Source organism: Lygodium microphyllum, chromosome 25, assembly GCF_053477565.2.
Source record: "Lygodium microphyllum isolate KBCC chromosome 25, Lygodium_microphyllum_v1.1.10, whole genome shotgun sequence".
Classification (NCBI taxonomy): domain Eukaryota; kingdom Viridiplantae; phylum Streptophyta; class Polypodiopsida; order Schizaeales; family Lygodiaceae; genus Lygodium; species Lygodium microphyllum.
In genome coordinates, this window is record NC_141159.1 from 3621797 (window position 1) to 3693885 (window position 72089).

The 72089-nt window shown below is 40.1% G+C and overlaps 1 protein-coding gene across 1 annotated transcript; it reads left to right on the forward strand.

Annotated features, from left to right (window-relative positions):
- Positions 1–20236: 20236 nt before the first annotated feature.
- On the forward strand, positions 20237–55406 carry LOC148013849 (mechanosensitive ion channel protein 1, mitochondrial-like). The gene is made up of 6 exons (XM_087667166.1): positions 20237–21257; positions 37282–37559; positions 52128–52228; positions 53077–53184; positions 54073–54294; positions 54392–55406. The coding sequence occupies exons 1-6, from the start codon at positions 20413–20415 to the stop codon at positions 54503–54505; spliced, it is 1668 nt and encodes a 555-aa protein (XP_087523292.1). The 5' UTR covers positions 20237–20412; the 3' UTR covers positions 54506–55406.
- The last annotated feature ends 16683 nt before the right edge of the window (positions 55407–72089 follow it).

Below are 72089 nucleotides of genomic sequence, written 5' to 3' on the forward strand. Positions count from 1 at the left end.
ATAGGCAATGCAACCAAAAATCTTCAAATGAGAAATATCTGGTTTCCTACAAGTATACCTCTCCTCTGGAGTCATCCCATGTATTGCTGCAGTGGGAGTCGTATTCATTATGTAGACTGCTGTAGCAACTGCTTCAACCCAGTAAAAATATGGCAAGTCTTTTTCATTGAGCATGGCACGAGATACCTCTCCAATATGCCAGTTTTTCCTTTCTGCAATTCCATTTTGTTGTGGGGTATGACTGCATGAATATTGCTGCTTTATGCCATGCTCCTGCAGGAACCTTGCAAACTCATTTGAGAGGTACTCTCCCCCTCCATCTGACCTTAGGCATTTTATTTGCAGGCTTGTTTCTTTTTCAACCATAGCTTTAAGAGTTTTGAAATGCCCAAAAACTTTACTTTTCTTTTTCATAAAATACACCCAAACTTTTCTGCTATAGTCATCAATAAAAGTGACAAAATAATGACAGCCTCTAAGAGATGCAGCTTTACTAGTCCACACATCAGAGTGGATTGATTCCAATGGCTTCTTACTCTCTTGAACATGTCTAGGAAATGGTTTCCTTGCCTGTTTTCCAAATTGACAGGCTTCACATACCTTATGCATTTCTGCAACCTTGAATTTAGGCAATCCTGCAACAATATTTTGGGCCTGCATTGATTTAAGTCACTGTACATTAATATGACCAATGCGTTTATGCCAGATATCAATATCTGCAACTACATCGGTCCCATGTGCAAACATTGTTGCACTCAATTCAGGCATGTCTGCATCCAACGTAAACATTCTGCCCTTCTTCTTTCCTTTTGCTATCAAGCGACCTTTATTTTTCATATCCTCAACAAAGCATCCATGAGGATTAAATCTTACCTGCAAGCCCTGCTCAACCATTTGACCAACAGAAACCAGACAACTATTTCTTTTTCCCATCCTACATAGACAAAGGAAATTTTCCAATCTGCACAATAGGATGTGCAGTATCATCACCAGTCTCCACAAATCCTGGTTTTTCCATTTTCCTTGCATCCTCCATCTATTCTGCATGACCTGTCATGTGGTTTGATCCACCTGAGTCAACATACCATACATTGTTGCTTTCTTCTGCACTTGTCACATAATTGTTCATGTGTTGCACCATAAACAAATGCTCATTTCTGTCATCACCCTGTCTACTAGAAGATGCATAATTCCCTTGTTGCAATTTTCCATTCATGATGTCATTCTGCTTTTTATAGCAGTCTTTAGCTATATGACCCATTTTACCACAGTAGTAGCATTCAACATTATTGTTTGCATTTTGGCCTCTTTGCCATCCACCACGACCTCTTTGGCTCCCCCCACCTCTAGAGTTACCACGTCCTCCTCCATAGGACTGGTTTTCTTGAGTTTGTTGCATATTCTGATTTCTACCACGGCCTCCAGATTGGCCTCCTCTACCTCTGCCTCTACCTCTTCCAACATTTGAGTAGAAGACAGCTTCTTTTGAAGTTCTTCCTGAAAAAGATGCACCACCATTTCTCTGCTCCTCAGAAATGAGAAGAGCAATCAACTCCTCAAAATCAGGAAATCTTTCGCGGATGGAAATGGATGTTCGGAACTATGCATAATCCTTTCCTAGACCATTCAAGGTCACAGAAACTAAATCATCATCTTCCACTGGCGACCCAATGGAAGCAAGTGCATCTGCAATCTTCTTCACCTTCATGTGGTAGTCATTGATGCTCATATTTTCTCTTTGCACATTGTGCAACTCTTGCTTGAGCTGCATTTTCCTGGCTTGTGTATTTGTGCTATACATTTTTGACAAAGTATCCCATGCCTCCTTTGGCGTAGTTGCATCTTGAATATGCACAATCATAGAGTTTGAAATGCTGATAAACAGCCAGTACATAACTTTCCTAGCTCTCTCATGCCATGCTTTAAATGCGTGCATTTGCTGTTGATTGGGAACATCAGGAAGAACTGGTTCTTCTTCATTTCCTGCAACGAATTCCCAATATCATTTTCCCATAAGGAAATTTGTCATTCTAAACTTCCATGCTTGGAAGTTGTTCTTGTCAAGCTTTTCAATGACAATCTGTGAAAGAGAATCAGACGCCATTACAGAACACTGCAAAAAATTCTATCACTGCAAAGAACACAGCTTCAGCCTCACAAGGGCAAATCTGCAAAACTGACGAAAGTGGTATTTGACCACACAGTCACTTCCTAGTGATGATTTTGCATCAACAGCCAACAAGGATGATTCTGTAACTCCCAATGTCTCTGCGCACAAGCATACGATGCAATTTCTATAGTAACTTTTCACCGACATGTAGAACAGTGGTCGCACAGCATAAAACATGGCCTTTTCCTGAGTGCGTGCAGAAAACTTCCGCCTCCAAAACAGGCCTCGAAATAGCCTCAAATTAAAAAAACAGAGCAATCGAGGGCTAAAGCCCTCACCCGCAGTATATACTGCCCTCCTGCTACACCGCGAAGGGTGTCTCAATTTGAGACAATGCACTCTTGCACTTTCCGGCTGTGCTACCTGCAGAGACTTGCTCCCAAAACAGAAAAATGAAAGTAGCACTGGTCCTCTTACTAGAACACCGCGAACTTGACTTGCTTTCTTGAGCTCCTTACCACGAACAAGGCTCTGATACCATGTCAAGATTGTGGGTGAGAAGGAAGGAGTCTCACTTGTAGCTTTCTTGCTTGCACAATGGGGGAATACACACACAGGTGGAGGCTAAAAACAGTTTTCCTCTTCTTAGTTATGTAAGCCAACAAAGAACTCTTGTACATAAAAATAGAAGAACCCTATATATGGGTCTCAAACCAAACTCAACTAACTAAGGTGGCATACTAACTGAGCCATGAACTAGAGTAGATAAGGATAGCTGTCATCTAGCTATTATTCATGGGCGGTATACCAACTGCATCTATAACCTACAAGTCGGTGACATAAATGCACAACGGTCACCCTGGCATATCACGAGTGGAGCTCGATATCTCAACACATATTTTATTCTAAGAAAAACAAAGAATTGGTCATTTGGATCGATGGCATAGTCATGCTTGCCTCTCTTACATTTTCACTTTGCACCATGTGGTAATTTGGACCACTCATAAACCATCTACAAGACTTTTTGCATTTGAAACTTTGGAACATCAGGAAACCTTGTTTTCTTTGTGGACATTTGAATCATCACTAAATCCTAAAAATGAGTTATGTTGCTTTAATTTTAGCAAAGTGCTTTATACACAAAACCTATTTGATTTATGGGCATGCATCAAAGCAAATTGTAGACATGTTTCAACAAAGTTTCTTGCTAAAGTTATTTTGCTTTAGTAATACTTTTTGCTAGATGGTTGCAATTGGACCTTCAAGTTTTAAATAACATTTCATTTTGACCTCTCTCACCTGATTATAGATATTCTAGTAACACGATTTCATGAGTTTTCCTTAATCGTTATTATCTTGCTTACAACATACAACAGCTAAGTTTCAACGTTATTTTGTCATGGACTCTCAATTATGCTATGGTTGCTAAGTACTTCAACTTATTACGGCATTAGAGCTAGGAACATTTTGATGAGACCATATGCAAAAATATGTAAATAAGTTTATGCTGCCTTTGGGGTGTTGAATGCTGAATTGACTAGATTTTTTGGTTTATTTTTGTTGTTTTTGAGACCTAAAAGGTTGACTTTTTGTGGATTTTAAGTGATGGCTAGTTGTTTTGGAAGTGTTTTGAATTAGATTGAGTATGTTTTGGAAGCTCATGATGATTCTCAATAGAAATATGAGGCTTTGTGATGTTTTGATAGCTTCTGTTGAGATTCTGATTGGTTCTGTTTAGCTTCTGTTTTTCTTCTGTATGAAGCATGGATTAATGATTGATGGAAGTTGAGGTCTTTTGAAAGCTCATTGAATGTTTTTTGATAGTTTGGAATGGTTTTGGTATGAGTTATGAGGTTCTGATGCTTTATGTTGACCTTTTGTAAACCTTTTGTAGAGCCTTTGTTCATGTTCTATTTATGTTATGTAGATATTCTATAAGTGTTATGTGGAATGTATGTGTGACTTTGGGAAAGTTTTCTAGCCTTGGAAAGAGGTGAATATAAGTTCAAAAGAGTTCAAGAAAGTGGAAGAAGCAGTTGCTGAAGACTGAAGTGAAGTGACACCAGTAAGCTGTGAGAAATCATTGTAGTGGCTCTAGTAACCTTTCATATCAAACACACCTTTTGGAAGGGGCATCCACGACCAAATAAGAAGTATTATAAGTAATTATTGAGTATTGTAGTGAGGAGATGATGTACTATTGATTGAAAGAGAAAAAGAGAGTCAGAGTTAGTCAATTCTATATCAAACAATGTATCTTTCTATGAAAGAATGTGAGAGAAAACTATGAAGACAATGAAGATTAATAGTATGTAATTATTTCCATTTAAAGTGGTGTTTCTCTTATGTTCTCTTTGTTTATCAATGAAAAATATGAAGAAGATAAAGAGCAATATGAATTTTGTTGAAGATATAGCTGTGGAAGAATTATTTATATGATGTTGCATGAAGATTTATTGCTAGTGGTGTTCTTTTCCTTGTTGTAATTCTCTAAAGAATGAAACAAAAGCATGTCAATGTTACAAGATAGATTTTCTTGCAGTAGAAACCCCTTTTCGTTCATGTCTCTCTTGGGGCTCCATATTTTTAGTATGCAACTGGTGAAACTTGCCATCAACAATTAGAAAAGGCTGAAAATGAAGGAAATGGCATTACCAAGAAGAGAAGAATTCAATGGATGTTTACAAAGCTCCTTCTTCCACTGAAGAGTTGGAGATTCTCATTACCAAAGCCACTTTCCACAAGAAGTTATTTCCATAACGGCAGAAGCATATTACCATCATGATGCAGGCTCTATGTGATGAACTATTTTCTCTTTCAGTTGAAGCAACAAAGACTTGCATCTTGGTGGCAAATTGTTTGGAAACAAATTGAAGTGTGAAAACAAAGAGAATGACCATCCATAGAAGATTTGGCATTCATTGAGAAGTTTTTAGACATCATTAAGTGAAAAATTGTGAAGAAGCTTCAGGAGCCATGGTCAGTAGAGGTTCACGAAAACAAGAAAGAAAAGAGTTGGAATTTATTCGTAGATGCTCAACAGCAAGACAAGTGGGATGCCTGGTGGTGCACTGACAATATCCTATTTGTTCAATTAGCAACCCACTGAAAGTTGGTAGATAGAGTGTTCTTTACAACATACACTATTGAAACCATTAGAAGCTGGCATTATTATGATGATGGCACAACAATGATCCTCAAAAGAATGAGTTTTGATACCTTCAGAATGTACTGAATTCAAAGACGTAGAAAAGCATGAAGTACAAGAGATGTTGGCCAAAGAGTCTTCCAGATACTAAAGCCCCTTTGATTCTATTCTGTTAAGTATAGATCAACTGGTTGGAGCCAACCCCCTAATGAATGACACAATCAAGAGGCAAGCACTAGAACAAGTCCAAAGGTACGTGAGAAGAGAGAATGCAAGAATCAAGGCTGAGAATGAGCTTGCAGCAGAAGCCTCCTTTGACACCTTAAAAACACTCTTTATAGAGTCCCCATGGAGACTCAAGGTTCCCTTCCTAGTCAGATTTATCCCAAAAATATTAATGGCAGGCTAGCAAATGTAGTCCCATTGCCAATTTTTAAGGGAGAGTATAATAAAGACCATGATCTTCATGTAGCAGAGTTTATGGAAACATGTGTGGCTAACAATGCCAGAACCCCTGGGCATTGGTTAGCAATATCCCCTGCCACTTTCAAGGGTGTGACGTTTCAGTGGTATAAGAGACAAGCAATAGGAAGTTTTGGCACATGGGATTGGCCTTCCTCACTAAATTCAAGCGTGAAGGTTTTAAAGAGTGAATGTGAGAGGAGTTCATGAACCTAAGTTAGTCCTCTGGAGAAAGAGTAAAAGCTTACATCTCATGAAAGGAATCCGTTCTGAAGAGATGTACCAATCATCATTTGGATGAAGGCATCCAAAAAGGAGTGTTCCTCAAAGGCCTACAACCAAAAGTTCGCAAGTTTGTGGAATTGAGAAGACCAGTCAATTTGCAAGCTGCAATGGAAGGTGCAAGATTGTATTATAAAGTTGAAGCAAGGTTGTCAATGACCTCAAGAAGAGGAGTCTTACCTCCTCCCATGCCAAGAATGGTATACCCACCAAATGTAGTCTTAGCAGGGACAGTTCCCTACCCCTACCCCCAGATGCAAATAGTGCCATAGTACAATGCACCTAATCCACAGTGGCCACAGGCGACAATGCCTCAAATGATGGTTCAACCACAACAGCAATAGTCTCAAACAGTTTCTCCAATGGCGATTCAACAACGGTGGAATCCTATCCATTGGAATCAACAACCCCAAGTCTCTATAGGAGCTCTGAATCAGAACCAGAATAGAGGACCTCCTGGATCAACCCAACCAATGTATGCAATAATCACAGAAGCTTTCCAAAACCCTACTACAAGTCCTCCAAGAAGTGAAAGTCTGAAGGACTACCTGTCCAATTCAGTGGCAAGTATTAAGAAAGAGCTTATGGACGTGATTACAAAGCAGCTACAAACACTGAAGGTAAATACTACCAATATATCCGCTCCTGCGAGAGATGGGAGAGATGTGATGCACTCTAATACATAGTGTGAAAAGTGCCATCAAGCAAGACATTTAGCCACTGAATGTATCAAAAAACCAACCATTCTTGGAGCCTTCTATTCATAGGATATCTACTCTCTTAAAGAGATGCATGAACGAAAAAAGAAAGATAAAGATGCAAGATTTAACTTGCTGAAATCTAAAATGACAACGTAGGACATTGAACCAAAGCCTAGGGATTTTGGTCCAATGAGATTTCCCTCTCAAAGTTACAGAGAACGACAGTCTGGCGATGGCCAGAGATCAGAGATGGAGTGTTATAGATGTGGAGAAAATGGTCATATCTTACCAAATTGTCAAAACCTTAGAAGGTCTGTGAATTACAAGCCCTTATGTAATTGATGCAAAGGAGAAGGCCACACTGCAAAAGATTGTCCAAGTCTAGCCCCTGTGAAATCTACTTCTGATACCCAACAAAAGACCCAAGAACTCGCTTTCAATTTGGTGGAATTGAAAGTGGCCGCAATAATGGGGACAAAGAAAGAAGAATCCGTAGTTCCAAAAGAGAATGCTCCTTTTGCCAAGACTGTAAAGTTTAATCTTCCTCGGAAAAAGCAAAACAATGCAGCCCAGAACAATGAAGTACAGAGCACTATAGAGCCACAGAGAGCTACAGAGACAGTTGCAGAGGCAAGATCAGAAGTCCATGAAATAGAGGATGTGGAAGGACCTCCTCATGAAGAAGAAGTGGAGAGGTTGCCACTCCTAGAAGAAAAAATGGAATATAAAAGTAGGTGTGGTCCCATTTCCCAGTCGATTGGAAACGCCTGTGGATCCTATCAAAGAGTATGATTTGGTCAAAGACCTAGACACCTTTAAACCAAATCTAACATTCCGACAGTTGCTGATGCTATCTCCTAGTTGTTGAAAAAGATTCAAAAGCATCTTGACAAGAAGGCGCGGCATGAGGATTGCTTCCCCAACAACAACAAAGTCCAACAAAGCTTTAGAGCTTGTAAAGGAAGTGGATGTGGTTAACGCCTTCCTCCTACTACCCCAGAGATCAATGTGTGGATTGAAGGCTGCTTTATTGCAAATGCATTGATTGAGGGAGGCTCATCAGTAAACATAATGATAGATGTGATAATGAAGGATCTCGACTTGCAAGGAATGCAGCCTATGCAGTGGCTTATCAGATTGGTATACCAAAGTAGAATCAAACCATTGGGCATTCTCCCATACTTAAAGACAACCCTCATAGGAAGAGACTATTGGCTGACATATCTAGTGGTCAAACCGAATTCTTACAGGACTTCACACTCTCTGCTGTTGGGAAGACCTTAGTGGTCAAACCGAATTCTTACAGGACTTCACACCCTCTGCTGTTGGGAAGACCTCGGCTTTTTGAAGCAAGAGCAAGGACAGACTGGTTCAAAGGAACCCTAACCCTTGGTAGAGAATCCAACAACGTAGTATTGAAGTTATATGGATCACAAAAAGGCAATGGATCCATGTCTATCGAAGTCGTAATCAATTCCTCCAATGAAGTAATAGATGGTACATCAGGAGACGAAGAGGCCATCAAGTAGATCTTTCCCAAGAAAACAGAGGCATAGTCCCTAACAATGGGCACTATAAGCCAATTATCGAAGGAAGTAAAGTCTTTTTCAATGGGTGAATACCTCTTGCTTGAACCCGAAATGACTTTTGAAATCACCTCTGACAGTGAAATAGAAGCATGGATATACTACTCTCCTTGTTACATGGTAGTCGTAGAGACAAAGCCAGAGACAGAAGCAGAGGATATAACAAAGAACTTGTTCTTCTCTTATAGAGCCCCCATAGAGATAGAAATAGAATCTGAAGAGGATGAAGGTGATAATGCAGAAGAAGATTATAGATGTGAGCTAGAAGATCTATCCTACCCGCACAAGGCAGAGATGAGGAAGAAGTTTCTAAAGCCTCAGAAGTAGAAGATCCCTCTCTGATCGACAGAATGATTGTGGTACCCTTTGGACTGATTAATGAGTTGCGTCATGAGCAAAGCCTTTATAAGAAATGGATTAAGAAGAATAGGCCTTCCTTCAGCAGTGGCTCTTGTCGTCCATCGTCCAAAGTTGCCCTTTCTTAAAGAAGATGATGACAATACACCTTGCTAACAACCCCTAGCCCTGCAGCTCAAATAGAAAGCAGAAAGTTCATGTTATATGACGTTCTTGGATGCATCATCAAAAGACAAATCCTTGAGCCAAGAAGTAACTCATCCCCAACCCAAACTCGAAACCTCAATGATACCCTTTCAGCCTCCCAAAGAGCAAGCTAAGTCTCTATTAAAAGATAACAGTAGTTCCAGTGCATCATCAGAAGATGAGACCACTCCCTTGAAGGAGTCGGATCTTTACCTAGAAGCAGTCCGTTGGACATTTATATGTGAAGTGGAAGGTGAAAGGCAATTGACATTTGTGGATGTTGAAGGTACTGAAGGTCACCTGAAAGTGGGTCTAAATCTTCTAGAAGAGGAACTATTGGTCATGTGAGACCTACTAAAGAAGAACTTAGACGTGTTTGCATGGTCATACAAAGATCTAAAGGGGATTGATCCCACCATATGCCAACACTACATCGATCTAGAGCTTGATGCCAAACCTGTGAGGCAAAGACAGAGACATATGAATCCCAATTATCCTGCTCTGGTGAAGGCCAAATTATTGAATCTTCTTGAAGCTGATCTAGTGGCTAACAATGAATGGGTTTCGCCCATTGTGATAGTACCTACGAAGAACGGGAAACTTCGAATATGCGTGGACTTTTGAAAGTTGAATTCCAAAACGAAGAAGGATCATTTCCCTATCCCTTTTATATACCAATTGTTGGACACTGTGGTAGGCCATGAGCTCTATTCCCTCTTGGATGGATTCAGCGGATACAACCAAGTCCAAATCGCAAAAGAGGACCAATCCAAAATAACCTTCACAACAGAATGGGGAACCTATGCTTACAGAGTGATGCTGTTTGGGCTCTATAATGCTCCTGCTATTTTTCAACGAGTGATGATGGCTGCCTTCCAGAACCATTTACATGATTTCATTGAGGTGTATCTCGATAACTTTTGTGTCTATAGCCTAATCCATGAGCATTGGGGACACCTAGAGCAGTATTTTGACAGATGTCAAGAGTATGGGATTTTTCTCAACCCTGAAAAATGTGTCTCATCAGGGTTCTTTTGGGCCACATTGTCTCTGCACAAGGGATAGCAACAAATCCTGCTAAGATTGAGAAGATTGCCGCCTTGATAGCCCCAACCAACCTTAAGCAATTAAGGGACTTTTCTTGGCTATGTGGGCTATTATAGAAGATTCATTGCACACTTTGCGATGAAGGCAACACCTTTGCATAAACTCCTGAGAAAAGATGTTGAGTTTACATGGACCAATGATTGTGACGAGGCATTCAACACTTTGAAACAGTGTTTGATTAAGGCACCCATCCTACAACCTCTTGATTGGACGAAGGAGTTCCATGTACACATTGATGCATCAATTGAAGGCCTAGGTGAAATCTTATGCCAAAAAGGGCCCCTCTAAGTTAGATCAACCAATCTATTATGCAAGCCGAAAAGTAACTGACAGAGAGCGGAACTACACAATGACGGAGCTTGAGTGTCTAGCAATCGTGTTTGCCTTGGAAAAGTTCCTGACATTATTTTTAGTTGATGCATTTTAAATTTTACGTGGACCATGAAGCCCTGTCTTTCCTAATGAAAAGGACTGACATGAAGGGAAGAATGATGAGATGGCTACTTTTGTTTCAAGAGTTCTACTTTGAAGTGGTTACCAAACCTAGTCACTCTCATGTTCTGACTGATCACCTTTCGCGAATCCCTCAAAGTGATGATGAAGAAGAGCAAGATGATCCAGAACTTCCAGATGCTTCATTGTTTCTAGTTGAAATAGTTACCCCATGGTATGCAGACATAGCCAATCTTCTGGCAACCCAATAGTATCCTCTTGGCATCTCTAGTCAGGAGAGGAAGAAGCTTCTTCTAGAATCAGCCCCTTAACACCTTGTTAGGTAGCGCTCTGTACAAGAAAGGAAAAGACTAAGTGCTCAGAAAATGTGTTGTAGGAGAAAAAATTGGCATAGTATTGAAAGCATGCCATGACGAGCCATGTGGAGGTCACTTTGCAGGAGAAGCAAGAGTCAGAAGGCCCTGTTAGCAATATACCGATAGCCAACCCTCCATAAGGATGCCTATGACTACTATAAGCAATGTGACGCTTGTCAATGGATGGGAAAATCCACCAAGACCAGTGCCATGCCACTATAACCTATCCTTGCCTTGAAGCCATTCGAGAAGTGGAGCATCGACTTCATAGGTCCAATCAATCCCCCCCACTAGACGAAAGCAAAATATATACATCCTAGTATGTAATAATTATGTCACCAAGTGGTGTGAAGCTAAAGCTTTGAAGCAGGATGATGGTAATAGAATTGCCTTATTCCTGTATGAGAATATCATCACCCGCTTTGGCAGTCCCTTAGAGTTGGTAAGTGATAGAGGTACCCACTTCCTTAAGTGATAGAGGTACCCACTTCCTTAACAAAAGCATGGAAGAATTGACAGAATTGTACAAGATCTGTCATCGTAGATCCACCCCCTATTACCCCATAGCCAATGGCCAAGTTGAAGTCACCAATCACATCCTCTGCTTGATTCTGACAAGGACAATTGCCGCACATCGTCGTGATTGGGATGATTAACTTATAGAGGCCCTCTGGGCGTATAGAACCTCCCATAAGGCAGCTACAAGAAAAACTCATTTCCACTTGGTGTATGGAACAAAAGCTATATTTCATGTTGAACTCGAGCTACCTTCTTTGCGCGTGGCCATCAACGAACACTTGGGAGATGACGAGTCCATGCAACGCCATCTCCTGCACTTGGAATGTCTTGATGAGACTCGTAGGATGGCTCTACAATGCATAAAAGCCACACAAGCTAGATAAAAGGCCTATCATGACAGGTTCATCAAGCACAAGGAGTTCAAAGAAGATGACTTAGTCCTCACTTATGATTCCCGATTTGGCAAGTTTCCAGGCAAGCTTCAACAAACGATGGATGGGTCCTTATAAGGTACTTGCCATCAATCAGAATGGCTCAGTCCAAGTCCACACAGTCGATGCTTCAGATGATCCCTTCCTTATTAATGGCTTTCGCCTTAATAAGTATTATCCCCCCTGGGGATCCTAACAATCACCGTTGATAGCTTCCTCATTCCTTATATGAAGCTCCATATGCCTTTACCTAATGCTTCTATCTTCACTCATCATATTCTCTCACCGTTCACTGAATTTCGGTCAAAAAATCTCCTAGGTCGAGCTCCTTGTTTTCGCGGTTTACACCTGGTTCTACCATGTCAGCAGTTTCATGCTCCACTAAGTTGTCGATGAGATTGATCAAGTCGGGTAGTGATGCGCTCCTAATGGTGTTGCTCCTTTGAAGCGTCTGGCCTTCTGTGTTGTGTTTATCACTTGGCTCTACCAACAATTGGAGTTGCTTAATCCCCTGTTTAGATCTGTGTATCACCTCCTATTGGTGGATTCGTTCTATTTATTAGGTCTGAGCGTGTTCCTTTTTATTGACAATCAATCCTCAATTTACGTTTGCTCAGTGTGTGCGTGGTGCTCTTTTCTATGCACTATACCAAATCAGGCTTTCAATTTTTCCAAGTGCACTTCAAGTGTCGAAAACAATGTGGGTGCGTAAGTGCAGCTTCTGCACTCCGATCTAAGTTCTCGGCCGAATAGGGCTTTACGCTCAGCACTGACTTCTTTCTCTAGTCTCTAGGGTCTGCACTACGTTGTTCAGCTTGATTAGGGTCAAATGGGGGCCGGGGTCTACCATCTCATGGCTCTAATAGGGACTAAAATCTGATGTGATGGTCAGTGGTCATGTCTAGTCGTTTGACTGCGATTTTAGAGTCAATATTGTCTTAAGGCTTTTGGAGCCTTCCTTGGTTGCGAGAGGTGTTCTGCCTTACTTAGAATGCACTAGATTTGTCAAATTCTCATGTCAAGTTTTTGGTTAGATTTGACAGTGTCCGATTCTCAGAATCGGACATCTAATTTTAGTTGTCTAATTTTAGAATATTTGATTCTGAGGTGTCGGAGTGCCCAACGTTCGATTTTGACCAAGTTCGATTTTAGTCTGTGTCCGAGTGGCCAAGTCCAATCATCCGAATTGGATGGGGTGTGTGTCCAAGCGAGGGATGATTCGATTTTCAGGACCAGACTATCGAACAAGTCAAGTTAGTCCAAATGTCTGAATTCCAAGAATTGGATGTCCGAGTATCCGATTCTGGGAATCGGACCCCTATGGACCATGTTCGATTCCACCGATATGCAAATAGCACAATAAAAATTCGAATTGTGGCCACGATTTTGGCCATGTCCTCAAGCAAGGAGCTCCAAAATGCAAGAGTGCATACATAGGGAGGGTTCTATGTACCTGATACACACGAAAATCTCTTGGGAAAGCCGATTGATTTGCCCTAAGCTTCAAGTCTCTAACTCACCCTCAAGCTCAAGCTCTCTCTCTCTCTCTCTCTATATATATATATATATATATATATATATATATATATATATATATATATATATATATATACACTACTACTACTACTACTACTACTGTAGAAATTGAAAATGAGCCTTCCACTCCCCTTCCTTAGGTCTTAAACCCTTGTCCTAATGTCCAAGTGCTATCTTGTTAGTGCTCAAGCCTTGTCAATGGAGTGCAAGCCCATTTTTCCCTTGATTTTTTCCTTATTTTGGCATGTTTTATAACAAAAAACTTGAAGCTTTTTCCTTAGATTTCTTGCTCCTATCCTACTCTAAATGCAACAAGAATCAAAACACAAATACCAAAATGAATCCTCCTTCTTGTGTGCTCATAAAAAACCCAAAATACTTACTTGTTTTGAAGATTAAAAGCCCAAATCTCCTACCTATATGAAGCACCAGTTCGGGGATGCAACCCTACTTCGAGATGCACAAGTGCTCAATTCGTTGATCCCGGCAATGGAACCAAAATGTTGGAGCTTGCACTTGACCGCCAAGACCCATGGACCGCTTATTTTTTCAAGCATTTCAAGCAAGCACAAATGGCTATCTCTCACCTAGCCGACGCGCATTTGATCTTACCGAGGTGTAGTGACCTTACCTGAATGCCCGAACGAGTAGCCTCCTCCCTCAAGCAACCTGGTAACTCCACAATTCGAGATGCAAGCTCAAGCAACCTCAAGCCTCCACCTTCGAGCTCCATCCTCCATAGCCACGCACAAGAGAATAGAGGAGAAGAAAAGATAATAAGAAAAGAGGAGATGATGGAGAGCTTCTTCTCCATGATCCCTCACCCTCACGCACACACTCCCTCACTCCCTCTCTAAAGCACACACAAGCAAGCAAGAAGGAGAGAAGAAGAGGTCACTTTTTGCCACACACTAAAGAATGAGCTTCTTATTCACTTTTTGAGTTTATATATAAAACCCTTATCCCTTTAGGCACCCATCCCCTTTTTTACATGACTGGCCATTGTGGCAAGGCCCTATTTTCCATTCCCTTCTAGTTGCCCTTTCTCTTTAACTACGCCCGTCTACCCTTTACAATTTTCATAGGAGGGAACTTGGCACTCTTTTACAAAAGTTTTATGGGGCCTTGCATTTAAAAATGCACTTTTGCCTTTGACTTAGCTTTTGAGGCCGCCCTTACACTTTTGGCCATTTCCCTTCCTACTTCTTCCTTTGTGTCTGCATTATGGGTTTTCTTGGACTTCTTTAAACTTCTTTTTCTCCGTCTCAAATTGAGGTTAACATTGGCATTCAAGATGGAACCCAAGTTTGTCTACGGTTATTGCACTCTCCCCTAAAGCTTTTGAAGAAGATTACTTGCAAATGTAGGATCGATGGTTTAAAGCATCTATGACAAGGGTCTCAAAAGGTGGTTGGGTATGTGGGACTGTGAGGCTATAGAGTGGCATTTCATTGCGAATGTGGTTACATAATATAGGTTGGATAGAAATGAAGCTATGTGGTTGGAAGAGATGGCAACCAACTACAAAGAAGGGTGGCCCACCTCCCATGTCCAAAAGAATATTAGCCTAGTCAAATCTTCTCAAACTGAGAAAGGTATTGCTCTTATCGATGCCATGAGAAAAGGGAGATTTTAGGAAGAAGATGGGAGATTTATTTTTAGAGTGTACCAGCATGGCAGGAGTAAGTATTCTAGGACCAAGTTGAGAACTTAGAAAAGGAGGATGAAAAGGGTGTGGGGGAGTAGCCCCTCGCACCTTCTTAACCTAGAATCATCATGAATAAGTAGTCTATGAGAGAGACTAGCTGAGTGAGGGAGATCATCACCACTATGTGGACTGTGTAAGAGGCATGTAGAATCTTTGCAACACCTATTTTGGAAATGCCAAGGAGTAACATGTTTGTGGTGGAAACTCATGAGATGGGTTGAAACAATTAGTTTCTTTGGAAAGATCTACTATAAAGGAGCTCTTTTTGGGGACTATGGAGATCTAAATGACTCTAGAGTTGAGCTATGGGATGTGATTTGAGATGTTTCAATTCATCAAATCGTGAAGTTTAGGAACTCCAAGCTTTTTAAAGAAGAAGGGGTTCTATAGTATGGATTTTGTCATTTGTGTAGGGAGTTCTATCACTCTATAGAGAGTTGGGGAGGAAGAGATCTAGTTCTAGTTTTTTCTATAAGTTCTTGAAAACTTCAAACTGAAATCTAGTTGTTATGTCGCCATAATGTGGTTGATGTAATTATTTTCACAATATTAATTAAATGCTACATTATTAAAAAATATTTCATGAGATTGTTATAACATCTTGTAGTCATTATAACAAGTTATAACAATCCTGTTATATCATTTTGCATGGTCATTGAACATGTTATAAACCTTAAAAAGAAAACAATTACCTCCATTGTCAAAACCTATTGTTCTATTAGTTGCATAAACACACATTTGTTAGCATTTCTTGTTAGGGTATATACTATGACATGGTACAATGACAAGGTGATTATTCTTTAAAAATTCCCTAAGTTAACTTCACTTAAGTGATCTAGTTTTAGGAAAGAATGCCATGTAAAAAGTGGTATGGTGACAAGATGATTCTTTTTTGAAAAAATCAACCCTAGTAACTTAAGCGGCCTACTTTTACAAAAGAATGCTATGAACAAAATGGCAATGCTCCTTGCATGGTTGTGCACCTTGGTTTTGTTAAAAAAGACACACCATGTATTTGTATTCACTCCTAAAGGATAACACAATTTATATGAGAGGATATTATAGAGGAGACAATTGTGGGATTTAAATCAAAGAAAAACTTTTGACAACTCATGCACCCTCCCAACCATGGGGGTTGATGCTTGTTGGCAAAAACTACATTTGTTATTGCATTTGTTTGGAGTGCACTAATTGCCAAGTCAAATCACAATGACTCAGTTAAATCAAAAAGGAGAAAACATGCAGCACATTATGGAGGATTTGATCATGCATTTAGGGTTAGATACATGCTTAAAAAAAGAAGAAAACATGCAGCACATTATGGAGGATTTGATCATGCATTTAGGGTTAGATACATGCTTAAGAGAGAAGATAAAGTTGTTGGGTAAGAGAATAGAGAGAAAAGAACAACTTCATATAGCTTGCCACCATTCCACAAGCTTAACTCCTCTTTCCTAGGAAAAAAGGAGTACATCAACAAGGTAAAGGTGATTTGGTTTCAAACTAACAAACAACATAGAGATCCCTTTGAACAAATCATCAACTAGGTTAATACTTTTGTCACTTTTCCCAAAAATTATGGTAAAACTAGAGTTGGTTTTAGGAGAAGCCATATGGCCAATGCTAATCACTATTGTGGCTCTTAAATTTCTCTGTTGGCTCTTCATCCTAATGATTCCACCTTGGTTTGGCACCTATAGGATGTCGAAGATTACAATAAGGTTGAAGAAAGACACAGAATTTAGGGCCTTAAAATCTAACTAAGGGCCAACTGTGAGATTGAAAATGGGTCTAACCATGTCACTTTTTTCCAAGCCCTCAAGATGAAAAAGATGAAGGAAACTATCATGGAGATTTGTGATTCTAATGGTGTTCTACACAATGATGATTTTTTCAATTTCCCATGCCTTTACTTCCCATCTATTAGCCATAGCTAGCTCTCTCACCCACTCACTCGCGCGCGCGTGCACACACACACACACACACACACACTCTCTCTCTCTCTCTCTCTCTCTCTCTCTCTCTCTCTCTCTCTCTCTCTCTCTCTCTCTCTCTCTCTCTCTCTCTCTCTCTCTCTCTCTCTCTCTCTCTCTCTCTCTCTCTCTCTCTCTCTCTCCCCCCCCCCCCCAAGGAGGGCCACTTGGAAGATTGGGTGAGACTCCTAACACTATGCACAAACAAGGTTAATGATGCTATGATCACTCTTATGGCACGTCCCTTCTCCATTGATGAGTTGGAGTTCGTGGTTAAAAAGATGAAAAAGGGAAAGTCCTCGAGTTCGAATGGCCTCCTTGTGGAGTTCTTCAACCACATGTGGGAGTCATGCAAATAGGACATCTACAACTTTGCCAACCACTTTAGGAGATTTGACACTCTCCCTCCATGCATCAATCATGGGGTGATCAAATGGATATCTAAGTCAGATGACAAGAGCTCCATCAACCAATGGCACCCCCTCACAATGCTAAATGTTTCCTACAAGATTGGGGTGAAGGCTTTGCTCTTAGAATCAAATTCCTCCTCCCAAGATCCTACACTGAGACCAATATGGTTTTCTCCATAGTTGGTGCATCCATGATGATGTCCTCAACTTGATTCTCTCAATGGATCATGCTTTGATAAGGGATGGCCAGTTTGTCCTAATCATCATGGACATGGACAAAGCCTACGATTGTATGAGGCGGGACTTCATTTTGGACACCCTTGAATGGATGGGCTCTGGTCCACTCTTCTACCAAACGATTAATGGTCTATTCACAAATGCCTTGGTGGTGAATGTCAATGGTAAGCTCTCCAATGAGTTTTTGCTCAAAAGGTCTATGTGTTAGGGCTACCAATCACCCCTCTTTCTTTTGCAATGATTATTGATTCATTGTTGATGATGATATAGTATAAGATCCAATCACGCCTACGTAAGAGTCTTCCCCTTCCTAATGGGGCAAGCAATTATGCTACCAACTATTTGCTGATGACAACTCCAATATTGTTGAGGCATCCAAACCAAATGTTGATTCATTGTTGGGAGTTTATAGCCTTTTCTGCAGAGTATTGGGCTAAAAAATTAGTATTCGTAAAATGGAGATGCTCCCCCTCACTCTCTTGGCTCCTTAGGAATGGCCTATCAACCATGGATACAAACTTATATAGCTAGGCCATGTATTTCAGTACTTGGGGTTTCCTATGAGGATACCTCTCACAAAGAAACAAAATTTTGAGTGGCTCAAAGCCCAAGTGGAGGCCAAAATAAAACTCTATGGGCATCTCTTAGCGGGACTTTGTGGTAGGATTATTATACTCAACAAGTGATCAACTTGATGACCACCTTTGTTGCAACATCCTATTCCTTTTCCAAGTCATGTTGGGGTTCATTGGAAAAGCTTGCTAGGGATTTCATTTGGGGCTATGCAAATACTAAAAATTGGCACAAAGTCCCTTGAGAGCTTCGATAAAGGAGTTGTACTTGAGGCCTTGTCCTCCAAAGTAGCAAGATTACTTTTCAAGCTAGTGGGAAGGCTCAGTTTAGACCTCTCGTGGGTCCACCTAATGGCCTATTTGGATGTAGGTTCCCATACTAGCAAAGGGAAAATGGAGTGATCTCGAGTGGGAAGATGTCCTTGTGGCAAACATGGAGTTCAAGGTAAGCAATCCCCCACAACAAATTCCATCCTTAAATCTTGGAAGAGCTCCATCAAGGTCATAAAGTGGAATGGGAACACTTGAAGGCATGGTGACCCCTCCCTAAACCAACACCTATGGCTGTCTCCTTTTGGGTATGATGATGATAAAGCCCTGGTGATGAGCTATGTGAAGCTGTGCCAAAAGCTCTAGACTAGAAGGATCCCCAATGTTGGAGAGACATTTGGCTCCCATCTAAGACTAACTTTGGAAGGTGACGAGATGAAGGATAGATTTATCCTAAGTCAAGATGAGCTCATTATACTTAGTCAACTTCTTGCCAACAAGATGGACAATTGGCCCATTGCCTACCTCCCCACCAAAGTCCCCATTGTGAAAACCCTCCTCACAAATAAAGGTAGGCTCTTAAATGTGGCCAAGAAGAGGGTAGACTTTGAGATCGAGAAAAACAACAGATACATCAAGTTGTAGTAAGCATGGAAATCTATCTTCCCTAGGGACAATTGGAAAGCATGGAGGTCTCACATTAGAAGGATCTGGAGTAGCACCCCCTCCAACAAGCTCAATGCATTTCTTTGGAGAATCAACTCTAAGAAGTTGAGTACTAAGGATCAGGTGAGTAAGTTTACAAAGTCTCCCTAGGGTGCCCCATGTGCTATAGATCCAAAGGTCAATATCGCATGCTCTCTGACATTGCCTTGCGGCTTAGGCATTGTGGAGGAGGGTTAGGACACGGGTACAGTGAGCTGTTCTTAACTCTAACATTAGAATGAAAACAACACTCTTTGGGGACAAAGGCAAACTCGATGAAGAATCCTCGAAGCTCTAGAATATCATTAGGGCACTGTGCATAAGATCCATTTGGAGGAATAGAAACAAGGTAGCGATTGCTAAGGAAAAGAGAGCCCAACCTGAACCCCCCTAGTGGTGAGTGTTGTGAGAGAGGTTCTAGCTTTACTTAGGAAGGTTAGGAGAAAAGCCCATATCTTCAAAATAGGCTTAAAATATTTGAAGAGGGCTATGACCTAATTTTGGGCAGTACTAGCCAATAGGCTCTTGTTTTGCTTGCAACACCTCTAAGGTGCATTATAAATACTTATTTGATAGTAATATTGCTTATTCACATATTAAACAAAAAAACTTCATATAAGTGACCTTACCAACAAGCGGTAGTTTAATTGATAAGATGATTGCACGAGAAATCATTGGTCAAGAGTTCAATTCTCAGATTGGGTGACTCAATGATGCCTTAGTGTTAGGTGTGCAAAGGTTGGGATGAAGTTGAATCACAAATTTAAAAAAGCATTTTTTTCCTCAATTGTTAGGCTAATAAGTTTGGTTAGTCAAAAATTGCTTCTACAAATAACGTATTTGCTAAGCTCTCTTCTTTCCGAGACCTAGAAGCCCCAAACATTTGGGCATCTAAAATGTATATACTTGTTGAATCTCTCTCTCTCTCTCTCTCAAAAAAAAAAAAAAAAAAAAAAAGGCATTCGATTCTCTGCGCTCACGTGGTGACATGCGAGAGCAGGAGGGCCGCGGTCTTAGCGCGTGATTGGGCCCTAAGACATGGCGTAGTGGCCAAGTTCAAATGCATGCGATGTGCAGAACTGGGAGACGCCACGTGGAGGCCCCGGGGTCGGGAGGGGGGCAGGGAGGGAACTGCGCTGGTGCGCTGTTTGGGTTTTGTCGGATCACTCGGAGGGGAGAGAGTTGCTTTGGATACCCTACACCACATGCAGCTTAAACACTACATTGCTTTGGAAAGAAGGAAAGGGAAGCCGGTAAGGGAAATAGGAAGGAGGCGAGAGATCTGAGTGAGTCAGGTGGTGAGATGTCAGGGCGCGGCGGAGGAGGAGGAGGAGGATGGGGCCTCGTTCTCGTACAACGCCAGCTTATACGTCGGGCTCTCGGCCACTACCAGCCCCAGCCCCAGCACCACCACCTTTTCCTTGTTCCAGCAGGAAGATCTGCTCGCACCTTAACAATCCCCATCAACTCCTCTCATCACACTCTTCTTCACAACAACAACAACAGCAACATCAACAGCAGCAACTTCACGGTTAACAAGAACAACGATGCCTGGCTTGCCTCTTTTTTCCGGCGCTCCTATCCAGGCCTGCCTCGTCGCAGCCTTGCAAGTCCCACGTTCGGGCGTCCTTTCCTCACGAAGATCGAGAGAATTCAGTACCCTTCTCTATACCCTCGTAGCGCTGCAATGGCATCCCGCAGCTTCTGGTCCCGCTCGCAAAACCAAACAGATCAGCCTCCACTGCCTCCTCCTCCTGCCCCAGACCCGCCCGCGCAAGATATCACAGTCGTACCCAAGGAGTTGATGGAAGTGGCCAATTCCACAGCCAATTCTCTCAAAGAAGCAGCCACAGCCGCTGTGAACTGGCTACAGGATACTGCAGACAGTCTCCTTCCTCTCTTAAGGGAGAAGTTTGACTTTCCCGAATACTCCTCAGAGACAGGCACACAGTTGGTATACACATCAATTGCAACATTGCTTGCGTGGTTTGTCATGCCAAGATTGTTCCGCATGCTGCACAGGTACTTTGAGGATGGCTCCTATATATTACTGCGGCGAACAGAGAAGATTCCCTACGAATTGAGTTTCTGGGCTTCATTGGAGGACCCTGCCAGGAGTTTTATCACTGTGGTAGCATTCACCCAATTGTAAGTCATTTATGTCATTGCTTCTAAAGGATTCATCTGATAAGAAGATTGTGCAGGCAGCAGTAAAAGGAATCTAGGTGCTGGCGGAAAATTTTTATTGGGGTAGTTTTTTCAGCTATGCATGAGGAATTGGGCAACTGGATGATTGAGATTGAGAACCCCTTTACTCTGAAGCTTGTTTTTCCAGAAGGAAACAGAACATTTAATGTCCTGGGCTAAAACACACTGTTCCATTTCGGACAAGGGCTCAAAAAATGCAAAAGAGGGAAAGGCTTATTCACATGCTACACCTGTTTGTATCTTAGTGAAGGTCTTTTGGGAGTATTATGTGAATTTACTATGTGGTTGGTAGTATAAAGTGCTCTTGCATGGTGCCTACATCATTGGGGGATAGATTAATTCGTTGCACTTGGGCACTTGTTGGCAGATTTTTCTATTCGCTTATGACTAATCCAAGGGGCTTAAAAGAGGGTAGTTATGTATGTGACAGTCTACAAAGGCTTCATACAAAACAAGACTGAAGGTAGAAGAGGTTGAAACATTTTGTGTTTCCACATTGCTTTTATCATAGGCATGATGTCCACATAAGCATTGGCCCAATTGAGATTGGGAGTCTAAATACTGCAACATTGTTTAGTCTTTCAGCCCAATAATTAGGGGTTTTATGAACCCTCATTTTGAGGGGAAAGAAGGGGGGAAGGATTTTCATTCTGATTTACTGAGGAAACTTAACAATATAAATTTGGCTGAAAACGTAGGTTGAGAAAAGAAACAGATAGTTTGATGATATGTTTTTTCAGAATGAAGCCAGCTTGTGGATATACAGACTTTTAGGGGCATAGCCTGTTGGATTTCAGATCAACAGCTGAGTGTCAATCCCACCTAGACTTAATATAGTCAGAATGAACATCAAGTAATCGTCATGAATGGAAGCTCATTAACAACGTTATTGCTTCATGTGGCTATAGAGCAGTAGCATATCTACTTGGGAGAACCTCATCATGAAAGGTGGAAATGATAAGCAAGAATGAGAGTACAAGCAGAAGCAAGAAGTAAGAGCCATGGAGTTCGGAGCAAGAAGAGAGAGCAAGACGGTATGTGGGAACTCAAACAGTCACAATGTGTGATCTACCTTCCCTTATTCTAGTGTCATTGTAAGAATAAATAATAAAGTAATAGTGATGGGTGGTCGTCACTTGTAGTGTATAGCTGTGTGGGCAGTAAGTACAAGATAAATATAAATGGCTAGGTATAGATGGCCTTTAACCCCAACCACCTCCCACTTAAAGGTGAATGTGCTTGAGTGAGGAGGAAATAAGAAACAAGTGACAAAGTACAATGTGTATGTATAAGTATAACTAGATGAAGAATAGAGCATCTCAACCTACATCCATCTTCCTCCTAAGTAAGGCATAATGTTCCATTGGGAGACTTTTAGTGAGCAGATTAGTAGGATTCTCATATGTGGAGATTTTGACAAGCCCTATTTGCTTGTTCTTTGTGAATAAATACCCTAACATAGAAACACAAATAACACCGTACAACAAAGCACTGATTGATAGAAGAACACAATTAGGGTTAGTATAACTTAAAGACAATGAACACAGAGAATGAATGAAATGATATAACTATTGAATATACAATGCTCATGCAGTAAACATACTATGTAGTGAATGAATACTGTACCTCGAACTCCTGCATCTCAAGGATTAGGACAGGGATAATGAGCTAGAGAGTGTGTTGTACTGCAAACGGATCCTGAATCACAGCAAAGCAACCTCCGGATGTCGAACACCAGCAAACACAACCAAGGAAGATTGGATCTAATGTAAATGGCTATGCAGAAGAGGGAAAGACAAAAAACATAGGTGAGGAGAGAGAGACTAAAAACCCAGGTGAGGAGAGAGAAAGACTAAAAACGCAGGCTGTAGGAGAGAGAAAACAGCAAACGCAGGCTGCAGGAGAGAATAAAAATGCAGGAAAAACCAACAACAACAGAATTAGCATGCTAAAATCAACTCCGAACAGTGTGTGGTAGGCTGGAAATAGGCGCTAGACTGTTGTAGACAGCAATGGCCAACTTGAACTGCGATGTCCTCTGTGTCCGGGGTGTAGGCAGCAAGTTGAAATACTTGAAATTTACAAAAATGAGATTAAGATTGAATGGAGGGCATTATACTTATTTATAGAAAGTTTGGGCCCTCCCGAGTGGGTTTGTGGTTATGGGATACAAACACTCTTTAGGAATGCATTTCTTTTTAAATAAACAAGGTTTCTTCCTTAATTAAGCATGTTTTAGGGCTGTTTAAGTAAAGCTAATGCATTTTTAGCTCAACATCCTCTCTTAGGCCTAACAACGGTGCCATGAGTAGGCCAGTCAAGCCTTGTTTTAAAAAAAAATATCTTTTATCTCGAGGTGTCCTATCCCAAAGCAACCAAAGCATCAGACAAAGGGTGTGCGTTGGCTACCCAGTAGCATACTAAGACTGCAGAGGTGATGGCTAACTTACCAAGAGAGCCCAAGTGATTACCCTAGAGAGGTCAGGGCATCAGACAAAGGGTGCACATGGGCTGCCGAGTGGCCTACCAAGTCCTGCAAAGGCGGATGGAATCAACTATGGACTGTTTTTTTCTTTTTTTAGAGGGCTTTGTAGTTTTGATAGATTTAACATTAAGTGAGGGTTTCAAATTAGTTTTCGTCCTATTGAGTATCCATGCTCCAAAGGGAGATTGATAAGGGATGGTTAGACCCAAGACCTTCACAAAACAAGCATACTATCCCTGCCATTATTGGGTGCCGATGAAAAAGGAAAGTGGCTAAGGTGTGGGTGATACATATATAGCAAATATGTGAAGTAAGCAAGATAGCAAGCAAGCAAGCTAGGGAGAATTGCCTTGGAGATTGCCATTTGTAATGCCATGAATATGGTGGATTTGGAGTTGACCACTCTAGAAGACCGAAAAGGCATAAATGCGCACAGATGCATGTTTACATGAATAGAATGCCAATGCATGGGGCAATGCAAAAGGAGATGCAAGATGTCATGCTTTTGCAAAATGCAATGCAACGGTGCCACCACTTGGACAGTGCCCTCGTAGGGAAATTGTTCACTTTTCCAAGTGCCCTTTTACAATCATGTTATCTTGATAGTGCGGATGAAGTTATGAATATCCCATAAGTACAATTCAAAAGAATAAATGAATGAACGAATGTCTAAAAATTGTAAGCATCGTCACTGTCACTATCAAGAGAAGTAGTTGTCCCCTCTTAAACTTGAAGGGAAAACAAGAGGGAAGTACCCTCTCCTCTTCAATCTGAAGAAGTAGAGAAGAGTGTACCCAAGTCGATCCTGGGTAGAAGGTACCAAAGAACCGGCCGGTTGATCGCTTTGGTCAAAATGTTTGCAAAATTGTCTGATGAAGGCACAAACTCTAGGTGGATAGTGCCCAGCTCAACCTGCTCTGTGGAAAAGTAGAAGTGGACTCCCACATGTTGCATCCATGGTGTGATGATCGGATTGCCCACAAGGGCAATGATACTCTAGTTGTTGCAGTAGATAACAGTGGGAGAGTCACAAGGGAAGTGAAGCACCGCCAGTAAGCTTCTCAGGTAGATGGCCTCGGTGGTGCCATCGAAGAGAGCCCTATGCACAGCCTCGGCTGTGGAAGCTACCACCGTCTCTTGCTATGGCTGGACCAAGAAATGGGAGCCGTGCCTAAGGTGAAGAGGTAGCTGCTATGGGAATGCCAGGTGTCAGGATCTCCTGCCCAATCAGAATCAATGTATCCTTGCAAACATAAACCAGAACCATAATTGAGGCTATAAGAATAAGTGTACCGTAAATAATGCAACGCATGAAGACATGCAATCCAATGTGACATCCTAGGTGCTGTGAAATATTGACTGAGAATGTTGACTGAGTAACCTAAGTCTGGCCTAGTATGAATTAACCAAAGAAGTTTTCCTACAATAGACCTATAGGTATGCGCATCGAAGGGCTGACTTAGGGTATCCTTCAACAAGTGGACAGTACGATCGAGAGGCATGGCCACTAGTCGTATTTGCTTTGTAGTGAACTGTTCCATGAGCGGAAGTGCATACTTCTATTGTGACACAGAAATACAACCCTTAGATCGAACTATCTCTATCCCCAAGAAGTAAGACAAAAAACCAAGGTTTGTCATCTCAAATGTAGCACTAAGCGTTGCCTTGATTTTCGCTATGGCACTAGAATTTGAACCTATGAGGAGTAGGTAATCAACATACAATAGGATGTAGATGACCCCCTCTGCAGTAGATCAAACATATAAGTTTGGGTCATAAGGGGTAGAATGGTATCCGTGAGTTTGTAAGAACTTGTCCACCTATGGAACCAAGAGCGTGGTGTCTGCTTCAGTCCATAAAGAGCATTCTGCAAGTGGAATATCTTATCTCTCGGGTTCATAGAAGGAAATCGTGGTGGTTGCTCCACATAAACTTCCTCCTCTAGATAACCATTCAGGAAGGCACTCTTGACATCCATTTGATGTATTGGCCAACTGTGGTGAGCGGCTAGCGCAAGTAATAATTGAAAAGATGTCAACCGCGTGGTAGGTGCGAAGGTCTCTTCATAATTAATACCATGCTTCTGTTGAAACCCTTGCACGATAAGGCGAGCCTTGTACTTGTCTAAAGTCCCATTAGCCTATAGCTTGTCCTAAAAATCCACTTCATCCCGAAGAATTTCTTGTGTCAGACGATTCACCAATGTCCAAGTCTCATTTTGGTCAATACTCTCTAGCTCCTTCTCCATGGCCTCTCACCCATTGAGGTTGTTGAAGAGTCTCTTGCTATCTATCCGGCTCAGAATGCACTATGTAATCAGCTATAAATGACGCAAATGATACCCGAGGTGCAAGCCGGGCAGATCTTCTAGGTCCCTTCGGAGTGAAATTCGGTGGTAAGAACCCCGATTCCCGCATGGTCTATTGATACCAGCAAGGTAACGGGTCTAGAGGAGGCCTAGGAGCTGAAGAATGTGTAGGTAGGGCAGGAGGGGGTAGTAGAGAGGCTCAATAGGCACGATCTCCAATGATGTGGAAGGAGGAATCGGATTGGAATCCGGTGTAGAGGATTGCACGATATCCCTCTCGTCAAAGATGACGTTTCTCTTAAAATGATCACCTTATTCGTTTGAGGATCGAGCAAACGGTATGCTTTCGCTTCAAAGGAATATTCGACAAAATAAGGTTAGTTTCGGGAGCGAGCTTTCCTATTTTATCATCAAGTGTGTGCGTGTATGCACGACACTCGAAGACTATGAAGTGGGATATGACAAGCCGGGAGCCAAAGAATGCCTCATACGGGGTCTTTTGATGAGGAAGAGCCACAATTGGGCACTGGTTAAGGATGTACATTGTAGTGTTAGCAACCTCAACCCAAAGGTACTCAGGGAGCTTTGCTGTGCGAACAACATTGAGCGTGCCATTTCCATGACTGTCCGGTTCCTACGCTCTATGGCTCCCTTCTGAGAGGGGGATTTGATAGAGGTGAGCTGGCAAGAGATGCCATGCTATTGTAGAAACTTGAAAAACTCGTGGGAGATGAATTCACAACTGCTATCACTCCTCATGCAACCAATACGACGACCCGTCTGGTTATGAACCAGTAATACCCAAGCAGAGAAATATATGAAAGCAGCGGACTTATGCTTGAGGAAGTACACCCATATGTATCTTGAATGATCATTCACTATTAAAAAGAAGTATAAAGCTCCGTTCAAAGCAGCAGTGGATGTTGGCCCACAAAGATCAACATGAATCAATCTAAGAGGCACCTTAGCTCTATGTGTAGATTGCTGAGGGAATGGGGTACGGTGCTGTTTCCTTGGTTGACGTGCTTTATAGACATCTCGAGCTAGCTTTAGGCGAGGAAGGCCCTCAACCATCTCAAGGCGAGACAACTCATAAAGAGAGTCATAGCCAAGATGTCCTAGGCAGAAATACCTAAGACGCTCATTGTTTGTAGGCTCCTAAGATATGGCTAATGCTTAGAAGCTATGGAACACAGAGCCCTCGGTTGTCGGCTTGGTAAGAAAATGGGCCATGTGGTATAGACCATTAGGTTGTGTCTCACCGCGAGCAATCACTAAACCAGTTTGAGAGTCAAGGACCTCGATTGTGGTCGTTGTAAAGAAAATTGCTCGTCCCGACCAGCAAAGCTGTTGAATAGATAACAAGTTCACCCAAGCTGGGGAACGTGGTATACATTGTTCAGTGAAGCCAGATCCGGACCCTTGTCAGTGGCACAACTGATGTAACCTTGAACTTGGATCTTGACCAAGGAGTTGTTTTCTACGTGGACTTGCTTGGTTTGCAGGGGCTCAGGTACGGAAGATGCCCTCTATAGGACTCATGTGATATGTAGCTCCACTGTCAACAATCCAAACAGGTGTTGATGTGCTTGGCTATGTGACGAGTGGGTCTCTGTGGTAATCTCGTCAGGAGGCAACTCACAGATGTGGATGAGACTCATATCAGATGTCTTTACGGAGATGATGTGGGCCTTTGCAGACTTGTCAGACAAGCCCTCTGGAGTTGAGAATGTTGTCGACTGAGATGGCTTACTGATGGCAGTGTGAGTCTGACCTTTCCATTGCCCCTTGCCATCACCCTGCCTTCTTTATGGGGGGATGCCCGACTGAGGGGCGGGGGTCTGTGACTTGGGTTTCGGTGCTATGCCTCTTGCCTTTGATCGACACTCCTCGTCAAAATGGTCAGTCTTTTGACAATGTTGACAATACCTATTCTTCTTAGGTACATTCTGCTACTCGGATTTGAGTTGAGACTAGGAGTTTCCTTGTGATTCCCTTGCTTGATTTTGATTTTGATTTGAAGTTTGATTTGGTTTATCCTTCCCTTGCTGCCCCGTTTGAGAATGAGCAACAAGATCCCTCTCTGAGGGTTTATTCGTATGAAACCGATTGAACAGCCGTGCATAATGCAATAACTAACATTCAAATTCATAGAATGTGGGTAAATTGGATAGAGAAACCACTTGTTGCATAAAATTGAAGTATTTACAAAGGCAACTTGTTAAGAAACAATGTGACCTGATCGTTAGAGGACTTAAGAGTCCTTGCAGTGGAGAATTCGGCAAGGAGACACCGATACTCAGCCAACTTGACTTTCAAGTCATCTTGGTCAGAGATTTTGAAGTTTTGAAGCTTATGGTTAAGATTTATTTGATAGGTCCTATCCCGAGCCACATAGCAATCAAGTAAGTGTGCCCATCGCTCTGATGCTAAGTCAAAATGTTGAAGCTGAGAATGAAATTTAGGCAATAAGCCCTGTATCAACTCAACAATAGTAGAGGCATTCCCAGCCTTCCATAAGCGGGTGACCTCATATGAAACAAGTGCGGGATCGGGTTGGGGTTTTAACTCCTGCACAAGATCCCATAGGTTCTGTGAGTCAAGGATATGTCTCATCAACTTCGACCAAGTTGTAAAGTTTGACACGTTAAAATGAGTCTTGTCATTTAATGCATGCTTGGTGGAAGATGAGGTAGAACCATGAGGTGTTGGGAATGTGGAGTAAGATGGATGTGGAGAATAAGATAGTGGTGGTGGTGGTGGTAGTGGTGGAGGTGTCTGATGAGAAGGAGGGCGGGGAAGAGGTTGGTAGGCAAAAATAGGCTGTGAATGTCCAATGAGTGCTGATTGATACGGAGGCACTGGAACGTGAATGTTTCCATAAAGTACCAGTGGAGGTGGAGACATTGGGACATGTAAGCCTTGTCAAATTGGCTGGGACATAGCATAATGACCAGAGGGTCCACTAGGTAATGCCATGGAGGCAAATTGAGACACCAACCGATAAGACTTACCTTCTATCTGTTGCTGGGCTCTATGCATCAAAATGAGATCATACTCGGCTGTAGTGATCTCGTAAGGTTGTGGAACTCCATGGTAGTCCAATGTCTGCCCGGCCATGTTGGGAGCTTGTGAAGCAAGCTATGAGGTCCACTTCGACTCGTTTCTCGATGGATTTAACTCAGATGTGAGAAGTGGTGTAGAAGTAGTGTTCGAAGTCATCTGCCTTCTGTTGTTCCTGCTTCTTGTGTAGATCTTTCAGATCATGGCCCAAGTTTCTCTCAGAGAACTCAGCTCTAATACCATGTGAAGAAATACCCTAACATAGAAATACAAATAACACCGTACGACAAAGGAAAGATTAATAGAAGAACATGATTAGGGTTAGGGTAACTCAGAGACAATGAACACAAGGATGAATGAAATAATATGACTATTGAATATACTGAAGACACTTGGTTTTACAAGAAGGAGATTAGGTGTGTTTGAAATTTGACAAAGCTCATCTAAGATGCTTTAGTAAGCCTTCGTTGCAAGTCACTAAGCTCACAACAATAAATTATGGTCCATTTCAAGTCTTTGAAAAGATTAATGATATTTGTTATAGGTTACAACTTCCAGAGCATTGGAGAATTCATAATGCTTTTCATATCCATATTCTCGAGTTTTATGAAGAGCCTCCAACATTGAAACCTATAATAGAGGATCCAATTGAAGTAGATGAATAGAAAGAAATTCTTCAACTAGAACAAATAGCCTTTCATATGATTACGAAACAAGAAAGGAACATTTTTAGAAAGTTCCTTTTGAAATTTAAAAATTACTCTCATGTAGATTTTAAATGGATGCCATAAGAGTATTTTAAGGACTATCTAGAAATTCTTGTGGCTTATAAAGAAGCTGTAGGACCAAAAATACTTCAAACAACGCCAAAATTCAAATTTCGCTCCTAAAATTCATGAGGTCACTATTTTCTAGAACTCACTCAAATGGAAATTTTGCTTGCATCAAAGGCTCTAGAATTTCTTAAGAAATAATTTTGTCTTGAACAGCTATCTCAACAATTTTGTTTTCAACAACTATCCCAACTTCTTAACCATTTGAGAGATTTTTAGAGTAGAAGGTTTAGAAGCTTCTTTCTCTAGAAAAGTGATATATGGCATCTAGAATAGGATATATGTCAGTTTGAGGAGACTAGGGACACTTGTCATTTTAGCAAGTACTTGTATTTGTAGCCTCTACTCCTCATTTTTGAGCACCCAAGCCCCACACCTATATATTGGAGGTCTCTTTCTTTATTTCAAATAAGCTCTCGTGCTGAAATTTCAGCCACATGCTTTGTACTCTCCTTTCCATGACTCATCCAAGAAGCACTTGTTACGTAGCTTGATCTAGTCCAAGTAGTAAAGAAGAAAATTAGCTTGTTGTTCGGAGTATATATAAATTAGGTTTCAAAACCCTAATTTTCAGAATTGCAGCAAATCAATCCTTTGTATATGGTTCAGGCACTTGCGCCCACAATTTGTTTCAATAAATTTCTTGAAAGGAGGATGGTCTGGTTCCCCTCTCAACGTGATGTTGACTCTCTCTCTCTCTCTCTTTGACTTCTGATTTTCATGGTGATAATTGAACAAGTTGGTTAAGTTCAAAGCATTGTCGTTCTCATGTTCTTCCTCATGCTTACAGTCCCCAGTGCATCGTATATGGAAAAAGATCTTTCAAACCTTGAAAGGTAGATGAGAGAGATTGCAAGGTGATCTAGATTGAATGTTAAGGGGCAAAGGGCCTTTCTATGTACTTGGAAGTTTGTGCACATTGGTCCTTTTTCCTTTTAGGGATTCCTCGTATAGTTTGGCATTAGTAACATCATATTGCTTTGTTCATATAAATGTGACTTGTTAATTTTGTTCAGATACGCACCCAATAGAAGCTGCAAAGGCAACCTTGTATTCGGCTCACAATTGGATGTAGCAATTGTGGGTTGTTTTTCGTTGAACGAAGAGTTGTAGGAAGACTAATTGTTGAGCAAAAAATACATTATATGTTGATTAGCCTCTTAAACAACCCCAAATCATGCTTAATTAATGAAAAACCCTAAAATGAAAAGCGGTTCTAGAGAGTTTGTGTGTAAACCCTAATTTGGAAGGGTCTATCCACGTCTATAAGTAGAGAGCCTACCCACCATTCACCCATCTTTGTCTCGTAGGTTTTAGCTATCAGCCCTCTTACACTAGCTATCCAGTCCCTAGTGTATAGTTGCCAAGAAACCCGTTTCATAGGTTTAGAAAACTCGTTTCATACCTAGTCGTTTTATAAACATATGAAACACCTATTTTAAACTTTCACAAATGCCATATCCTAAATATCTTGGGACTGTTGAAATCATCGTTTATCATGGATTTACTTAACATGTTGACATGGATATTGGCATTGATTGTCGGAGTTTTATTTTAAGTTGTCATCCATGATGATTGCATATATTGATGGCTTCTTTTACATCTGAAGTTGATATTGGGCATAGATAGTGGACCATGATGTATGCAAATGTTGATGCTATGTTGAATATTCGTTTGGATTGTATAAAATAATGAATAATGATTTGTGCTTTTTTACATCGAATGACTCATATAGTATATGTATATAAACCTTTCATACTTTTTTATAATAAGTATGCCCTAATGACTGCCGCTAGATGATTTGCAGAGCTGTCGCCCAACCTCCCACTGCTACGAGTGATTAGCTTTCATAATCTACATCATGTCGTTTTTGTGTTTTTAGTATTTTTTAAATTGGCCTCTACTCCGATTGGTAGTTACTGCACTTGAGATCCATCTCCGGTGGATGATATACATCGACACCTCCCTCAGGCCGCTCCCACGAGAGCCATCAGCTATTGGAGAACTCTGCCCTTGAGTATCTTGTACATTCTTTCCTTCATTCACAACATTCATTCATTCACTTTAGAGTTCTCTCTCTCCTCTGTTTGTATTTGTGTGTTTTGCATTTAGTATTTAGTGTTTGAATTTTACATGTCACTGCTTGTGTTTTTGTGTTTCAGTTGTGGTTATACACTGTGTTTCCTCAATGTAAATCCTAACACTTTCTTCACATGGTATTAGAGCTAATGCCCTTGTAAAGAGTATCCTGTGGATATTGTAGAGGCTTGGTTTTGTTTGAGGGACACAAACGACTTGTAACCGAATCACAATGTTTCAAACACCTTCTTCTCGAGACCCCATGATGTCTTATTAGGCTTTATCATTGGATCCCTTGAGGAGGTATTATGGACTCGGCGAGGAAGAGGATACCCCACCTTCACCTTCACCTTCTTTGTTTTCTCCTATTTGAGATTTTAGTCTCATGATAGTGGAGGAGTTTGAAGAGTACTATGCGTATCACATATACTCGAGCTTACACCCCTTCTACCAACTTTGCTGCACCATGCGGACTGGTTGGTAAGGTTGGCCACCTCTCTGATCATGGAGGATATACGATATCTTGGACGACTGGTGACCTATCTTTTTTATCTCAACTAGGCCTAGTGTCAAGTTCCTACAACCCCTTTGAGTCATATGAATCAAAACCCTCTCCTATTTCTCCTTTTGATGTACAGGATTTGGATGATTTCTTGTATGTAAATTTCAATATAGGGGGCTCTCGAAGCAAACATCCTTCATCAAGTATATCTACATCTTTTGTTTCATTGGAGCATGATGCACAAGTGAGCACTTCTTTTCACTTTGGGATGGCTGTGATGGGTATCCCCCTTATTATCCTTGGACATTGGCATCCCTATTCATTGACCTTTCAGATGTAGGGATTTCCGTCCCATGCTTATAGTGCGTCGTCACACATCCTTGGGTCACTCCTATGCAAGGATTTTCATCTTCTGCTTCACGTGTCCCTATTCCTCCTCCATGGGCTTCTCATGCCCATGCCCACATTTGGATCCATTGTGCACACTTCCTGCATGCATGGTGCACACTCTAGGGTTTATTCACAAGTGTACTCCAATCCCCCTCTCTCTCCACCTTATCCTCATTACACATCTTATCCATCTCCTAGCAGTACCACTCCTGTTGCAACGGCCAACAATGCCTTTATGGATAAGACTTGTTTTAATGGGTTGAATTTCACCACTTGGTTGAACTTCTTGTAATAAGTGCTAGAATCTTAAGGACCTTGTCGTTGGTCTAAAGCCTATGCCAGACCCTCAATTAGCTCACCCTGATCACATCCGTCAATGGAGAGCTCGCAATGCCACAACCAATGTTGAGTTAATGTAGGGTTTGCTTCTTGAGTTTCACTCTCAATTAGAATATTTTCCCCTCGCATTTGAGCATTTGAGTCATCTCATTGACTGCTATGCGGTGTGAGATCACACTTGGCGTATCAATCTCAACTTTGAGCTTTAGGAGTTTTCCATTAAGGAAGGGGATGATTTGAAAGTCAAGTTGACTGAATATCGGGGGTTACTTAGTGAGTTTACCTCTATTGGCTCTCCAAAGTTGGGATGATGATTGGTTACATTCTTGTTGAATAAGCTATGTTGAAAATACTTCCATTTCATTTAGCACATTACCTCATTGCTTTGATTGCCGATCTTCTATGAGTTTGAGTGTTAATTCTTGCGTCACATGAGGTTGCATGATCAAGTTCACAAGAAATTCTCCACATACTCATATTCAGAGAGGGGTTCTGGTTGCCTCTTCTCGTAGAAAAAAGTGGAGGTGGTAGAAAGCCACAAGACGCGAAGGCAACTCAAAATAACGGTGACACCCGAAAGCGGAAGCAAGAGAGGTGTGAGCTATGGCGGATAGCAAGGGAGCAAGAGAGAGAGAGACTCAAGTTGGTACAGGAGCTATCAAATGGTTCACTGTATGAGAAAATTGTATGCCAAGATAATAATGCAATAGTTTTGTATCTAACATGACAAAATATTTTTACAAAACAGTCTTGAACTCACCAATTTGTTGAATACAATTGCTAGTCAAAGGCATATCATCCTCATATAAAATCAAAAGGAGCAAATCTGCCCCATACTCCCTTACATAAAGTGTTTATGCAGCCTGCAAACATTAGTTTTTAAACTTGGAACCACAGCTAGGAGGAACCTCCTCAATCAAGTCACTATGAACACATGCAGTCTTGATGCCAAGCTGGTAATACATGTGAGAAGCAATAGCTAGGACACACCGAATGGTAATAACATGGGAAGTGGGGAAAAGCGTTAAAGTCAAAGCCTTCTTTACCAACAATACAGGCTTTGTGCCATTCAGCACTGCCATCAACCTTACACTTCAACTTGTACACCCATTTAGCTCCAATATTATGCTTTCTTGTAGACAAACCACATAAATCACATATTGCATTGTGGTGGATGGAATCTAACTCTAACTGCATTGTACTCTTTTGATTGGAGTTCTTGAAAGGATCAACATGAAATAGTGACTCTTCATTGCAAGTGAACAATGCAACATCTACAAATAATTTCCATGCATGTTATATTGTGCACCTCTACTACAGGCTGTCAATCCTGTAACTTCTTTGCTATCCTGAAGTGTATCCAACAACCATCTAGGAACTGTTCTCTAGTCTAATGACAGCTGTTTTCTTAATAACAGCTTGGTCAATAGTGTTGCCATCATCTGGAGGCATATCATACCGAGCATGGGTATCAATCTGAGGTGGAAAACTTCTAGCAACTGAAAGATTGGAACTGCTGAATTGCTGATCTTAATCTACAGCAGATTGAAAGAGGGGTGGCAATGAGTGAGAGATCAAAGGCATCAATAGAAGGCTCTTTTTGGGAGTCAAGCCAAGCAAAGCTGCGCGCTCAACACAAGAAACCCCTCTATTGACAATGATTTTTCAAGTATTGATTTAATGAAATTTTGTAGCCCTTGCTTTGTGATAAATCAATGAATATTCAATATGCACTTTTACTATATTATCTTTGTAATTTCTATCTTAGCTAAGAAGGGGGTCCATGTGTGAATGGACAAAAGGCCTAAATTTTGAAAGATGCCGTTTGTCAATGCCTTAGTGTTAGTTATGGTCTTTAATACTTGTACGTTGTTACAACACTACCGAAGCAAAATTTGTATCCTTTTGATTAATTTGTATTATAATTATTTATTGAATTTGTTTCCTTGGCAATTGCTAGATATAAAGCAAGTGCATTAGAGTTGGCCATTGATGAGTGGTTTAGACTTGCACACAGAAAGGATTAATGCCTTGAAGTGTGGGCTAGATAGAAAAAATCAGATTCACACACAAATTGGACTGTACGTACCTGCCACTAGGCTTGATTGTGAAGAGTTTGAACTTTCGATTGTCTTGAGTGGATAGTCTTTCCTCAACTAAGAGGTGATCAGTCTTGTTAGTAGAATGCTCCAATTGAGATGCACCTTATGAAGGAGTATGAGACGAAGAAGGTTTGGTTGGGCCTCGGTGAGTGATCCCTGCAAGAAAGGTTAGTACGAGCTTTGTTCTCCAAATCAAGACCATAATGCCTCTTGAGGGTCTCCATTAAAAGGAGTAGCTAGAGAAAGCAATAGAGAATCCGAAGATGGAGTCGTTCGAGCCATTGCAAGTCAGATATGTGTCGTTTGTGTATCTCGCACAAAATCAAGCACTCCACAATAGCCATAGGATACTCTTTACAAGAGTATTGGCTTTGATACGATGTGAAGATATGCTAGGGTTTGCACTGAGGAAACACAAAAAGTCATCCATGACTAAAACACAAAGACTTAAGACAGTGACGTGTAAAACTCAAGCCCTAAATGCAAAACGCAAAATGCAAAAAATGTAAAACACAAAGTGCCAAACACACAAACATAGAGGAGAAGAACTCTGAAGTGAATGAATGAATGCTATAAATGAAGAAAAGAATGTACAAGATGCTCACAGGCAGAGCTATCCAACAGCCGGTGGCTCTTGTGGGAGTGGACTGAGGGAGGGGTCCATGTGTATCTTCCATTGGAGACGGATCCCAAGTGTAGTAACCACAAGTTGGAGTAGAGATCGATGAACAAAAGTGCTGAAAACACAAAAAAGACATGATGTAGATGATGGGAGTTGATAATTGGCAGTAGTGAAATATGATAGGTGACTGAGACGGGTCATTTCTAATGTCAAGTAGAGTTGTGCCTTTATATCTACCATGGTGGCAAAATCTGAACTAGTGATTGATAGATAACCTACATGTAGAAGGATATGACTGAACCCCTTTGAAGTGGTTTTGGTTTAAAGGTTGGGTCATAAGGGATAGAATGGTATCCACGTGATTTGAGAAAATAGTCCATTCTATGGAACCAAGAACACGGTTCTTGCTTCAGCCCAGAAAGGGCTTTCCATAGATGGAAGACCTTATCTTTATGGGCTGGAAGAGTAAACCGGGAGGCTGCTCCAAATAGACTTCCTCCTCCAAATAGCTATTTAAAAATGTGCTTTTAACATTCATTTGATAGATTGGCCAACCATGATGGAAGCTAAAGCAATCAACTAACGGAAGGATGTCAACCAGGCTACAAGTGCAAGGTTTCTTTATATTAGCTCAGAAGATCCATTTAGTCTTGATGACCTTCTGGAGAGTGTGTTTTTAATAAATGCTTGTTTTGTAGTGTTTAAAGTCTTAATTGCAGTCTGTTGCACAATGCTGGACTTAAAGGCTGTGCTAGAGGCATAGCCCAATATTGAGAGCACATGGAGGTTTTGCTTGCAAGATACACTCTACAGCAGCTGGCAAATTGGGGTCTTGGGACTTTCAAGTCTAGTATCTATTGTAGCAGTTTAGTTGACGTTCCTATTCAGCTGCACCTTTCTATAAAAGAAGGTTAGTTATAATTTGTCTTGAGGCAGATTAGACTGTGATTCTAAATGCAAGCATTATATCTGCCATCTTTATATAGGCTGGGACACTCATAGAATGTAAAGCATATCAAAGTGTGGTTAGTGATTTGCAGTTGTTAAAAAAAGCATTAAATGTACCAATAATCACATGGATGCTGTTGACTAGTACTATCCAGAGAGTGGAAGCAATGAGAAGTATGTTCATTTGTCTCCAAAATACACAGTCGAACAAGCTCATCGATTGTTGATAAAATGTGTCCTATTTTGGAACTTTATATAAGCTTCACTGTGAGTAATCCTTGCGCATGCTGCAGGGCCTCTCTTATAGCACCAACCACCATTGCATCACAATATTTAGGACAGATCTGGAAGGGGACAGCAGTAATTGCATTAGTTTGGTTCTCACATCGATGGAAAAGTAATTTTCTTTCGAGAATTCTTGCAAACAAGAACCTGGCTACTGCTGAGAGAGAACGAATTCTTACTTTAGACAAAATATCTTCCATGGGCTTGTTTATTCTTGGTGGAATGGGTGTTGCGGAGACTTGTGGCATAGCTGCTCAATCAATACTCACTGTTGGAGGAATTGGGGGTAAAGTGGTCCGAGTTATTATCTGTAAAACAGTGTTCTCATTTCTAGTCTATATTTAACTTTTCTCTCTTGATGTTTCCTTCACCATCGTGATGTTTAGAGAGAGATAGATGATGTTGTGTACATTGTTTCCATTTTTGAGTGAAGTTGCTGGTGTTTTTTTCTGTAAACTAGTGTATTCTTCATCATAGTAAAGGGTATTGTTCAGGAAGGAAGAACTCTGTGGACTTTCTTTAATGGCAAGTATTTTTGGATGGGGGCTCAGGGCAGTTCATTTATGGAGGCTGGATTCAAACACAGACACCACACTCCTACTCATGAGCTCTAACCAGCTGGGCTATGCCCCTAACTCTATGGATTTTATCAATTGAGCTTCATGAACATTGATGGTTATCACCCAAAATTTGAATATTGAGACCATTCTAATGCTCTCTCTCACCATGTGTGTGATAAGCCAACTATTGATATGAGTGTAAGATAATCACCTCAATAGAAGAAAATGAACCCAATTCTTGAAAATAACCCAAAGGCAGGGAAAAATCATCCGGATGTCAGAGACAACAAAAACCAGAGCGAATGTATAGTAATGAATTTGAACCCAGTTCCAGATGTCCCCTTTTGGTCTGGTACCCAGTTTGTAGCTTGCCAACTTTTTTGACTCTTTGTGTATGGGTGCAACAATTTTGGGGATTGGAAAATCCAAGGATTGAATATGGAGTTTAAGAAGAATCTCCACAGAGTATCAGAGCTGAAAGCGATCATAAGGGGACTGTTCAAGTGGAGCTTTCCTGAAGACAAACATGTCCAATAATCAATGAGCACCAAGTGATTCTGGGCTGCCCAGATGGTCCAAATAGTGTAGAATCTACTCCATTCAAAGAATGCATGGTTCCTAATTTTTGGATTGCATGAGTAGGAACTTCTTTCGCACTAAGGAGACTGCCACCTTCTTCCATCTAGGGGGTTTTCACATAGTTTAGTATGACAGTCCACCAGAGTGGTATTTCATTAACCTTGTACTTGGCATCTCATTTGAGCAGTTGGCCAAACAGATGTCGTTCCCACAACACCCCCAATCCCCCGTGGTCCCTTTTTCTTTCTGCTCTATTTTGTGGGATCTTTTACTTTATAATTTGCCTTAGTGATAATTTTGACTGAGGTGCTTTGAATAGAACTTCTCTTCTTTTTTTGGGGGTGCAGGGTGGTCGGGATTATATGACCTCTTACATTCTGATGATATATACCAAAAGATAAATGAACCTGGAGAAAGAGATGGACAATTTTGAAATCATCAATCCTCTTCAAACAAAGGTGCACCTAGGGAGACACTTTCCAATGTCCAAGGATCCTACCCACAAAAATCACAAGTCTCTAGGATATGTCAGAACCAAAGAGGCTATGTGTTTCAATGAATTAGATTCCACAGTGGTATGCTCTGCCCTCTTTTTATATTTGATACATAAAGTCACTTGAGACTAGGGAGTATCATGTGAAGTGACAATTTCAATATTTCAGCTTTTATCTGAAATTTTGCCAGTTCGTATTCTCTACCCTGCTGATAGGATACTTTACCTGAAGAATTTGAATACTGATACTGGTAGATCATGAAGGTTGTAAACTTGAAATTCAAATCCAGGCATTACAGGATGTAGTGTACAATGAAACAGTATCACCTTGCAAGGCAATCCTAGGATTTCCATCTCTCTTTAGTAGAGGTTATTCTCCCACAAAAAAGGGTTAACTATGTCCATTTGCAGTTTCAGCCTTCGATGGTCATGCTGGATATGCATGGATGCTTGCTTGTGGTAGAACTGATTTATGAGGATGATCCTCCATGGATTGAAACCTAATGAGGTTAGGTCTCATTCCCAGTTATAAGGGCTTGTTGTGGGCAACTTGAATGTTGGTGAAATACAACCTATGCAACCATTCAACACTTGATCCTGGATGGTCCAGAGAGGCAAGTGTGGTTTGAGTTTAGTGCATTGGCCTTGAAGCTGTATCTTGACAGCTTTCACTTAGGTCTCAGCTATATTGGGTACTTTAGGCCAAGTTGTATAGAATATGGATTTGTCAATATGACTTGTTTATTACAATATATTAATACGCAGGTATAAATTCATCATGTTTTGGTTTATCGTTATTTTTTAACGCTGGAGCTGTTGCACCATTCTGTGGAAGCTTACAAAATTTTCTGGCATAAAGTACCCCTTCATTCTAGTCTGGACCATGATGTATTTCATTACCTGCCCCCCCGCGCGCGGGGCCATGATGGTGGGGGACTTTTTCCTCATCCTCATATAGCATGCTAGCTTCAGTGTGCACCTGCCTTGTCTTCCTTCTTCCATCACTCTGCCACTTCCTGTTCCATCAGGTTCTTTTCCTACTCCAACTTGTCAATATCCTTCTCTCCTCCTGCCTTCTCATCCTTTCTTCTCTTTGCTGCTCTTTCATATCTGCTCCTTATCTTGGCTATGTATCCATTGCCGCTCCCTCACCTCATGATGGCCTTCCCAAAGCCTCATACAACATATTGGTTCAAGTTCACACTTCACATAGTGCAATGGAAACTGATGGTGCAACCCAACGTTGCTCCCAAGTCTTCTGCCTCACATTGTTCTATTGCAGGAATAACTTCCCCTGGGCCTTAGTGCAAGCAATGGAGTATTTCAGATGGCTGTTGTCAGATTGCGGGTCACTCCCCCTCATGGCTTTTGCACTCAACTCTCCTAATCTGAACCTTAAGCACAGTTAGACTCACTACACCTGAGGTCCCCTAGGTGTTGGTCAACAATTTCTTGATTTATTTATGAAATGTAGCCATTTACATGGTTCCTGGGTCTAATGGCTTCAATGTGGGCTCTTTTGGCTTGCACTCTGATCTCATCTATTAATTGGTCACTCTTCTTTTCCCCATCATCAAAATCTCTCCTATTAATTGGTCTTCTTTCCCCAAGCTTGATGATGGAATAGGGACATTTGAAGGAGTTTAGATGTCTCTCTAGCACATAACTTCCTTACCTCTCTGGCTTGATGATGGAATAGGGTCATTTGAAGGAGTGTAGATGTCTCTACATGACTTCCTTATCTTATTTGTTGGCACAATAACTTTGTGGGGAGTATGCCTCCATTCAGAGGATGCAATAGGTGGACTGTGGCTCCATGTGTTGATGTTCTTTAGGCAAGGAGCTTTGCACCAAACCTGTCCTTGTCGGCACCAAGCATAGGTTGAGTTTTCCTTCTAGGCCATTGCAGCCCTTTGGACTCCAAGGGGAGGCACCATGTGGGAGGAGTTATTTCCATGACTTTTTGGCCTTCTTCATGCACTTTCCCCCCCACCCCCACCCCCAAAAAAAGAAAAAAAAAAAGGGTTGGTTCATGGCATATAAACAGCGAACAACCTTGCCTCCTTCCTTGCCTACCTTCATTCCCACTCTTCCTGAAATTCGCCCTCTCCTTTTCTTTTTTCCTTCTTGCACTTGTAGTGCCATGAGGATGTGCATTTTTAATGCTTAGCTTTGATATTATTAAGCTGTGCAAATGTGAGGTGCACATGTGAAGTGCAAGTTAGTTAAGTCATGTTGAGGGCCTGACTACTCCAAGTGATCAGTAGCTGACATTGGCAAAAGTTCTACAATGTTATGCTAGACAGGTACTTGTGGGTGCTTGGTGTTAGTTTGGGTCTAGGCCATTAATTGGGCCATTGAAATGTCCAGTGGTGACATTGGGGGACTAGGCATTAATTAATAAATCAATGCTAGTCTAAGGCCAATTAATGTTGGGACAATTAAATGTCCCATGGGGTTAGCACATTAAATGTGAATGGAAACTAGCCAGTTCTTGGGCAGGGTCAAATGGATAATTAATTAATTTTCAGAATTCAATGTCTGAAAATTAACTAATTAATCCTGGAAATTACAAGTAGAAGGTTGCCAATTGGCAAAGTTACCAATATATCAGGACTATGACAATCCAATGCCTCTAGTATCATGAATAAACTGAATGCCCAAATAGTAATGCAAAGGCCCCAAATCTGACATATCAAAAGTGTGCTGCAAATGTTGCTGAAACCTGACCAACATGTGTCCCTGTGAGCAGAAGATCATCCACATAAAGACAAATGGCCAGCAAAGGATCCCCCCTCTTTGCATACTAAAGAGTAGACTCTGATGGGCTGTTAACGAACCCTTGGTTGAGTAGGAAGGCACACAATTCATTGACCTCAATTGGTGTGAAAGTATCCAAGGCCCCAAAATTAAGTGAACACCAAAAAATAGGCACTGATCAAAATCGGAAAATAAGAACACAAGTGGTTAGAGCGCATGATGCCTCTCAAATGACTTAGTGTAGGGCTCACAAACAAGGGATGATTGTGACAGGTAGCAACCCTTCTCAAACCTAGGTGTGTGGGGATTCCAAAGGAATATCAATGACGAAAAGTCTTTGTGAAGAAGCTCTAGCTCGTGATCCACAATTGCCTCTTGAACATAATGCTATTGGACCTCAATGTGCTTAATGTGAGCACAAACATGGAAACCTGGTCTCAGCTAGTGTCCACCCCAACCACGTAACGTATGGGCAAGGTGCTCACTGTGGCTCCCTATAGTGTTCAAAATTGTTCCCATAGAGCATCAAAAAAGTTACTAGACTGGCTGCCAATCTGACCTAGTGGTTGGCACCTAGGGTCATAATCTAACCTTTCCAAACCATGCCAAAGAAAGAGGTGGCCAATATATTGATAATATGCTCAAAATGTCTACTTTAGGCCATAGAGGCCTTTCCGCAAGCAATACAACTGATAGTCCAGAGACTCTAGTTGTAGGAGAAACTTACGAGCTATCCCACATTGATTTCTTCTTAAAGAAGAACATCTAGGGAGGTTGGCTTCACAATCATTTGGTAAATAGGCCACCTATGATGGGCAGCCACACCAAATGGTAGTTGTATGGGTTGGTGCAAATATCCTTGGATGGTCCAACCCAGGCTTCTGAGAAAGTTCCTTGTGCAACAAGCCTAGCTTTGTGATTGTCCAAGGTCTATCAACCATGGACTTGTCCTTATAGACCCTTGAGACACTGGTTACTTTTCCTTTGAAGACAACACAAAACCATTTCAAAGGTCTAATTTCACTCAATTCCTATGTTGGAGCCGCCTCAATAGAAGTAGACTCCTTGTCCTCCATAATTATGTGAATACAGGTGTAGTTCATAGACTAAGCGAACTGACTTGCTGCTTTTTCCACTGATGTTGTGTAAGATGGATTCGCGACCTTCGTAAAGACAGAGAGAGAACCATGAAAAAACTTCTGAGCACGAGTGATTCTTCTCCTCCCAACCACGCCTAGATAAGTGTTGGCCCTCTACACGGATTCCTTTGCCAGGCGTCAACTTCCTGGAGTCCTACTATTCTTGGACTCTCTTACTCTCTAGGCTCCCCTTAACCCCGTTCGGGCGCCCAAGAGCCCGGACGGTCATTCTCGTGCATGTTCCCCTAGATTTACCTTAATGTGACATTAAATGTTACTTTTAATGTCACATTCCATATTTATGACCTTAATGTGACATTAAATATCACATTTAATGTGACATTAATGTCACATTTCCTTCCCCTTAAGAATCGGTTTCGTCCTCGAAAACGATACTTGGAAGGTCTAACTGTAAATCGGGAAACCTTTTCTTTAAAATACTTACTCGCTCCCATGTTGAGCTTTCCTCTGAACAATCTTTCCACTTAACCAAACATTCTTGATAAATAGTATTCCTCGTTCGCCTATTACGAACATTTAATATTTTTTCTAGTTCATGTGGATTAGATTGGTCATAGAATAACTCCTCAATATCATCATTTAAGATTAGATTATCCAAATCACCCAGCTTTTTCCTTAATTTACTTACATGAAAAACTGGATGTATTTTACTACCAGCAGGTAGTTGGAGCTTGTAAGCCAATTCTCCCACCCTTTTAAGTATTATGAAAGGACCATAATACCTTGGTGAAAGCTTTGGACAGTGTCCCTTTTTCATAGTTTTAGTTTGTTCAGGCACCTTAAGATAGACCAATTCTCCTTTTTCAAAGGAGATGTCTCTTCGGTGAGGATCTGCATATGCTCTAGCTCGATTTTGAGCTTTTTTAATATTTTCTTGAGCAAATTTTAACATACTATACATATCCTCCAAAAAATCTTTAGCTGCCTGAACCTTTTCTTTATGCAGTCCTACTGCAAAAGGAGCTCTGGGCTGAAACCCATACATTAACATAAATGGACTATATCCAATGGAAGAGTGCTTGGCACTGTTATATGCAAACTCTGCTATCGGTAAATACTCTTCCCAATTAGTTTGCCTTTTACTTACATATGCCCTAAGCATATCTTCAAGAATTTGGTTAACCCTTTCAGTTTGCCCATCTGTTTGCGGGTGATCCGCCGTACTCATGCTAAGTTTAGTATCCAATTTGCTAAATACCGCACGCCAAAAATGGCTATCAAATTTTCTATCCCGATCAGAAACTATATTTGCCGGAAGGCCATACAATCGGTATATGTTCTCTATGAACAATCTAGCCAATTCTGGTGTTTTAACATCAGTTGAAGTTGGAATGAACCTAGCCATTTTGGTTAACCTATCCACAATCACCCACACAGAGTCGTGCCCCCTCTGTGTTCTAGGTAGAGCAACAACAAAGTCCATGGAGATACTCTCCCATTTTCCCGAGGGAATTTCTAATGGATGGAGAAGTCCTCCCATTTTTAAATTTTCAGCTTTATTAACCTGGCATTTATTACATTTGACCACATAGTCAAGGACGTCCTTATTCATTCCAGGCCAATAGAACTGCCTTTTAATAAGACTATAAGTCTTATTAACTCCTGGATGTCGCGCACTAGGGGTATCATGACACTCAAAGAGTACCTGGCGCCTTATTTCTGTATCTTTCGGGACACATACCCTACTCTTGTAGAGTAGATAACCATTATCAATGGTAAAATTCTTCCACTTGAATCTAGTTTGAGCAACCCCTAATGCTCCATTTCCTTGTTGAACATCCTCAGATATTCCTTCCTCAATAGAAGCACTTTCAGTTGGATCCCCATTTTTTATTGCTTCCCATATGTTGGAATATGCCGGATCAACCTGGCATTTCCCTTTTAAAGATTCAAGCAAGTTGGAAGTGAATTGAGTAAAACTCAATTCATTAATGATGGGCATTCTGCTGAGTGCATCAGCTACTATATTATACTTTCCTTTTCTATATCTGATCTCATAGTCGAACTCTTGGAGGAGTTCGGCCCATCTGGCTTTACGCTCGTGTAAATCTGGTTGATCATTAAGCCACTTAATGCTTTCATGATCCGATAAAATCAAAAGTTTGGCACCATACAAATAGTGCCTCCATTTCTTCATTGCATGTACTATTGCATACAGCTCCCTCTCATAAACATAATAATTCTGTTTTGCACGATCTAATTTCTTGCTTTCAAAAGCAACTGGTCGACCTTCTTGCAATAAGACCGCGCCTATTGCCTTATTACTGGCATTAGCTTCAACCACAAATGGTTTGTTGGGATTCACTATTAATAATATTGGAGCTGTAGCAATAGCTACCTTAAGTTTTTGAAAACTTTCATTTTGGTCTGTTCCCCAATTAAAACTTTTTCCTTTCCCTTTAAGTTGGTCTGTCATTGGAACAGCTATTTTGGCATAATCTCGAATAAATCTTCGATAAAATCCAGATAAACCTAGGAAGATCTGCAGCTCTTCCAGGTTCCTTGGAGGTGGCCATTCAATAATTGCCCTTACTTTTTCTGGATCCATGTTGATTCCCTCTTTCGAGATAATATGCCCCAGATATTTGACCTCTTGTGCAAAGAATTCACATTTAGTTTTCTTCGCGTAAAGGGAATGTGTTCTTAACAGTTGGAATACTAATTGTAAGTGTTCCAAATGTTCTTCTCTTGATTTACTAAAGATCAAGATATCATCCAAAAAGACTACTACAAAATGTCCTAGATAGGGCCGTAAAACACTATTCATCAGCTTCATAAAGGTAGCTGGTGCATTAGTGAGGCCAAAAGGCATCACCAAAAAATCATAATGCCCGTATCTAGTACGAAATGCCGTCTTGGAAACATCTTGTGCCTTAATTCTTATTTGGTGATAGCCTGATCTTAAATCTATCTTTGTGAATAATTTTGCCCCTTGCAATTGATCAAAAAGATCTTCCATTTTGGGCATAGGAAATTTATTCTTCACCGTTATTTTATTAAGTGCTCTATAGTCAACACAAAGTCGCATAGAACCATCTTTTTTCTTTACCAATAAAATTGGTGAAGCCCAAGGTGAATTACTGGGTTGAATAAACCCTTTATCCAGGTAATCCTTAATTTGTCTTTCAACTTCTTGATGCTGTGTTTCACTTAACCTATACGGTGGTTTTGAAATTGGGTGTGTATCCTTATTTATATCAATTGGGTGATTTATATCACCCCTATCTGGTGGAAGGCCACTTGGTAAATCAGAAGGAAACACATCTTTAAAATCATTTAACAAACTATTCAATTCATTATTAACATTCAACTCACAAACATAAGAAAATTGTTGCTTTATATTACAGAAAGTTAAAGTATTCTGTACAGGAAGAGACCATAGCATATATACCTCACAAACTTCCTTCTTTATCAGCTTCTGAACTTCAGTAGAACACAGCAAAGGATTATTAGATACTTCATGTTCACCTTGAATGACAAAAGTCTTACAATCCCTTCCAAATTCCAGTGTATTATGGTGATAGCTACGTTTTAAGGATGGTTCCAATCCCCATAGCCACTCCCTCCCTAGAGCAATATCAGCTCTTTCCATGTTCATTATTTGGAAATCAAGCTTATCTTTATATCCTTGAATCTCAATTTCCAAATTGGATACCATTGTATCCCATATTTTATTGTCTTGGCCTTGCATTATACGAACAACATATTGATGCTCACTGTTTTGTTGGGGAAGTTTCAATTTTTTGACAAGTGCATAATTTATAAAATTATGTGTGGCAGAGTCATCAATCATGACTCTAACCCGTTTTTCAGCTATCAATCCATGTACTCTAAGTAAATCATGTGGCCCAAAAGTAGGCTGCCACATAGAAGTTGACATACAACACTTATGTTGTACATCTCTGTGCAAGACCTCTAAAGATTTATACTTTTCATGGCCCTTTAATTCTAAGGTCTGCACTACATGGATTTGTTTTTCTTTTCCCTTGCCCTTGTCCTTATCCTTTCTTTTGTCTTCCCCCTTTTTCTTTTGAGGGCAATTCCAAGCAGCATGGTTAGGGAATAGGCAATTAAACCACAACTTTTCTTTTTTGGCCTTATCAAAGTCATCAGGACTTAACTTTGGCCTCATATATGGTTTCTTTTCAAAAGGTTGTTTTTTACTCTTTAAAAATGACATTTTTCTTTTAAATTTGCCCACAAATTTTGAGGTTTCCAATTCCTTAGACTTGGGCTCCGTATCAGTGAGACTAGTGAGTGTACCTGGACGCGTACTATCTTCATAAATTAATGCAAATTTAATTGCCTCTTCCAGCGTCTTAGGTAAACTCCGTTTTACTTCCTTTTTACAGGCTTTATCCAGTCCCCTAATGAATCCTCTTGTTTTTTGGAATTCATCTATTCCTTCCAGTTTGAGGATTATCTCACGATATTCCTCCAGATATGTCAGCAGGGGTCTTCCCTTTTGTCTGACATAATCCCAATCTTTCCAATTTCTTTCCATTTCATTTTCAGGAAGAAATTCTTTTAAAAAGACGGATTCAAATTGAGCCCAAGTTTCAGGTATTTTATTCGCCTCCTTTAAAGTTCGCCACCACTTATATGCTTTGGGTCCCAAAGTTAAACTAGCCTCCAGTGCTTGGAGATGTGGTGGGGTATTTTTTAATTTATGTAAATCTTTCCATTTTTGGAGGAAATTAAAGATTGTGTCTTTATTCCTATCTTTTTCCTCCCCGTAAAATTGAGGTGGTTTCATATCCTTTAAAACTGGATTGTCCCTCAATTTATGGTAAGTCTGGGGTTCCTTAGGATCTCGCATAGTCGCATCTAAATCTTTCGATGAAGATGGGACATCTGAGATTTCTATCTTATTTTTATCTCTTTCCAACAATAAAGTTAATTGAGATTTTATTTCATTAAGTGTTTGAGTTAAAAATTCCATTTGAACTCCCTGAGTTTGCACACGAGCAGTAAGATCATCGAATTGCTCTCGCGTAGCAAAAAATTCTTCCCATTGTTCTTCTTGTATGTCTGGTTCATGGGGATCTACCATAGGTTGATCCCCGGAACTACAACTTTCCATTACCCTTTCTTTCCCTTTTTCTGCCATTAATACACTGGAATTGGAAAGCAAAAATAAGAAATTTGCATACAAAGTAAAGTACTTCCCTGATTTTTAATGGCAGGCAGTGGCTGTTGATTTGGAAAGAAACTCGAAGAGTAAGAAACAGATTGTATCTTCCCGGATTAGAACAGTGAAGTAATCATGCTGGAAATTCAATTTCCTGACTTCAGTCGTGTATGATATTTTTCCGTCCGGCTCACAGCAGTTGCCTCACACACAGCAATCGTGACAACAGTCGTGTCACGTTTTATATTTTGCCTCCGTTGATCACTATCAGATCACGTTTTGCCTCACTGCTGATGTCTCACGACTGATGCAACTGACGCCTCACCTTTGTTGACCAGAAACATAATCTTTTGTCTCACGCTGGTTCATCCGGCAGGTCGGACCAGAGACGAATCCCCTTTTTCCTTTTCGCCTTATGCCAGTCGTTTTCTCCCCAAAAAAATATGTCACTTACGTGACGTGGCGTTTCTCCCTTTCGTTTTTCTTCATGGCGCGTCGCGTTTTCACGGCGCCTGGTACTCACGCGATGTGACATGGCGCTTCTCCCTTTCGTTTTTCTTCACGGCCCATTGCGTTTTCATGGTGCCTGGTACTCACGCGACTTTATGAACAACTGACGGCCTGACTGACGACCTGACGGATTACTGACAATTTGACGAACGATTGACGATCTGAGACGTTGAACCATAGGCTCTGATACCAATGTAAGATGGATTCGCGACCTTCGTAAAGACAGAGAGAGAACCATGAAAAAACTTCTGAGCACGAGTGATTCTTCTCCTCCCAACCACGCCTAGATAAGTGCTGGCCCTCTACACGGATTCCTTTGCCAGCCGTCAACTTCCTGGAGTCCTATTCCTGGACTCTCTTACTCTCTAGGCTCCCCTTAAGCCCGTTCGGGTGCCCAAGAGCCCGGACGGTCATTCTCATGCATGTTCCCCTAGATTTACCTTAATGTGACATTAAATGTCACTTTTAATGTCACATTCCATATTTATGACCTTAATGTGACATTAAATATCACATTTAATGTGACATTAATGTCACATGTTGTAACCTCTATGCCCTCTGACAACCATCCTTACATGGAGCTCAATAAATGAGTGAATCTTAGATTCCTATGCAAGAGTCTTCAACTACCATAGAACTGCAAGGGATGATTGTTGACTAGACTTATTGGTCCTTGGCTCCTCCTAATCACATGTATACTAAGGCTTTGATTCACTCTACTCGATCTCATTTTTCCCCTTTGGCTCAACATGACTACGATTGGCTTGTGTTGCTTTGAAATATCTACTATTGGCACCTCTAGTGAAGGAGGTAGGACTTGTGGTGATGATGGGGTCTGTTGGTATACTCTGTTGAGTAGGAAGCAAAGGTGGAAGACGAGGTGGGAGGGGTGGATCCTATGAAGAAAAGGGTTGTGCATCCACAAAAGGACCACTTGTTAATGACAAGAACCACCTAGTGGAGTAACGCATTGGACAACATCCTCAAAGAATATCTTGTTAATTGTAACCTATTTAGCCTCTAATTCATAGAGCTCATATCCTCTAGTGAGCTAGCTGTAGTCAATCAATGAAGATTTAATGTTCGAACTTTGCATCCAACTTCCCTCTCTTTTCCTACAACACATGCACATTTCCGTTGCATCCAAAGACCCTAAAATGAGCAATAAATAACTTACCCTTTTGGCCTCGAAACGAGTCATATTTAAAAAAGCCATGCTTGTTATGTAGAGGAAACTGTCTCAATCAAGAGAGTACAAGGTAGTCCCCAATGCTCAAGCATAGTGTGGGCCATCTCTAACACAATATTGTTTTGTCTCTGCCATACCATTCTTTGATGGTGTGTTGACATTAGTATAGTCGTTTTTGATGCCATGGATGCATTATACAGTCAATAAGCTCAGGACATAAAAACCAATATGGTTTTCTCTCTCTGTCTTGACTCTGTCAATAGTCAGGTTCCTATATCATACACCTCATCTATTGACATTGTCATACTCAATCTTGATGCCATTGGATGCATAATACAGTTGATAAGCTTGGGATTTTAACACCACTATGATTCCTCTCCCCATCTTGACCCTGTCAATTGTTGATCCCTATATCAATGCGCCTCCAATCGCAGATGCTCTAAAATTCCTTTGACTTGAGCATTAAGAAGAAAGTTGAAACATATTCGGAGAAGTCATCAACAGTCAACATTAGGTAGATAGTTGTGCCCAAAAATGGAGTTTCTAGCGGCTCACAAATTCCTGTGGAGAAGTTCAAAAGAAGTAGTGGCTCTGCAAGGAGCCTTCTGCAGGGAAGGTTCTCTATAATGCTTGCTGTGTATGAAACTAGGACAAGGTGCAGGTAAGCATATCCCTAGATATTTTAACACCTCAACTAGATGTGGACAGTTGGCCTGCCACATTGCCTCATAATGCAACTAGCCAAATGAGGCTTTGCCAAAGTGCACCCATATGAGCATGAAGGATGTCCTTATTTCAAGCGCTATGAGCTTATACAACCTACCCTCCTGTAGACCTATTTAGAGAGGCTCTCTCGTGGCCTTATATTGGTGAAGGCAATGTCAGTACCTAGTTGTGCCGCAGCATGGAATTTTAAATCTAGAACATGAAGGACCTCACCCTCTTGGTCTAGAAGTAGAGGTACAGTGTCCATGCCATGATTTGGCATGGCTTCAATTCACATACCTGCAAAGATAGATCCAAGTTTAATAGCCCCAAATCAGTTAAACCAGTTGGTGAATCTTCATAAACCTAATAACTTACATGTCAAAACTATGGTCAATTTTATAATGTGTCAAAGGGTTTTCCATAAAGGCTGATCCATTTTTCAGTAAAGGAAGTGAGTTTGGAACTACAGGTTTTAGTAAACATTTATATTATTTCTTGCTCAAGAAGCATTATTAATCAGTACTTCTAGAAAGAGAAAGATTGTTTGTAATAATGCAATTCTATTCAGTTTACAATGCATGATTGTGACTCATTTAGATAACGGGGTTGAATTCTGTTCTGAGAAGTATCCACAGCACCCTCCTCTGCATCACACATGTGAACAAACATGATCCCTGTGGTGAGTGTTGCTGATGTAGACTCCTTTATAGTGGTATTAGACCCCTTCACTAGACAAGTGCAGACTCACTCCATGGCCGATCTGTTTTATTATTGGATCCCTCATGGTGGAAGTCTTGGAAGGCAACAGCTTCTGCGACCGCATCTCCAAGCAAGCGGGGAAAAGTGTGAAACTCATAGGCTCTTGAGTTTCGGTTCACATCTGGTGAGCAAGAGGAGCTGCTTCACAGGAGCCAATACACAACATCAATAGAGTTCCAAAAGAAGAATGACAAAGTGCGAGTATTGATCTGGTGTCATAGTTCAGCTGCCAGCACTATCCATGGAATCGTGATCACCAAGTGTACGTTTAGGGCTCAGAATAGGCCTGATGACAATCCAACATTTCATAGGTGTCAAGGATGGTCCTAGTCTTCAGCTTCTAGAGCGACTCAATGGTGTCATTAAACTTTTGTGCCTCTTTTTGGTAGGTTGGGTATTATGGGCAGAGGGCAAGGACGACTAGTAGTGCAATGAGGGGCTTAAGAGGAGTTGTGTTTGGTACTCAAAAGTTTTGAGGACTTTTTTTTTGTGGTGATTTATTCCTGAGCACCTCTTTTTGTGTGCGTCTTGGCATGTTCAAAACTAAACTCACAATCGTCTTAAATACTAATGTGAATTGCTTTATTCTTCCTGTTCTTTCCTTGTCACCACCGGAGGCAGAGAGCAAGGATGAGTAATAATAAGTATACGTGGGGCTTAAAGAGGAACAATCTTGAGTTTAGTGCCTCAAAGCCTTGAATGCATTGTTTTTATCATAATGGTGAGTTTGTTCTCATAGCAGTAGTGTTGTCTCCGTGCCTTTCTAATCTCAGAACTGAACATCAGGCTCCTTAATGCAGGTTTCGCATTCTTGAATATTCTTGTTTTATGACTAGAAAGCTCTACTTTAGAGGATGCTTACACATGACTCACGTTAACAGAGAATTGTTAAGTCACTATGAAAAACATCAGAAAGGGAGCAACATGCATGCATAAAATTGGATGCATAGTTGTGGATGCATTTGAAAGTCAATTTTGCAGACCCTAAATGGCTGCTACTTGTAGGGGTGGCAACTGCTTTTGCTGCTAAGGATATACTTGGCAATGTTCTCAGCGGGTTTGCTCTCCAGTTTATGAGGCCTTTCTCTATTGGTGATATCATAAAGGCAAGGTTTCCCCTACAAAATACTTTGATGTAGGACTCATGGATCATTTCTCTTAGGTACGATGCAAAATTCTAGGAGCACCATTATGTTTGCATACACACGTGATGCAGTGGGAATTGTCTTAAAGTCATTGTCGACATTGTTTTTTAATCCCAATATAAACAGTATGAGCAAATTTTCAAGATGTCTTCTGAATATGACACTGATTGATGTGTTGGTACACCCAATAACATCAGTATGTTTGCCACCAGGATTGACATCAATATCAACTTGAGAATTAGCAGGTTCATCATGATATTCACAGGCATCATTATGTGCACTGCTAATTTTAGCAATTGAATCAAGAGCATGCCCATTGAAGCTAGCATGCTGTCAGAACATGCATTTACTGAACTGAACGTATCAGCATCACCATGCAAGTCATCTATTACAATAGTAAATCTCATTTTAAGCTCACCAGCATGTATATGTCCATTGTTACAACTGTGATTCAGTATGCTGATTATGAATATCTGGAACTCGAGATTTTATTGTACGATGACAATAATATGCAGGAACCAATGCTTGCTTCAAACTAGTGCATTGTTGCCAATGATTGCAGACCAATAGAGTCCGCATTGAATAGTCTAGTTCCTGCATGCTATTCTCTTTTCCAAAGCATCATAGGAGCCAGATCACAGATCGATATTCAGGAATGCTGATAAAAACCATCTAAATGAGAATGGATTTTTTATTTTGAAAATCGTGACAGAAAATTCGTATTTTGAAAAATGCATGTATTATGTTGTGGTACAACATTATTTTGCAGGCATGTCTTTCTAAAGATATTTGTTGGTCTGGTTTTGCAGGCTGGATCGATTGAGGGTCAAGTACTTGATATTGGCTTGACTGCTACTCAACTGCTGGATAATGACAAGTACCCTGTTGCTGTGCCCAACTCATACTTCTCTAGCCAGGTCGGTGCTGCAATGGGCAGGCCTGTGTATCTGTATGTACAGGAATGTGCCACATTTTGTGTCATCGAGTTTTCTACTCATGCTAAGCATCTACGGGTCATTGTTGAGTTTTGTAATCATTGCATGCATCAAGATATAATGTGGGCCATGATAGCCTCTACATGAGTATCTCTTCATGTCCCATGTGTTTGCATGTCTATTAATGCCCAAGCTCGAGTGTTCTAGTCAGCTGTCAGATCATGACAAGCTTTTGGTTTCTATGCGGATTATTACTTCTCTGGTCATGTGGTGTGTGGGTTTATGCCCTTGTGCGTACGTATACATAGGGATATCTGTTTGTGCCTCATGTTTCAGATTATCCAGTTATGCAAAGCGGGCTTGTAAGTGTCAATTAACAATTGGATGGCTACAATGTAAATGCTACAGTGGACAGAATCTTCTTGCCGAGCGTACTAATAGCTTATCAATCCTATAACTGATAACGTTTGTATTCAGGCAATGAATCTTCAAAATTGGCTTAAAAATTTTCAATTGATTTCCTAGCTTACTGACAACCCAGAAACATTCATGTGACATGCTAGGCATTTAAATTCTAGGTAATGAGTTGCAAGACTCTGTAAGTGATATTGTGAGAATTGGTATGTGGATTCATTTTGGTTTCAAATGTGAGAATTCATTTGAAGTAGGATTTGATGCATGTGACAGGACTAAGCACCAAGTATTACTTTGTCATGTGTATTTGACCTCAAGACCTCATTGCTGTCTTGTCTCCTTGATCTTGATATTGGTCGACCCTGTTTTTTGATGGTGCTGATTAAAGTAACTAAATGAACTTGTATGAATGACTAAACACTCAGCTATCTTAAGACTCACACGTTGGTGTTTCAGGTGATAGTCAACAAATCACGTGCTCCATGGCGTGCATTCAATGTGAAAATTCCTGTGCAAGTAAAGGATTTCGATAAGATACCTCAAATTACACAAGAAGTAAGAAACATGTTGAAGAGCCATCCAAGGGTAATGGTTCAACCTGGTTTACCCCATTGTTTCGTGTCCCGAGCGGTGAGCTCAATGCTGGAGATCACAGTACTCTGCAATATCACTCTTATGGTATGCGTTTGTTCATCACTTATTGAATACTTCTGATATCGTCTCAAGTGTTGACTTTATTCTGGTTGGTTGGTTTTTTTCTGGAATTGTTGTTCAGGGCAAAGAGGATCTTCCTTCAACTGAACAGGAAATAATCTTGGAAGTACTTAAAATTGTGACACAGGCAGGTGCAACAGTGGGGGTAACTTTTGGACACCCAGCAGCTTCTTGAAGATCAACAGCTCCCCTCTTTATTGTGAATACGTGCATACTTCCTGACTGTAATTTTCTCAGTTGACTCGTAAAAATGCACAAGCTATTGTTATGTTTGGTTGTTGATTGCCTAGGGTTTTAGAGGTGTTGACGTAAGAGACTTACATCAACTTGTTACATACCAAGAGACCTCTGCTTTCCTATCTTTTCCTGCACTGTGTAAAAATGGTTCAAGCCTCGAGGTTTAGGTATGCATTTCGAGAAAGTATACACAATTTTGGTTTTAGTATTTACTGTTAAGACTAGTAGCTCATCTCAAATATGAGGTCTAGCTAGAGGTCAACATGCTGCTGTTCAGACAGAGGCCTAATAAATCGCCTACATGGGTGATCAAGCCACATTCATGATTCCTCGGAAGTGGAATCCTTGATCTTCTTCCTCGATCTTCGCTGAGTCATTTGGCTTTTGGGAATTGGGATGGGGGCCTTAACAGATGGTTATGGTCGATCCAGCAAGAGTGCGGCATCATGCATGGGAGGGGAGCACGAGATGGTTGGGGAGTACGAACACCATGGCTGGCGGGTTGCCATGCCACGCCGCGTGTGGAAAAGGCGGGTGCCATACCGTGTGGGAGGGAGGGCTGACACTCCGTTGTTTAGGACATGCCATGCAGTGGTGGAAATGCCAAATAAGTGGACTTCGTCAGCTAGCTTGTTTAAATGAGAATATTGTCAGATTTCACAGCTTAAATAATCGCGACTATAACATGAGCCACAGGGGGAGAGCCTAGAGGGGCTTATAGAGTGTAGTGGGTGCACTATGGGCCAATGATGTGACTAAAAGTCCAGAATATTCTCATATTGGAGTTAGGGGTTTGGCCATTACGTCATCTGCATCGTCGCTCTTTTGGTGGATGAGTATGACTTATTTAATATGAATGTGTAAAAAGTACCTGTTAAGTTATCCTGATAGATAAAGAAAGTTGCACCACCTTCTATCAAATCTAAACCCACCATGGTAATCTTTGCAAATTGGTTATTTTAGTGACAACATAAACAAGCTAGTTGTTGCAACTAGCACGTCATGCGAAATTCTCCACTTGTGAAGTATAACGACAAGATTTGCCACTATAAGCATACAAGTTGAGATAATGGTTTCGCATCAAAATCATACTCGAGGATCATAATCAAGAGACCATAATAGAGGTGTCAAAGACTTCTTCACATTTTCGCTATTGTTTCGAGGGTTGGTGCTTATATAAAGATAGAATGGGAAAGAGATATGCCATTCATCATTAAGGTCCAATTCTCTCATTTTCATGTGGGAAATTGTGACTCCCATTTAGAAATCGTGGAGAAAAAATGTTTGAAGTTGATATATCCTACAAGAGGCAATGCATTTAAAACCATATACAACTAGTAAGAAGTCTTCATTAGTTTCTTTTTATTACAATTGAAGTGACTATGAAAGATGAGTGAAAATCCTTTCACAAATGTGGTTTGGTACTACAAAAATAAATACAAAAGAATTAGACAATGTTGAAAGGGCTACTTGATGGTTCCTCGGCACAACTAATTATTAATTTGCATATGGCACCATTAGTTACAAGAATAGCTTCTTTTGGGCAAGATGTGCATAGTATAAAACTAATATTGTGACTTTGAATTCGGGCATCATGTAAGCTAATTAAGAATTGCGAATGTGATCATGGTATCTCACAACAAACTCTACACCAAATCTAGTAAAGCGTAATTATTTTCTAAATCAAACTGTCTTTTAATGTTCTTAGGTATTGTAATTATTTTAATTATTTTCTAATGGGAGGGGAGCACGAGATGGTCGAGGAGTACCAACACCATGGCTTGAACACCTATGGGATCAATGCTTATATAAATCTTTCATGATACATTCATGGTTCACTTTAAACATGTTTTTGTTTATATTTTGTGAATTTGTAGACTTGTGGCCATTTCTATGCTGATAATAACAAAGCTCCAACTATTGCCAACACACTCTTGTAGTGATATAATTTGATATCCTCTTATCATTATCATCATGTACAAGTTTTGTACAACAAACTCATTTCCACTTCTCTCTTGATTGACAACAATTGGTTGAGCTTATCCATCCACCACTACTATATATGCTCCATCTTGTTAGAAAAATCAAAGCATAACCTAGCCTACCTATAAAGATTCTCGATATCAACTATAGAGTTTAATTGAGAAGAAACCATAGGACTAGGTGGAGGAATCGGTAACACATCTATGTAGCTCCATAACTCATGGATTTCCTTTTGTTGAGACTAAATAGTATCACAAACTTGCTAAGCCCTCATACGAACTAATATTTAGTTATTTTCTTATTTTGGGAAATTTAATGATACTAGAATATTATATGTTTCTCTCATAGATGTAGTGATGTTTAGTTATACTAAATTTAATGATACTAGAATATTATATGTTTCTCTTATAGATGTAGTGATGTTTAGTTATACTAAATTTCAACATGATGAACCCATTTGTTCTAGGTAATTACAATACATTAGAAAAACCTTGTATCATACTTATGAAATTGGGTTCCTCCAAACATAGAACACATTGAAACAACAATGATCAAGCTACACAACCATAAGAACCACATCACCTAGGACGTAACATGAAATACATAAAAAGCATCTTAGGTATTTAAAAAACATGATTAAAAAGAGTATATATTCTAAATTGCTTGCTAATGGTTGATGGATAGTATCTATATTCTTTGACAAACACTCAACAAATGAAGCCAAGCTACCAAAAGAACACCACCTTCAAAATGGTAATGATTATGTGCACTTGTGTACTCTTTTTAAAATAGAGCTTCAAATGTAGTTGATGTGAAAAGACCTTAAAAATAAACAAATGAGCATCATTAATGGAACAATTTCCAACCTGTGACTGCGGAAATGAGAAGACTATATGTCATACGACTTGTACCAATTCAACTCATATATTGTTACGTGATTGATTTTGGGTGCACTATTAACTAGGCCTAGAGGCCAAGAAACATTGGTTCACATTGCCATAATGCAACTAGCTGCTTTACCATGATGCTACATCTTTATATATATTAAGCATGTGAAACCAAACCTCCAAATTTCTTCCCAACTTATGTGGACAATATAAATTTTAAGACACTAAAGATTAACAAAGAATTACCTATCTCCATTGGCCGCTACATACATGCACACACAGAGAGAGAGAGAGAGAGAGAGAGAGAGAGAGAGAGAGAGAGAGAGAGAGAGAGAGAGAGAGAGAGAGAGAGAGAGAGAGAGAGAGAGAGAGAGAGAGAGAGAGAGAGAGAGAGAGAGAGAGAGAGAGAGAGAGAGAGAGAGAGAGAGAGAGAGAGAGAGAGAGATGAATAATGTGTACATGATCAAACTCTCCTTTCTTGGCTAGATGCATGGATCGCATAATTTTTTAGGCATGGTATTTGTGTTTCGGCTATCTCTTAGCATTAGAATGTTGGCAAGTAGGTACATGATCACCTAGTGACGATCATGATTCATCTTGCTACATCATATTCACTAGTAGGGTAGAGTGAGTGAGCCAATTTGCATGTCTCCATAATGCAAGAGATGATAAGGAAGTTGTGCCTCAATAGTAGTAATGCATGAACTCAAGAAGCTTCAAGCTTATTGGATTGGGGGGAAGATTTGTTGAGGATACGTATGGAGGGGCATGAATATTTTGATAGATACAATATTTGACCTTGTGATTGTGTTTATGAAGGGACAAAGTGCCATGCTATACAAGAAAGGACTTATAAGATATGGGTGATTGGAATGCAATCATTGGAGGTGGGTGGTCTAGCTATGGGTGCCTATCAACAAACTCTTTGGAATGCCTCACATAAATGGTAGCAACTCCAAAATTTCTAATGCCATCGCATAAGACTAACCATATTGCATGCCCTACTACATGTAGTGTTTCAAAGTTTATAATGGATCTACTTTTGTTGCAATAAAACATGCTAGGGTGGTCGAGATATTGGCCTCTTTGACTAATGCCTATAATCTTGAGCCACTAGCTGCCCCTAGCCATGGTGTGTTTTGCTATGTCTCCTTGAGAGTGATGATTCGGTCTTCTCTAGCTATTGTGCCTTCTTTCACATCTAAGAGTCCTTAGATGCATGACACTACCTCATCGACAAGTGGATGCTCTTCTTTTTTGGTGTCTTTAACATGCAAACTTAATTTATAATATCATCATCTTCATCCTCAATTACCATGTGCCGAAATTGGCTAAACATAATTGCATGCCCCCAAAGTCCAATCTAGGGTGGTGGGATTGGAGGAGGGGCATGAGAAGGGAATTCTCTTTGCCATGTTTGAGAGTAGGTGGAAGCTTTTGGGCATTAATATTTCAACAATACAAGGTTTTCCCTTGTGAGTCTAGCCATGAGCAAGCCATGGGTGATGCCATCTCATAACATCTGCCATAATAATGCATGCCCCATTACATGTAGTGTTGGGGAGATTGCGAGATGAGCTCGCTCTTTCTAAAATCAAACCTGGTAGGGTAGCCCATATATTGGCTACTTCAACAAATGTGTTTGCAGTCTTGAATTGCTAGTTGTCTCCAATTGTGATGCTATAGCTATGTCTCCCTTTGAATGGGACTTGTCCACCCATGGTGCCTTCCACATTTGGAAGCCCTAGAATGCTTGGGAGTAGCAAATTGGCATGTGGCTCTTCTTTTGTGGTGGCTTCAATATGCTTGAGTTCGTTTGCAATATCCTCGTCTTCATCCTTAGTTACCATACATCTAATTGGCTCAACACAATTGCATGCCCTCAAAGCATAATCCAAGATAGTGGGGTCCAAGGACAGTGCAATAAGGGCATTTTTAAAGCCATGTTTTAGTTCTTTGCAAGCCTTCAATTGCAGCAAATATAGACACAACAATAGTACACCTCAAGTTGATGAACACACACACACACACACATGCACAAGCATGCGCGCGCGCGCACACACACACACACACACACACACACACACACTCTCTCTCTCTCTCTCTCTCTCTCTCTCTCTCTCTCTCTCCACAAGTCATATATATGTTTTTATTTCTAGGCTACAAAGAGACATAGCTTGATTTAGGTGTTGAATAGGATAAAAGAATCCTTCTTGCAAGGGATAAGATTAACAATACCACCACTTTACCAACACTATTGATGCAAGTGTTTGAAAGGTATGCAAGTAGCGCCAACAAGTGCAATAAAGCAATGTATGGATGTTAGAACATTTGTGAGAGTGTTCCTATTTGTAGCTAGAATGTTGAGAAATGTTGTTGGTATTTTGCTTTCAAATAGAATAAAACTACAATGTCTTTACATGTTTATTTATATGGTGTTCAACCAACCAACTGGCATTGCAAGTCTTTGGTTGTTGGTTGGAGTGGGTGGGAGGGTCTCCTTTATGGGAATTTTTTTTTTTGTTATGATTGGGGATCAATTCTTCTTAAGCTCAATGTGCACATATTTTTATGGTTTGTATATATCTCATGATGTGAACTATTGGTGAGATTGTGCTTTTAGATAGAGAGAGAACAAGTGTTTAGACGAATACCACTTCTTTATACAATAGAGTGTATATGTTCATATAGACAAATCAATAATGTTTAAGTGTTAAGATGAGAGCTATAGTTAAGGTGTTGAAGACGATATTTTGACACTATTTTGTTTATCAATTCCAATATGCTCTTGACAAGATTTAAGAAACAAACTAGTGATAAAATGAGAAATCTATGAGATCCAATCACATGAAAAACTTGGTGGTATTTTACTTCAAGATACAAATTCTTTACTAGATGGATTCTTTAGACCTAGCAACCCATACTAGATAAAGGGCACAAATTAAAGAAAAGACATGGATATTAAGACAAATATGCTCATGGTTCTTTTAAACCCAACAACACATACTAGAGAAAGGGCATTACTCTGTGTATGGGTGATATGTTCAAGATGATACTTTGACCCTATTTTGTTTATCAATCTCAATACACTCTTGACCACATATAAGAAAAAAGAAGTCAAAAATGTAAAAATCTTGTCATGTGAACCTTAAGGCCCTCACCCTTATAAGCCTCTTGAAATGATCTATGTGACTTTAGAAATGCATGTGTTGAAAGGGGAAAATTGCTTTATCTTTAAATGAGGGAATGGTCAAGCTTATTTCTAAAACCATTGCTAGCCAATTTCCAAGCTATTAGAGACCCTTTACAATGCTTATGTGGAATATGTGGCCATGGCTAAGGCTTGGCCTTTACATTAAGGCATATTCTCCCCCAATCATTCATCCAAGGTAGTATGATTTGTTCAAGAAAGAAAGATTTGTGATGCTATTCTTAATCTCATATTACCTCTTGACATTGCATTAGCCAGTAGTGGGCATGTTAGAAAGGGGGAAATTGCTCTATCTGAAAATGAGGGAATGGTTAAGCTTATTCCTAAAAGCATTGCTAAGAGCCACTTTCAAGAAAGAAAGATTTGTGATGTTGTTTTTAATCTCATATTACCTCTTGAATTTGCATTAGCTAGTGGTGGGCATACGATTGAGTGAACTAGAATTTTATGCTACATCTGGTGAAAGAATTTACTTTGAAGGCAACTTCTATGGTATGCTTTCTACTCTATTCTAAAATGCTACCTCCAAAATCTTCATAAATGGCATTCTCACTTGAGCTTAAGAGGTCACTTTGCCATGGTTGTCCTCTATTTAGTTTACTTTTTGCCTTAGCTATTAAGCCTCTACAAAGATTCATTGATAGAAAATTCACTAGGGTAAGTAGATGAAGTCTTCCTCTTTCGAGTGTTGAAGGCTTTGGTGCGCAAATGTTTATAGGTGTAATTGCAATTTTATTAGGGGGTTGAGAAAAATTCATTTGATGGATTAAAAAAATTACATCATGCCCCTAATAAAATTGCAATTTTATTAGGTGGTAAAAGTGGGAAGCTCCCACCTTTTGGGTCACATTTTTGGATGTCTAGTGGGACCCAACTAACATGGTAATTTTATTAGGCTTTTAGGCTCATAGATATAGGAGAAATCTTAAAATTCTTCAAGATGCCTAAGAGTTTTGAAGGGCACCAACAAGCAACGATTTGATTAGACATTTGATAAGCCATTAGGGATGATATGGATTGAAAAAGGGCAACTTTAGCTTAAGAGTTAACGACTCTTCTAATGACAAGAGGTTTGAGGTGGACCAATGGGAGAGGGGATGGTGTGCACATTTTATCCACTCCCTTTTTTACCTTGTCCCTACCACTTATAGGCTTGTCCCCCTATGTCCTGTTTACACCCCCATTAGGTGGGTCTCACAGGTCCTCCAAAAAAAAGACCAAAAATTTAAAAATTTCCTCCTCGTACAAAAATGACTCCCCCCCCCCTCCCCCCCCCCCACCCAAAACTTCTTATGAGATGTACAATAAAAAAAAGACATTTTTGGTGTCTTTTTATAAGGCATGCTTTCAGTTTGGTCATTATCTTACCTCCATTCCACAAATCTTCTCAGCTTTCTATGCTCCCAGCTTCTCTTAGCCATAGACACATAGTATCCAGCTTCTCTCCTTCTTCCATGGTCATTCTTTTACCTCCATTCCACAAATCTTCTCATCTTTCTATCCTCACACAGCCATAGCTACACAGTGTCCCCAGCTTCTCCCAACCATAGCCACATAACACTTAGCCTTTCTTTTTCTTTTAAGTAAAGCCATAGCCACACAGCCCCCATATTCTCATAGCCATAACCACCCAATACCCAACTTCTTCTCTTTCTTACATGGTAATTTTATTTTTTTCGGTTGGGACATAATAGTTTAAATCTTATTTGGTTTATTTTTCTTTCAGATGGGCAAAAGAATGGAGAAGAATGATATATATTATCAAGTGCTTTACAATAAGTCAAAATTTATGTACATAATGATGTATTAGAAATCAATGATGAATAGAACATGGGATTTGATTTTTTAATGTGTTATACATATTTTAGATTCTCTAATATTTTATATTTTGGATTGTTTTGTGATTTTTTTTTAACTTTTCAAAATTGTATTAAAATAATTTAATGGATTTTAAAAACTAAAACTCTAAGTCTATGGTCTATAAAAACCATTCACTTGGTCTCATTTTCATTTTTCTCCAACCACTTATCCTCTCCCAAGTACCCTTGCACTTGCCTCCTTCACCTCTTCTTTCACAATGGATTACACTCTTAATAGCTTCATGCAATTCCTTTAGGCACGGAATTTACCAAGAGATAATCTTTATAAGATCTTTTGTTCCAATATCAAGTACTATGATGTGGTATTATGGAATAGTCCAAGCCTACAATACGCTATCGAGTACACATGAACACATACTTATGAGAATATATTGTTGAGTTCTAGGATTTTGATGAGGGATTGGTGCCATGCGATCTTGAAGTACATCAATGGCATGGAGGCATTTCGAAAATGACTAGGTTATTTTTGTGCAAATATCATCCTTGCCTACTTCAAGCATCTCACTCCTTGGTAAGCTAGGGAATACAACTTTGATTAGCATGGCACTGACTACCTCTCATGGACCAGCACTTTCGTTTTGTTACTCAATGAAGGTGAGGACCCACTTGTAGCCATAGTGGATGTGGAAGAGCATGTGGGAGACCCACTAAAGGATGTCCATGATCCAAAGCCTTCACCAATAGACAATGCTAGAGAAGAAGCAGAGGCTACAGAATAGTTAAAAGCTCTAGACCTTATGGTCGATAGAGTTATAGCTATTGTGGATAACACCTTAGGAGGTGGCTTAGGTGAGCAAGAGGCTACACCCTCTACCATCAATGCAGACTATCCCATAAATAACATGAGTGAAGTCTTCATTGAAGACAAAGATTTTGTGTTTCTCCATGATGTGGAGAAATTTTTTGGAGAGAGAGGATGAGGTGTTATTGATGTTGGCAATCGCCAATGACTTTCCCCTCGTGTCTGATGATTTGCCTATGGAGTACATTAACCCAAAGCTAGAAGACATATATGACACACTAATAACTTTTGGATATGCCAGGGAGGATGCCATGGTTGGCATCCAAGAGTTTGAGGTAGTGCAGAGGCTAGCTTGGTGGCAGGACAACCAGTGTCCTTGGAAGAGTAGTAAGCCCCTCCAATCGATGAGTCCAAGTCAAGTGTGGACTTGACCAAATCCTTGGAGGTTGTTGCCGATGATGTCGAGTAGGAAGTAAGTATATCCGTAGTCTATTGTCTAGACACTTTATTTTACTATGCATACTATTTTGAGCTAACTTCATGTCAATAAAGACTGTGCTTGACATCGATGGTATTGCAAGTTGCCAGAAGGGCCGAGGAACATTCGGGAAGAATGCCTCCATAGGGAACTACATGGCAGGATCCCCATTGCTAACACAGCCATTATCCATGCCACCTTCACCCCAAACAGACATACTTAGCTCTCTAACTTGAAGGCCCCGTCAAACGTGATGTGTGCATCCACCATCACCTCAAATGCACACAAGATCATTCTTGTTAAAAAGGAGTTGGTGAAGTATGTTTTTGGTACATGCTTGCATAGAAGGATACTGTAGGCCATGGGGATTGGCAAAGCCATAGGAGCTAGCTAGGCTCCCATGTAGGAGAGCGTCAAAGGTAGGGTTGCTCTACTAGAGGCCAAGAAGGAGGCCCATGAGACAATCAAGCACCTAAAGATGGCCTAAAACTTGTATTGACCTTTAAGATTCTAAGCATAGTTTTGTAAAGAAAAAGCCCTTTGTACTTTGCGTTATTATGCAAAGTACCTATTTTTTAGCGTTCAACTATGATAAAATTGAAGGATTTTACATGATACTAGTGTGCATATTTTCAGAGTACAACATATATGAAAAATACAATTAAAAAATTTTTGATAACAAATTTATGGTTCAATTGGCCATTTAGCTTAGTTTTGGCTCAAAATGCCCAAAAATTCCATTAGAAAGATGATCTGGGTAGTCTAGGAAGCCGTGCATGGTATGGTGCATGAATGGGCATTTTTGGGTATTTTGAGCCAAAACTAAGCTCAATGGCCTGTTCAATCACACATTTTTCACTAGCAAAATTTTTAGAATTTCCTTAAACTTCTTTGCTTCTATGACACATGCTTACTTATTATTTGGCAAAGCAGAAAGGTTAACTAGACAGCTGGCTTGATAATCGATTGCTCATTCTACTTAATTGTCAAGTTTTTAATTGACGTTACAAATTTAATCATTACATTGTCATGCACAAATAAAACATGAGACATTCGAGGAACAATCAAAAGCAACGGTTTTTCATTACATGTCGAAGCTCACAAAGTACATTGCATTAGAGTGTGTTACAAAAATTGTAGACCCTTGGTAGCTCTAATCTCTCTCCCCTCTTATCTGTCTAGCTAATTGCATGTCTCTCTGCATGATAGTCACTCAATTGGCATGAATCACGTAGAGATATGTATCCTCAAAAGGGCGATAAGATACGCTTTTGCAACTTTGTGGGGGGATAGCCTCCATTGCAATGTCTCTTTGCATGATGGTCACTCACTTGGCATGAATCGTGTAGAGATATGTGTCCTAAAAAAAGGGCGATAACATATGCTTCTGCATCTTCATGGATAGTCTAGCTTGCAATGGCAAGAATTAGATTAGTTTAGCTACACACGCTTTATGGTTTATCACAACCTTCCCGGAAGGAATATTGCAAATCCTTCCATGAGAAATTGATATTTTGAGTAAAGGATTTCCTTTAAAAAGCATGTAAAGGGCACTTTCCTGATTAGTAGCTCCATGCTCTTCTAGTACTTGCGAATCTCCCTAAGAGCCGCTAGGTGATAGTTCTTCCTCTACTTTAGTCTTTGCCTTGAGACTCATCTCGTTGGGGGACGTCATCGTGGTTGCCCTCCTTGTGCTTATTCGACTTTGGTTCTAGAGCAGGGAGGAGGGATATTAGGGGAGGAGGAGGAAGTTGTCTGGCTCGATTTGTTTTTAGCTTGGGGTGTCACATGGGGCCCTTACCACGTGTTGAGTGCCCCTTAGTTGCATCTCTACTAGCCTCCGATCATTCTGTCCCAGTCCTAGTGCCTATTGATATTGTTGTCAATACTACCCTTATCATCATTGTTTCCACCAAGTTCCTCATCTGTAGAGGCATCACCCTCATTATTCTCTAGCTTGTTTGTTGTCAGTTACCACATCCTTGCTTGCTTCTTCCTATTTGGAAGAATCTTCTTACTTGTGAGCTCTTTTCAAAGTCTCTAAGGCTGATTGAGGAGGGTCTTCAAGCCTTTGGATTGGGGGGGGAGGGGGGGGGGGAACATGGAGACAACCAGTTTGTGTTGCTATTGGAGTCATCTCATCAGTTGAAATTGGGGATCTCTTTGCCTTGCCACAGTGGAGAAGTGAAAACTTGTCCTTGGTCTTGGCTTGGTAGTGGATGTCATCGCACAGTTTGCTTGGTGCGAGCTATGAGAGAGGTAGATTACAAGAGAAGACAACAAGAGAAGTATGAAATAGGAAATGAACTAAAAGAGCTCTATTTATATGAAACCTAGTATAAGGGTTTAAGGAGGGTTCACATGTGGTTTTACATACATGCCCGTTTTGACCCTTCCCCTCGCCTTGTCATGTGTCATGCTGCATATATATTTGTTGCAGATGTGTTTCACCACTTTTTCTTATTATGCGCATGGATTTGTTGCCTAAGAGATTTAGCCAATGCGATAGCCTTAGCATTCTCCAATGTGATGGAGCGATTGAATGTGCATGTATAAAACCAATTGAGCATTTCTACAAAGCTTTTCTTGACTTGACCAACTTCATGACAAGTGTTCTTGAAATATGCACCACGAGCTCAGTAATGAGACTTTTCCATACCTTGGATACTCCACATTTTCAAAGACCCATATTTCTCCAAAAAATATGATCCATGAGCATATAATATGTGTTGCAAAGGTATGGAGAATTGGCATTAGATTTGGAGTATCAACATATCCAAACATTAAAGAACGTAGTACAAGTACTAGAGTTGAAGGTGTACCACGTAGTGGGTGATGTTGATTTCTCTCCATGCATTGACAATTAGCTTTGTAAAATCATTGACCACTGTATGAAGTTCAACTTGAGTGGAATGATGTGTTGATGGTTTTAGCATTATACACACTAGCTTATCAAAAGAATGCCTAGGGTCTCTTTCCAACTTTGTATTGCATTTGCATAACTTTTGTTATAGATGATATGAGAGTTCATGGAACAAGAAGGATGCCTTGTGGATATTATGGAAAAAGAATAAAAGCGCACACACTGTGTAGAGAAAGAAACTCAAAGAGAAGGTCAAGAAAGAGAATCAAGAGAGCTTAAATATATGGGTGCCAAAAATAAGTATTGTAATCAAATCTCTTGGTTTTCAAAAAATCGAGAGAGCTTAAACTCTCGATTTTCAAAAAATCGAGTATTCACTTTTTAGGTCCTATCTTTGTTGTATCTTTTGATAGCTTTTGTCAGTGAATAGGACTATTGGGAATACCAAAACATGTTAGAATTTAGATATTTTGGCTTAAAAAGATCTCTTGAATTTCAAAATATCATATCTTTTGACATCTTTGTCAGCAAATAGGACTATTGGGACTACCAAAATACCAGACTTTAGATATTCTAGATAAAAAAGATGCGAGAACTATGTCCAAAGAGGAGGAGACAATAATACCATATTTTTGTATCCATGGCAAACTCTCTTTGGCTCTTTTCTTAATCAAGGGATTAACAAAAATGCTTTTTTTGCACTTTTTGGCCCTAATGGGGTGTAGTGAACTCGGTGCCTAACCTTTTCCTCAATGTTGTGAATCAAAGGTTTGTTGATGGCTCCCAATGTATGTGGTGGTACTTGATTCGCCTTTTCTACTCCATCGCTCTTGATTTGATCTGCAAGCATGTGATCCATAAGAGAAAATGTAAAGAAGAAGAAAGATAACGTGATCCATCTCGCCTCTCATCCAAGAAGGGGAAGAAGAGAAGAGTGCATGCAAGGAAGAAGCTTCACCTCCCTCTCACTCTCCCTCAATTTCAAGGCGAAGCATAAGTAGATAGAATAGAAACAAGAAGAATAAGCATGCTCACAAGCTTGCACACTATAAGAATGACCTTATCCATTTACTTTCCAGGTTTTATGCATGGGCTTTGACTTTGGGCTCCATGCCCCCAACTCAACTTGGGCATCTATCTCACCTATTTAGCTCTTGGCTGATCTTTCTCGGTGTATGCATACATATTTAGATATCATTGACCATCACAGAAGTGAATGAAAGCTAATGCATGCATCCTTGCTAAGTTGCAGCCCTTTCTTTGTAACAGAAAATATTATAACTTGTAGGGTTGCTATGCTCGAATTTCAAAATAATATTACAATTAATTGTATTACTACAAACCTTGATTGAAAATTATTGTATGCCTTGTGCCCTTTGCTTAATTTGCACTTCTCTTTACTTTTTTTACCTTTTTCCACCTTGCCAATTTGCTCTATCATTCTACTACATTTTTTGTTTTACCATTAATATTACCCCCTCCTGGTCGAGTGCTCATCCCAAGGCACTTTTCATCAAAGGTAGCATACTTTAGCTTGTATAGAAGACGATGAATATTAGGGATAGTTACGAGATTTTGTGAGGAGAGTAGTGGCTATATTAAAGGTAGTGATAGTTAGCGGCCTTTAAAGCTAGGAGCCGCCAATGGCACATTAATGAGCTGATGGGTGTAGGAGCACTGAAGGCTACCTAGCACATCACATGGATGGAGAGAATGTCATAGGAGTTAGTGAGCTATATAAGGAAGGGAGCAAAAGTAATCAAGGGTTGCAAGGGCACACATAATCCAAGTATTCAAGGATCAAGGGCTCTCATGCTTCATTGTTAAACTCGTCATGAGTTCCTTCAACTAGTCTCTCTTAACTAGCATTCTAAATGCTCTCTATCAATAGAGCTACTCTTATGTTTGTTCACAGTCCCCACATCTAGTAGTAATACTGCCATTGTCTTGCATCTTGCAATTGTCTCGTATTCATTATAATTCTATGATTCAACACTAGTCAATTCTAAAGTCTTGTGTCGCTACCACTTTATGTATCAAATATATGCATTGTTCTTTTTTCAAAAATATATTTTCGGTTGATATTTTGAGTACACTTGGTATTTTGATCTCATTGTTGTGACTATGCCTAACTCTTCACCCTAGATGTTGACTGTCGAGTGTGATGATGATGTCCACCTATGTCGGTTCTGAGTATGTTTGTCCTCTATCTTGTGTCGATAGTGCTAGACTCAATTATAAGCTAACATTGGAGCTTGATTTGGATGTTGAGGTTGTTGGAATAGTAGTATGGGAATTGGAGTTGTTTTGCACATTGGATGTCAAGAAAGAAGTGGTGATGGAGATTAGATACAGTTCATGGAATTAGGATATTCTAGTGGAGGCTGTTTGGGATCAAATGCATTAGTTGAAGTTGGGATGTGTAAGGTATGCTAGCTTGGGATATTCTAGTGGAGGCTGTTTGGGATCAAATGCATTAGTTGAAGTTGGGAAGTGTAAGGTATGCTAGCTTGGGATAGAACTTGCAAGACACATGATTCACTTATACTTGCATGGGAAAACCTCTTGTGCTCTCTTCCCAAGAGGAGTGCTAGTTTGTTTGTGTACACAGGATATATATATGGATTGGGAGATGGGTTGAACTGTAGGCAAAAGTTAGAGTTTTGTGCCACACTTGAGAACCCAATCTGTGTAAGGTTATGGTGCAATTACTATGTAACAACATGTGCTTACTTAGGTTATTAGATAGTTAAAAGGCAACATGATGGATTCCATGTGTTAATCATTGATTAAGTAGGGCATTGGTTGATGGTGGGTGGGGTTGATAGGAAGTAATGTCATTGTTGAGGGAATAATGAGCCAATGGGGCATCATAAGAAGAGCCTCAAAGTATTCTGAGATCCATGGGACTTCCAATCATAATTGTGATGATAAATGTTCCTTTTAATGAATAGAGTGTACAATGTTGAGTAAGACTACAACATTGAGTGATACCTAATTGACTTATTGATTGTCGTGCTTCCTATGTTATTGTTGTAGCTACGAGAGATTGAAAAAGATTGGAAGAACTAATGTGGATGACTCAAGGAGATAGCTGAGACCCCCTAACTATGTCCTACCCTTGATGTGCTCTAAGTTTATATGGGGAGATTAGGAAGTAGGGCTAGGGGATTAGTTAGCCGACTAAGGTTGCCATGCATACCTAACTTAAGGAACCTAGGTGTGGTGCCATGTTTATGCATGCTTTTTTTCCTTTCTTTATTTTTTGTAATTTTTTTTTGGAATATAATGTTGTACAAAAGGATTCTCCAATCTCATTTAGAGAGGAATGTGATGGCAAGATCTAGAAACTTAAGGGGGCTCTCTAGGAGAGATAACCTAGACAATGTCAAAGAGGTAATGATAGGGTAGTTTGTGGGACTCGGGGAGCAAGATGCCATTGAAATTATGGCTTGCTTGATGAAGGAGCTTGGCATTATGCCTTTTTTGTTAGTAGAGAGAATAGCTAAGAGAATGCTTATGAAGGCACACTTGTACATGGAGCATGATATTTGTTGATGTGATCCCTAAAGTCTCTCTTAGTTATATGTTCCAGGAAGGCCTTCATTGCTCGATTATGTGTTTAGTAATTCTTCGAGGACATGGTAGTCCTTGGATGGCTTTGAATATTTGATTTACCAACCCATGCAATCACTTGTACTATCCTCCATTCACTTTGATAGAAATATGAGAGTTCATGCAGCTGACATGCTCCAAAATTCATTAATAGGGCTATATTAGAAGAAGCACCACTTATTTGAGTCTAGTTGTATTGACCTTGATTCTAGTTATCTTTGCTTGATAGTCATTATATGTAAGTTATGCGGGTTTTTTCTTTGTTTAGTTTGATCTATACACAATTATTGAAGCCATGTTTAATTTATATACATGTTTACAATCTATGAGTCTGTGTCACTTTGAGATGTTAGAAGCCAATTGCAGAACCCAAGATTATATTCTAGTACATCACAAAGTATTGAGGAGACATGGGAACTTTATTAGGAAAGAAGGATAAGTACTATGCAATCTTGAGGAGTATTGTTTCTTGTCCTAGTCTACTAGCAACATGTAGCTCCTCTTTCATTAATTTGATATAGATTATATATTTGTTTTAGAATAGCATACGATGTTAAAAGGATATTTTCCCTAACCATTAAAAGAATATTGTGACCAAAAATATTAAAAAGGGATGTGAACTTGGGTTGGTCTTAGGGCTATGGCACATTGTGACTTGACTTGACATTTGTGAAGTGTTGCAAGTAAAGTGAGCCTAAAAATTGTGAAGTGTAGCAAGTAAAGTAAAGGGCTATGGCACATTGTGACTGGACTTGACAATTGTGAAGTGTAGCAAGTAAAGTGAGCCTAAAATTTAAGGGAAATAAAAGCTTAACAATATCCCATATTATGCCGACTTATAATCGGAGGAACTCAAGAAAGATAAGTTAGTCCTTAACATGAGCACTACCCTTAGCTCTACCCAACTACAATCATGCTTCTCTCTCTCTCTCTCTCTCTCTCCACACACACACACAAAGGTATACCAATATTATCTTAATATAACCACATGACTAATGAGCGACAAGTTTGCAAAGTTATCAAGTCTAGATGTATTTTGCATGAGTGTTACTTTTTGAAAACACTTTTCCAAGTAATAATAAAGATACCAAGATGATGTGCATAAGGGTTTGAATTTGGTGTCTTTTAACATTAACTTTTTGTAATAAATCCATCAATTTAATGTGACATGTACTATTGTATACTGTTTTATACCAATATTATCTTAATATAACCACATGACTCACGAGCGTCAAGTTTGCAAAGTAATCAAGTCTAGATGTATTTTACATGCATGTTACTTTTTGAAAGCACTTTACCAAGTAATAATAAAGATACCAAGATGATGTGCATAAGGGTTTGAATTTGGTGTCTTTTAACATTAGCTTTTTGTAATAAATCCATCAATTTAATGTGACATGTACTATCGTATATACTGTTTCATAACCGAAAGTATTGAATAGTAGAGTGTTTGATGTCAACAATGTATGCACACCACATTTACAAATACAATGGGTGTGTGAATTGACATTCATAAAGACACTACAAATAGACTCTAAATGGGCATGCATTCACTCAAGATCATTACTATAGTAAGAAAGTTGTCACTTGGATTGCTTGACTGTTGTGTACTTTCATCCAAAGGTGTAGACAACACATTTCCCTTGACATCAATTTTGACTTGCAACATATGTGGAAATCATGGGGCATCCAATTTCTTGCAATTTTAAGATCATTTTGGTTGTTATAAAGGTACATTTTAGCTACATATAAGCTTTTAGTTATGCTACTTGATGTCCATGCCTATTGCTATTTGATCTTTAAAGAACCCATGGATTCTCTAAGGATTACTAATATTCTCTTTGTTCACTTTAATCTTCATCA

Bases quoted from the DNA above. Each gene is read 5' to 3' on its own strand.
- LOC148013849 (XM_087667166.1), top strand. From the start codon at position 20,413: ATGTCAGGGCGCGGCGGAGGAGGAGGAGGAGGATGGGGCCTCGTTCTC. The intron at 53,185-54,072 runs GTCGGTGCTGCA...TTGGTGTTTCAG, and splicing joins ACTCATACTTCTCTAGCCAG to GTGATAGTCAACAAATCACG. The intron at 54,295-54,391 runs GTATGCGTTTGT...ATTGTTGTTCAG, and splicing joins TCTGCAATATCACTCTTATG to GGCAAAGAGGATCTTCCTTC.